The sequence below is a fragment of the Setaria italica genome, chromosome III, assembly GCF_000263155.2.
Source record: "Setaria italica strain Yugu1 chromosome III, Setaria_italica_v2.0, whole genome shotgun sequence".
In the NCBI taxonomy this organism is placed as follows: Eukaryota; Viridiplantae; Streptophyta; class Magnoliopsida; order Poales; family Poaceae; genus Setaria; species Setaria italica.
In genome coordinates, this window is record NC_028452.1 from 12,475,057 (window position 1) to 12,536,021 (window position 60,965).

The following is a 60,965-nucleotide window of genomic DNA, read 5'->3' on the forward strand; positions in this document are numbered from 1 at the left end:
CATGCATTTCGATCGGCCGTAAGTCGTGGCAGCTTCAGTCTAAACCGTACTATTCTTTTCGATAATTTCTCCTTTCTTTTTTTAACATGGTATATACGAACATATAAGCTCGTATACACAGATACACACTCAGCAACGCCTCACTTTCGAGGAACATGACATGCCCTCGCCATTTAAAAAATAGTTAGCTAAAATCTAAACACCCGTTAAGAATAATTAGCTTGACACGTACGGGAAGAAACTATATGGGCAACACATTTTATTTTATTTAACCAGTACAGTTAAAAAAATCATAAGCTAGCCATCATCATCCATCATATATTCATATGTGGCTATGAATGCAGCCAAGTTCATTTTCTTATCATGCTAAAATGGTTTTGACTTGCAAAGACCTCATGTGTTTTTTTAAAAAAATTTGTAGATACATGAGGTACTTGTTGGCGCTTTTTCTAGCTAACACACGGGTGCGCTAGATCGTGCGAGTCGCGAACAGACCGAATAGCCAAGATGTTGCATAGGTCGATCAGACCGCAACCCAGTCAGACCGGTTTTCTCGGGATTGGCTCGAGCTGGTCGTTCGAGGGGGTAACTACCACACTTACGTGGTGGAGGACGGCTAGGTTTATAAGCAAACCAGCAAAGGGATAACCAACGCACTTACATGGCGAAGAACGACTAGTTACAAGCAAACTAGCAAAGAGCGTCGAAGCTCTTGCCCGGGAGGGACCCTGTCAAGGCGTGGACGTCGCCGGTATGCCCTAGGTCGACCAGCAAGCCTAGAACGCCATCTATGATCGTGGAGAATAGTAGATGAACAGAATGGAGGTTGGAAAAGGATTAGGGTTTAGGAGATAAAAGTAAATTGTAGATTGGTTCGATGGGATGCCCTCAATCGGTCATGGCCCTTTATATTTATAGGGTGGGAAGGTCTTGCCCCAGTAGAGTCAAAGGTTATATAAATCTCATGTCAAAATACAACTTCCAACTCGGATTAGGCTTGACTGACCGGTCAGACCGCCCATCCCGACCGGTCAGACCGGTCAGCACAGGGCTAAACCTTGCTAGAGACATATCTCTCTCATCCGGACTCAGATTTGGACGTTCCACATATGCATTTCGATCATATCGACGAGATCTACGCAATGGTGAAGTCCAATTTGCATTTTAGCACTCTGGTCAGACCGGTCAGACCGGTTGGCCGTGCCAAACCCCGGCTGGTCTCAGCCTGATTGGCTTGCTGCCACTTTTGGGCTCCAACACATGCCCCCATATTTCTTGGTAAAGCTTGCGTACCAAGAAATATTTATCAGAATCTAAACTGCACATGAACAATGTAGAGCACAAGTGCATCAACCATGCTTCACTTTTAAGGACGATAGTGTCTATCGGCCATATTACTCGATTCTGCCCAATATGAAGAAATCATCCTGTTGTTGATGTTTACACATCTTGTGTGAGTGAGATAAGCCTGAGTATCACTGCCTCGGTTGTGGATTCTTGAAACATTAATTCAAAGTCATCCTCACCCTCACAAGCTATTGTAGATGCATAGAGCGGCCAAATTGCTATAATGTCAATTGGCATTTGCAATACCTCTCAGATTGAAAATGAAAAAAATATAAATGATTCAATAGTGCACCCGCAAGTCATTTCGACCATAAACAAAGTAAGGTGAGTAATCAGCCTAAAAGGTGAATATGACACAACTACCTTCGAATTGATGATGGCCAGATTACTCTTGAACCCCTTTTGTTCACTCTCGCCTCGTCTTTCAATGCATCTTATATTATGCAAATAGACGACAACAGACTTTCCCCAACTACCAACTTTGGCTCCAGCAAGTTCTAAAACTTTATTGGCCAAAGTGGTAGACATACCAGTCAGACCAGTCTCAATGACGGTTAGACCGGTCTACCCAAGATGTGCCCTCTGATATTGCCTAACATCGGCCTTTAAATACGAAAGCATCCCCATGGACATTATAGCCTGATGCTTGTTATTCCAGAATGTTAACCTCTGATTCTCACACCTAGGTACAGGATTGTACTTATCAAATATGATCTCTAGGCATTGACTAATATAAACATTCAATGATCCATTTACACATGGATATCTTCTACACTACTAGCAATGAATCATCAAATGCCTCTGCATGATTTACGCTCATGGATTGCAAACTTTCTAGCTTGAACCGAAAAATTCAGATTCGACTTAATTCCTAATATTAAATCTTTTAACCGGCTAAAGATCAAGCCTTTGAAAGCCGATCCATCAGATATAATCTTCATGAGGTAAATTAGCCATACCGGTCAGACCGGTCTTAGATGGTGGTCAGACCGGTTGCCCAGGATGTACCTTCTGACATTGCTAAACATCGGTATTCTCTCATGAGAATGTCCTTTTGGACACTGCGACCTGATGTTCATTGTTCCAGAGTGATGATCCTGGATTTCTGATGTCTAGAGACATGACACGTAATAAAATTGAGATGATCCTCTAGACATCTACTAAGAAAAACATATAATGACTCATTTAAGCATAAATATTTGCTGCACCTTCAGCAACGAGTCATTAGATACTTTAGCGTGCTTTCCAACCATGGATTCCAAAATCTCTAGCCTCATATTCAGCTTGATTACTGATGTTAAATACTTCAACCGGCTAAAAGGTGTCAAAACAACACGATTTGGTGAAATAAAGACAGCACCAACGTTTTGAAAACACTTCACAAGCCGATTTAATAAATACAAACTTCATGATGGTAAATCACTTATTTTGCTAATATCTTGCCCCCGAGCACTTAAGGCACCAATAAGGTCATAAATGATCTCTCATCTGGAAGCTATTACTTTAGGACAATGATCAAAGAGATTCATCGGCCATATATATTGCCAAGGACGATAATTCAGTATCATCCATAATGAATCCATCCATAAGAATAGGCACAACCGAAATAATAGCAATATCATTCTCTTTTATTTCGGCTTCTGAGAATCAGTAGCAACACCTATTGCAATTTAATCAACGTGCATAGCAATTTGGTGATAACCCTTTATGATATAAAGACCCATATGACCAAATATCAAAATAAGAGTGTGAGGGATAACCAAACATATCCAAGGATGAATTCCAAGGTATAGGCACATATGGCACTTGTAAAGTAAATGGATGAGGTAATGACCAATAACTTTGATGATTCCGTGCAAACCTCAGTTTTGGAGATCGTCTCTCAAACTTCCTCTTCTCCTTGAACTGTGCTACACCCTTTGATTGAACATCATCCTTGCTTTGAGTTTGAATGCTTCTTTTAGGAACCCAAGCCATGCTCTTCTTTCTTAGTTCTTGAGCACTAAACTTTTGCAACTTCTTCATCTGCCAATTTGATAAACCAAGTGGACGTCTTCGCTTTGCTTCGATTTCGGACAGCAGTGCTCTTTTCTTATTTTCTGGCTTCTTCAACTTCTTTGGTTCAGATTTAACACTCAGAGGATCAATAGCTGATTTTTCCTCATCTTTGATATTAATAGCCGAAGTACTTAGCATGTTAATCAGCTTTTCACTAATTGAATTCAGATCTGAACTCTTATCTTTGCGACATCTCTTTTCACTCGATGAACTTTCTTGACAACCTTTTCTTCTTTTGAACATTAGACCGATCCTTTTGCTTAAAACGGTCATTTTCAACATAAGGTTGCCTTGAACATGATGGTTCTCTTGGTGCTACATACTCTACATGATATGGTCTAAAATATGATGGAGTATGTGCCCATGGATCATTCCACCCCCATGATGAGTACGGATGAAAACTAGTGGGGTGTGAAGCATATGGAACTGACATTGCTCGCTCGGAAGGAGGATAGGATGCTACTGAATGAAACTCTTTCATTTGCTAATTCCAATTCCCAGAATTATGTTTAGGAGGCAATCTTGATGATTTAACATCATTTGACAGATTAGCACGCTTTGCCTCATTATCCTTTTCATATTTAGCTAGAAGTTTATCGAAAGTGAGCTTCAGCTTTTTATCATGGTGCTTAACACGGTCTTTACCTCCAGCCACTACAGGATGCTCAAACCTCAATATTTCTGAATTTTTCAGACCTGAACCAGTCTGACCGGTTTGGGAGACTGGTCTGACCTATTGGTCTAAATCGGTCAGATCTATTTGCTCAACCGGTCTGATCTGTTCGCTTAGCACAGCAGGAGTAACAGGTTCTTGATCTGATGGAGAAAAATCCGTTTGCCCCCCAGCAATTTCAGAGATTTTGATAGGCTCATTGTCCTCAGTTGTTGCCTGAACTTGCAATTCATGGATGATGTCCTTCTCATTACTTGGGAGTTTCGAATCTTCCTCTTTGGCAATTAAGCTTGGATCTTTAGATGAATAGCCTGACTCTAACCGATTTAATGATCCTTTGCCATCAAGACTAATTGCAACCAACTAGTCATCCTCTTGTGTTTGAGAAAATCTCAATCGTTCGGAATCAATGGCCGATTGTATAAGTTGACAAAATATATTGCAATTGCTAGTATTATGATCAAACGAATTATGCCACTTGCAATACTTTCGATCTCCTAATTTAATAGGTGATGGAATAACTTTGCGATCAAATAATCTAATAAACTTATTCTCTAGCAACATATCAAATAGATTATCACACAAAGTTAAATCAAAGGTATACTTTATCTTTTCCAACCGATGCTTTTGTGGAGAAGGTTTCAAGGCCAAGCAAGCAAATGGTTCAGATTTCTCAATCCATTTAGCTATACCTTTCCTTGCGTTTCTCATATCCGATGCTTTAGAGTTTATCACTATATTAGCATCGGATTTCATAATAGCTCTCGGCTTTGGTCTTTTGCTTTTAAATCCAGAATGACCATAAGTAAGTTATGTAGATAAAAACTTTGGCAATGATGATGGAGAGATTTTAAATGCTAAAGTATTACTATGATCAGCCTTTCTAATTTTCACAATGCATTGGCTGACACTATTTGAAGGCATACTACTCCTAGCAAGTAAATTACCATCCTCAGTCGATCTCTTGGAATTATTTGTATCAAAATCACTAATAGATGAATTACTAAATATATAGGATTTGATTAGGAATTACTTGCAGAGTATATCTTATCAAGTATGTTGGAGAGGCGAGGAACCTTGATGTGGATGATATCATGCTTCTTCTCTTGATGATAGCCCATAGCTACATTCTGCCTAGACCGGTCAGACCGGACCATAGAACCGGTCAGACTAATGCTTCCAGAATTGCTGGAAACCACCAAACGTTGAGATGCTACTATTTCCTTATTGCCTCCATTGTTACGTTCCTCAATAGTTTGATGTTCTAAACTATTTTCAGCCAGAACTTGTCATTTAATGATGCGATAATCACTAGAAAAACGCACGACACCTTCGACTTTAGAAGAATCAAGTATGGCCGTTTTCTTTTGCTTAACATGTTCTCCTACAACTAAGCTTGACTCTTTTGGTGCAACAAATTCAGAATATGTATTAGCTGTTCGGTTGTTGTAATAACCGAACTATTGCTCAAATCTGAATAATTCTCCTTCTCTTTTATCATTCGTTTCTCCAGTATTAAAGCCGCTATATGTACTAACGCATCCGAAATAAAATCATGACTACCCATTCTATCCCTGATAGATGATTTTAAGTCCTTAAAAGCAATATCAGCGAGACCCTTATCAGAAATTGACAAATTAAAACAACAGTTATTAGTTTCCAAGAATTGTATTATATAATTAGAAACCAATTCATCTCTACCTTGTTGAATGCTACAGAGATCGATAGCACATGATGTTTGAGAACAACTGGCCGGATAGCTAGAATTAGCATGGCCAATCTTCTCATTCACCGGCATGTTTTGTGGTGTAATCACATATTGTGAGTTTCCAGCTGATGAATATATAGATGAAACACTTTACTGAATATTATTGAAATTACCAGCATATGATGTCTCATACAAATTGGCCAAACTCACTTTGTTAGTTTGGCCTTGATAATTGCCCACCGGCTCTTGAACTTGTTGTACAGCCGATGCGTGAGAGTAACGTTGTATTTTGCTAGTAGCATTAAAATTTAAAGCATGCATATTATTTGACAATGGCTTTTGCATATAATATTCAGAATTATAATTTGCAGAAGTAGAACCATTTGAATAATGATTAGCCAATGCAATATGCCTACTAGTATCATATCTAGCAACATCAACATGAGGATTCATGGTACTTGCAAAATAATTATTATAACCATGTAAGGTATTTGCAACTTGTACCTTGGGCTTGCCGTACTGATATCCTTGTGAAATACAAGGATAGCCCGCCATCATAGGTCTTGATGCTTCTGATCTTGTGGTAAATAAATCCAGATATTGTTGATAATCTAAGCAACCAATGACCAATACTTTGCTTCTCTTTTAATCTTCAATACGTAGTAGCAAGCAAAACACAATGCAATCGACTTGAGCAGCCTGATGCAAAGTCACAAGTATAGATGCAATCGGTCCAAAAAGATCAGATGCAACTACAGCAGCGAATCAAAATAGTAGATCAATTAGATATTTGGCTAGGGTTTGATAGAACGGTTTGAGCAACCAGATCTTTCTTCCCCAGTGGAGTCGCCAAAATATGTTGGCGCTTTTTCTGATCAACACACGAGTGCGCTAGATCGTGCGGGTCACGAACAGACCGAATAGCCAAGATGTTGCACAGGCCGGTCAGACCGGTCCAGCAACCTGGTCATACCGGTTTCCTGGGGATTGGCTCGAGCTGGTCGTTCGAGGGGGTAATTACCACACTTACGTGGTGGAGGACGGCTAGATTTACAAGCAAACCAGCAAAGGGATAACTAACACACTTACGTGGCAAAGAACTACTAGTTTACGAGCAAACTAGCAAAGGTCGTCGAAGCTCTCGCCCGGGAGGGACCCCGTCAGGGCGTGGACGTCGCCGGCGTGCCCTAGGTTGACCAGCAAGCCTAGAACGCCTTCTATGGTCGTGGAGAACAGTATATGAACAACATGGAGGTTGGAAAAGGATTAGGTTTAGGAGATAAAAGTAAGTTGTAGATTGATTCGATTGGGAGGCCGTGGCCCTTTATATTTATAGGGTGGGGAGGTCTTGTCCCAGTAGGAGTCAAAGGTTACATAAATCTCGTGTCAAAATACAACTCCCAACTCAGATTAGGCTGGACTGACCGGTCAGACTGCCCATCCCGACCGTTCAGCACAGGGCTGAACCTTGCCAGAGACATATCTCTCTCATCCGGACTTCGATTTGGATGTTCCATGTATGCATTTCAATCATCTCGACAAGATCTACGCAATGGTTAAGTCCAATTTACATTTTAATTACTTTGGTCAGACCGGTCTGACCGGTTGGTCGTGCCAGACCTCGGCTGGTCTCAGTCTTATCGGCTTGCTGCCACTTTTGGGCTCTAACACGGGCTCTAACAGTACTATTTGTTGGTTTGAGAAGAATGATACATGTTCAGAAAATCCGATACACTACTAGAGTAAAAAAGTTACATAGGGCAATAGAATATTCGCATATTGAGCAGTGCATGCTGGCCATGCACAATTCGCACTGACGCTACGGTGCTTGCTAGACCGTACCATGTATGAAACATAGTCCTCGCTAATTCGAATCAGAGAGTGCAATCAGACCGTAGCGGCATTATGCTAGTAGAAAATGATGCAAGTTAGATCTTATACATATGCAAGAGTTCAGTACAACATCAACGTACGTAGAGACTGAACATGCAAGTTAGATAATAATAATAATAATAATAATAATAATAATAATAATAATAATAATAATAATAATAAACTTTATGATGATCGCAATTTCGTAGAGACCGAACAGCAGCAGCAGCTACACAAACTAACACACATGATCTTGGGGCCTCAAAGCTGCATTGCTGGGCAATTCTCCTTTGGCGGTGTCTGCGCGACTGCGCAGCACGTAGCTCATCAGCCAGGTCACTGCCAAAGGAGACCCACCCAGTAATGCGTGGGCCCCGTGCGTCAGACACCCCGCAGCTTCCCTACTACCTACGTCTGGTCTTGCCGGCTCCTGCCTCTTCTGAGATCTTCACGTCCGAGGTTTCACGTATTTATAGGCGCACGGCGAGGCGGCGACACGCAGTCGCGCGCGCCCGGATGCGCCCAGCTCGCGCCCAAGAGATCGAATCGGCATTATTCCGAGCACAAGCTGTGAAGATAAAACAGTACATGTTTTCTGATGAACGATGCATGAAGATATTTCAGGCTTGATTATATGTCCAATGGCTTCATTGCCATTTGCATTTGATGGCTTCTGCTGTCGACTTTGGGCGCTTGATCATTCTGGCCATGACTGACGACTGATCTGACTGCATGCGCTGGTATAGAGGTTAGTGGTGGTCATTGATCCGTGTTCTTGATCAAACTGCTCCTGGATATGCCGGTCCTGCGGCATATGCTGGCTGCAGAAAGCAGCTGTAAGCGTGGAGGAACGTGTGCCTAGCCTCAGCAGCAGCAGCGGTCTTCAAGGCCATATGAGCTACCGATATTTTTCTTACCTTAACAATTTCCCTAGAGCTACCTGTTTATTTTTAGAGAAGAAACTAACCGTAGGTGACTAGGTATATAGCCGTATTTCGTTCATGCACGATGCGTGATTTTTACCTCAACAACTGCGCCCGAATAGAGAAGATCCAATGGAATGTACCCTTGTAGCAGCAAGAAGCAAATCCATACGAACCAAAAGCATATATGCATCAACGATTCCTTGGCTCCATGTGGAACGCCAGGGTGATTTCAACAGCAACATCTCAGTTAAAAGCTGGCAATAAGGCGGCTATCCAAGAATAAAATCTATTCATATCTGTGTGGACATACTACCTGTCTCTCTCTACTGGTAGCTTCTGCTAAGACCAGCTTGGTTTCATGCTAAATGCTATCTGTGCAATCACCTGCTTCTGAATCTGTGGCATTACTTGAACAGAAATAGTTTGGCTTGGCGTCCTGAGAGGTAACCGTGTCTGCCTTACAGGATGAACTTACACAAAAGTTGTTGTACTGAACATCAGCAAAAGGCAGCAGGTTGGCTAACTTTAAGAGGACCATTCCACGAGCACATTCCAAAGGGAACCGGATAGAGAGACCACCTGCAAGAAAGGTTTAGCTCCTCGAGAATAGTCCTCGGCCTCGGAGCATATGCCGTTCCATGGTGCGCTATATAAACGAGGTCAAGGCGAAAACGCATTCATCAGTGAGCGTCAGAGAGTTCAGAAACTTGAAGGGAGGGCTAGTTGGCATGTCCACATGTGCCGAGCATGAATTACAGGGTAGATCTCCTTTGGCACGGAGGCATGCAGCCATGCATAGGTACGCTACTGGATGGAGGTAAGGTAGCTTGGAATTGAAGATGCTGCATAATAGCCATGCGTGCCAAAGGAGAATTGCCCTGCGATTCACGGTTCTGTAACTTTTTATGATCTGACAGTTGACCAAGCTGTGTGTAAATCCAATTAAGCACCAATATCATATACACGGTGTAACCGTGTGAGATGGCTTTGCAATGCGAGTACAACTAACAGACTGTTCAGATGATTGTCATTATCAGCTAGGTACCAAGTGAGGAACTTATGTCGGTAATTAACTGTATGTTGTATGTACATATGAATCTGGCAATAGTGGCTTCTGAAATTATTCAGACTAGCTTGCAGGTGTCTTCAGCCTTTAGAATGGATCGAAGAATTAGCTACCCTGCTGACCCCAACCTCTCAAGATAACAAGCGAATTCATCTTTGGGCATGTGAGTTTCCTCATTCTGTCGCCAAAGGCAAAATCATTCCTTTTTCCTCACAACAGAAAATTCAGTTGTACAGTTTGATATACTCTACTAGCTTCCCAGCGACCCATGTTCTTTTAGATAGACTTACCAGACTACCAACTGTTGATCGGATTGCGCATTGGACATGTCGGGAAGAGGCATGGAGCCAGTTACACTTCTTGCTTCTACCTCTCTTGCCACAAGCAACTAATGCACAGGCAGTGCAGCACCGTACATTACTATAGTAGTCTCTTCCATCCTCCAGGCACCAGCCAACCAAGACAAAGCAGTATATAGTAGTGTAGCAATACCTATCCTCTCTCAATCCAGCCTTGCGGTTCTTTTATTTTATTCCTTTGCTGGATATACTAGTGTTCTTTGCCCACTTTTTCTTGCAACAGATTAATGTCTTCTACTAATTCGGTATCTTCTTTTAATTTTGAAAATTGCCCCTACGATATGGCGATAGTAATTTCAAGGAACTATGCAACATTTGGCCAAAAACTCAGCATGTTTCATGAGTGACCTGGACTACTGGGCCAGCCGCTCAACAATTTGCAACATTTGAGGCTGTCAAATTCTGAGGAGCCTCGAACTTGTTAATCAAACTCAAATGAAGATCACAGTCGCCCTCATCCTAGCAGTGTTGGGAGGTTGACAACATATTAAACAAGCAGGGAGTGCGGTAGCCCAGCTTAATTGTTGCAGCTGTCCAAGCTCACTTCACTGCTATGGTGTCATTTTTCTGGGCATACAGTGAGGACGACCATGATCTACTGACAACAGGTTGTTGCAAACGCCCAACAGCCTGCTTGGTTTTGAGAACCCGGGCAGCAGCTGCCTCAAATGTTGCAGACGCTTGAGCTGATAACCCAGTAATTACTTGCCCATGAATGATAAATAGTTTTCCCAGAAAATATTGAAGACTTCACTGAATTTTGCAATGGTGCCCTACTGATCATATTATGAAAGCAAATTTGTCACTGGAATCTAGAATCAGTTAATTAGTTTACATGAAAAAGAAATCAGACAAAGAACACTTACAGCATTATGGAGGGCCATCAACAAAGCAAGTAGGATGACAAGCAAAAGCAATGGTGATACTAATTAAATGCTGCATTAGCCAAGGTGCGAGAGAGATTCATGTATATACAAGGCCATATTAATATACAACTACATCTACATGCAAATAATGGGCTCCTAAACATATTAGAAATGTGTAAAGCCAACTCTTGTATAACTTCAGTTTTCCTCTATTTTTAACTGACCTTTTCCTAAGCAATTTGCAAATATTAGCTAGACTCAAAGTACTATGCTTTTTTCGGAGCAATAAATGCAAGCTCTCCAAGATCTGATTCCAAAGGGAGATAATATAATGGGTTTACAGATAATGAGAGATAATGGGTTTATTCATGTTTTCAACGTATGTTAACAAAAAAAATTGTAGATGAAAACAAATACATGTCCTTACAAAAATTGTAGACTATCTAATACTCCCTCCGTCCCAAATTAATATTCATTTTGACTTTTCTAGATGCATAGCTTTTGCAATGTATCTAGACATATGTATACCTAGATCCATAGTAAAAACTATGCATCTAGAAAAAATCAAAACTAATAGTAGTTTGGGACGGAGGGAGTACTAAATAGCTCCACCGAGATAACTGCACCCATCAAAAGGCTTGCTTAATTACATGTCCTTAAAAATCTACCCCACATTGTTCGGTAGCAGTAAGAAGCATGCCTTTGCGTTTTGAGCATGATAGATGAGATCACCGAGCAGAGCTGAAGTAGACTTTTGCGAGCTATCCAAACCATCACACTAGACAATAGACATAACGAGCACGCAAGTGTGAAATTTCTCTAGCTTTGGTGTCCATCTCACAGGAGCCACTTTGAGAAGCAGGGTATGTAAGGATATGCACGCATAGAGTTCTGCCCAAGGATCCGGATAGCATACAATTTATTGTTATTGAAATTGTATGACGCAAGAAGTTTTCTCCCCCCCACAGGCAGAAAAATCAAGCTATCATCCGGATGGATTGCATGCACCATGTAAAACTCCGGGGATCTATACAGTTGGACAGTTTGCTTTAGGATCCACTCATGTCTACCATAATCCTCGAGAACCCAAACAGATAGTCGATAATCACACTACTAAAAAACGGTTTCCAGGAGCGGTTGAAATGGAATTTGCAGGGACGGACGTGCTACCCGCTCCTGACTTTCACAACTACATATAGTTGTTTGCAGGAGCGAGTAACACACCCGCCCCTAAAGCCGTTTCCAGGGGTAGGTGATGCTATCACCCGCCCCAATAAAGCCGTTCCCAAGAGTGGGTGACGCCATCACCCGTCCCCGGAAATGTTATCTTTAGGGGCGGGTGACACCATGACCCGCCCTTACAAATCAATTAAAAAATAAAAAAATTGTACGGACGGCCGCAACCACACGCCACTTCTACCCATCCCTGTCGATCCCCGAACCTCGACGGACCCCACGGGGATCAACCACTGAAAGGATCTTGTGACGCCTAGAGGGGAGAGGGAGGTGAATAGGCTCACTTCAAAATTTTTCTGAAAAACTTCACAGCGGTATTAGATTTGCCAGAACTTCTGACGTTGTGCCGGAACTTCCGACGGGTTGGAACTTCTGTTACAGGGTCGGAACTTTCGACAGTGGAAAGTGAGCTGAACGAAATTCAAAATAAAACCTGAATCTGCCAATTCGGTTTGAATCAAAAGATTGTAAATGAAGTGTATAGACTACTGCAGATGATAGATATGCAAGGAACCACATAAATTTATAGATCGGCTCAAATCAAGCTTCTAGGTCAAAATGAAATATAAAAACATAACAAGCAATTCAGACAAAGGATTTGTTTACCAAAGTTCACTTCCACAAAGGAAGCTACGTTTCCGTTGAGGAGCTCACAAAGAGTCGGGTCCTCACTAACCCTTTACCTCTCTCAATCAACCACAAAGGAGGATTGAGTCACTTACTATGAATCCACGAAGGATGGGGTGATACAAACGTTCCCGGGCGCACCACACAAAGAGAGCGCTCAAACGGGCAACGCCTAACCGTCTAGAAGCAAGCTTCAAGAGTAACAAACGCGAATCGAAGGCTGAAGATGCTTCAAGTGCTCTTGAGATGAACTTGTTGGACCTCACACTCAAATCCTCAAGACTCACACCTTCAATTTGCTCTCACCCAATCCCTAGCTCAAACTCTCAAGGATCTAGCTCAAAAGGGAGTGGGAGAGATGTATTCAATGCTCAAGAGGTGTTTTGGCTCAGGGTTGTTCAGCAGCAATGAATGGGGGGGCTGAGGGGGTATTTATACCCGAGCCCCCAAAACTAGCTGTTACAATGCGTTTATGTGCCTGTCAGAACTTCCAACGAAGTTAAATTAAAACGGCTGAGAGCCTCTTCTCAGAAGTTTTAAGAAACTTCTGGTGGCCATTACCAGAACTTCCGACACAGGATCGGAACTTCCCATATTGTTAGATTAAATCGGCCGAGGACCCCCGGTCGAAAGTTTCTGAATAATTCCGGCTGGTGTCGGAACTTCTGACACTCACAGAATTATGAGAAAACAGATGTGCAGGTGAGTGATTTGTGTCTCTCAAGGGTGGTTAACATCTCAATTGAGTACTTTAACATCTTCAAGCTATCCATTCGCATCCCCCTTTATAGTACGGTGTTCCTATACTCAAATTCAAAATTAGAAAATATAGAAAAATCTTCTTTTGAGCTCAACACCATTGTTTCTTTGAAATTGGGGGTGCTTGAGGTTCTTTTCATACACCTTTACACTTCTTTAGAATTAAAACCTATCAATTACTTGATAAAGTCAATAGTCCCTTAATCATGCATGTCATCAACACCAAAACCCACTTAGAGGGCCGAATGCACTTTCAACCACTCAGATGTAAAAACAGAAGTTCAGAACAACCAATCTTGGTAAACTAGTCATAATCATGGATCGAATCGAAGTACATGGTCACAAATTGAGCATAAGCTAGCAGATCGACCACAAAGCTAGTACAAGTAACACATCAGGTACAAGCTAAGCTCCCTACTAATACTGATTGGCTATAGGATGCAGATGCAGAGATTTGCACGGCAGCTCGTGAGGTACCCTCGACGGATCGTGGCCTTCGTGGACGACAGACGGAGCAACCAGTGGCGTCGGCGGCTTGTTCTTCTTCACCGGCGCTGCGGCCCCTCCGGCGCCCAGGCCTTCCCACCATCAATTTGAGCCGCCCCTGCCCTGCCGTAGGGGCCGGCCGCACCGCCTATGCCCCACCGTAGGGGCGGGTCACGCCGTGCGGCCGCGCCGTGCGCCCGCGCCGCCCATGGCAGCCGAGCTGGGGCCGGCCACACCTCCGAGGCCCTCGCTAGTCTTCGCAGGAGGGAGGAAAGAGAGAGATTGGGAAGGGGAAGTAAGAGAGGCAGAGAGGAGATATCGAGAGAAGATAAGATAGGGACGGAGGGATTCTGGACTCTGGATTGAGGTTGGGCTAATAGAATGCTTCGTTTGAAAGTCGTGGATCGATGACGTGGTTGGACGTGTTTCTTTCATGAGCTTATAATGATTTTTTGGACCATCAAACGATGTTAAATAAAAATTTGTCAACTGCAAAGTTTAGATCTCGTCGAGCTCTACAACTTTAATATAAAGTTTATCTTCATCTGAAATAGTATGAAAAAGTTATAATTTTTTTTGCACAGAACAATTTCTAAGATCGGGTCATGCCATCACCCGCTCCTAGAAATTATTTCCAGGTGCGGGTGATGCCATCACCTGCCGCTACAACTATTTTTCCATTTTTTTCTTTTAAAATGTATTTTTGAGCTATTAAATAATCTAAAATGCAAAAATTGTCAACTACAAAGTTTTATGTCTCGTCGAGCTCTACAATTTTGATATAAAGTTTGTATTCATTCAAGATGGCATGAAAAAGTTTGTATTCAAAAAATACATCAATTAAACTCGTTCACGTATAATCATACATTCACAATAAAAAGTGTCCATGAATGATATTCCCGGTTGGAGCCGATCGCACCTCGGGGCGATCGCGCGAGCTGCACGCACGCGCCGTCCACCTCTTCAATGCAACGCCCAGCCCCGTTCGGTTCCCGTCCGCGCTTGCGTCGAGGCCGTCTACTTCGCCTCCGAGCGCGCTCACATATTTCTTCCCGTACCGTTCATCAAGCCAAGCTACTCTCTTCTTTACACTCTCACTTTCTCCACTGCAGGTTAGCAACACTTTCCTTCAATGGAGCATGGACTCGTTCGTGGCGTGAACTGGGTGCCCAACTCCAGCGATGAGGAAGATGAGTAGATCACGGTCACCGGTGCCGTAGACGTGGAAGAATCTGAAGACGTTCGGTACGTTGTCGATTCCTTAGCCGGTGAGACCGAGGTGCTGGATTCGCAAGTTGCCGACGCCGTTGCCGTTGAAGCCCATGTCGCTCTCGCCCTACTCCAACTCGCTTCAACCAAGGTTAGCATCTTTGACTCCCACAGGGAGCTGGACAAGGTCTCCAAATTGATGTTGCTCGTTATGGTTCCTGGTTTGTACGGAGAGCACGAAGAGGCCACACAAAGTCGTAGTCGAGCTCATGGGCAGGACCATCCCACTCTTCAATGCCATCCCAATCGTTGAGGATGGGATGGTTTAGATCCAAATCATCAGCTGGTGGCTCTAGGTTTAGGTCGAGGGATGGTGAGGCCATGGATTAGAGGAAGTTGTTGTAGTTCTGGCCGGTGAACTAATGAACTTCCTTCAAACCCATGGCGGCGTATATATAGGTCAGGGATCAGAGGCGAGATGGAAGGAGGTGGGCTTCCTAAAATTTCAACTTTGATCGATGATGACGTGTCCATAAAAATTTGATTTTTTATCTCTCTTTAAGCGGGCGATCAAATCTTCATGGAGAATTTGGAAGCGGTGCCGAGGGTTTCTCGTTTGGGCACGTGAAATTTTGGAAGGGAGGAAGATTGCGGAGATGGCGGGTGAAATTTCAAAAGTGAGGGAGAGACTGGCCGGGTTACGCGGGAGGCAGCGATCAATACGCGTGGGATACGAAGCGTTTTCCTTGAAGCGCTGGATGGAACGGACGGAGAGAGTAAACCTCAGCCTGGTTCGTTAACTTCACCTTGGTCTCTACGTTCCTAGCTTAGGCGCATATCATAACTAGACGGAGGGAGTAACATATACTCATGCATATACTTATTTATTTATTGTATACTTATATACATTTAGATATCGTTGAGTGTTACAGCTTTCATATAAAGCTTCTCTATGACCCAAGACCTTTGAAAATTTTAAAATTTGTAGATTTCAAAACTAAAGAACTTATAATAATATTTTATAATAATATTTTAGAGTAATAAACAATCTCAGTTAAAACATGCCAACTTCAAAGTGCTAAAATAAACAATCTCAAATGAAAAACATGCCAGCTGCAAAGTGTTAGGTCCTGTCGACTTCTATAATTTCGATATAGAGCTTCTCTATAATTGAAGTCATTTGAAAATTTAAAAAAATTATATTTCAAAACTAGAGAACTTATAATGATATTTTGAAGTATTAAACAATCTCAAATTGAAAACTTATCAACTCCAAAGTTTTAGGTCTCGTCGAGCTCTACAAGTTTGATGTAGCAGAAGCCATTTGGAACTTCAAAAGTTTTAGATTTCAAAATTAGAGAAGTTATAATGATATTTTGAAGTACTAAACAATCTCAAATGAAAAACTTTTGAACTACAAAGTTTTAGGTCTCGTCGAGCTATACAATTTTGATATAAAGTTTGTCTTTATCTGAGAACATCTATGTCGCAGGATTGCAGACGAAATAGCAAGATGCATACACATCTAGTAAGAGCAAATTCAGGCGACAGCACAGGAGGAGCCCATTGCAGCAGTCGACGATGGCCACGTCCCTGTGGCTAGGGGGCAGGAAGGAGAGGGAGGGATCGACCATGGGCAAATCTCTCCCCGACGCGTTGACGAAGTGGGAGACGTAGCCGGAGGGGTAGATCTCCTTGCTACGGAAGAAGAAGCCGGAGAGGGTCTGGGGGCACTTGCGGCGGACGCCGGGGTCGGAGCAGAGCGCGAGCCACGGCCCGGAGGCGCACTTGAAGCGGCAGAGCGAGCGGTAGGGCAGCCGCGTGAGGATCTCGGCGATGACGTCGTCGGGGAGGCTGGCCGCGCGCGGAATCTTCGCGGGCATCACCTCCATCTCGAAGTAACGGCGGTGGCCGGTGGGAACCGATCTGCAACTGCTGAGGATGGGTATACGTAATCTTGAGATGATTCAATAGTCAACATGTATAAGTTGTCTTCTAAGTTATCTGGTAGAGCTATATAATTTCTTAATTTGTGCATATGAAAAAAAAATATTATGAGTTGCATGACAACAATAAATCTTACAATGATTGTTGAGATCCTACAATTTACCTTATGTGGTGGTTGTTTTGCGAAACAACAACCTCTTTCTCTCTCCTCGTTCTCTTACCTTCACGTCATCAAAAATCCTACGTGACACCGCATCAGACGATCTATGAAATTGCTAACATGTAGTAATGTACTTGCTCTTAACCCACCGTATAGTAATGTACTTGCTCTTAGCCCACCTTACTGCACGACATCCGGCAACACTAGATGGAGTGACTTCAAATTCCGTCGTCGAACTGCACGAGGCTAGCACATAAACAGGCAGTCAAGCATTGGATCTAAAATCTTCGAGGAAACACCACTGAAATTATTCTCTTTCGAACAGTACTGAAACAACGTATAGTGGACTGCTGGTTTGCAGCATCGCCCTCGAAGGCTGAAACTGGACACACACGCATATAGGAACGCTAACCGGTAACAGGCATACACATGCAAACCATTTGAAGAGGATCCTTACAGTACTGATATTTTGATAAACCCCAGTTTCATAAATGTCCCTCTGTTTGGTCAAACGTGCCAAAATGCCAAAATCTCCAGATATCATCAGGGTGCTACCTTGTAGTGTAAAGGGGGCAAACGTTACACAAGAAAGATGCAGCATAAGAGAAAATCAATCCAGAGGAGAGACGAAACTTGCAGCTTTCTCAGTGTGACATACATCACCGTGCCCTGTCCAGATTTGAGGCACACATAATCAATCATATCGGTGTACACTGTACAAGTCGCATAAAAAATACTTATGAAATGAAAACAGTGCACAGAACAACTTTAAGACTATAGAAGACAGCACAACAAATCGTTCGAGCACAAACTGCATGTATTCATATCAGGAAGCACAAATGTCATTTGCCATAACTGTCATACAAGATATAATGATAAGCAAATCAGGATACTATATCAGCTTTTGGTTGTTTCAACGGAATAAAAAAACAGTAAGTTTGCAAAAAAAATTATAGGACTTCTTCTAGAACTGTGTAATATTCAGACAACAGTTTTTGAAGAAGAATAATGAAAGGGATAAATTCATACCATTGAACCGTTGATCAATATACTGGATCAACATATATTGTAGCAAGTAGCATACTGAACTACAGAAGGAATAATTACATAAAGAACCCTGGAGCATAAAAGCATTTCATATATGAATTTAGATAGAGAAGAACACAGATTAATTCAAAGATAACAGGACGGTCCTATAAATTATAATTTATCCCATGTTAGCTAGTGGGTGCCGATGAGATGATACGCTCAAGAATTTGAGACAAAAATTGTCAGCCACAGACAGCTATATACGAACGAGAATAAACACACATGACTGAAAGTATGACAGAGACAAACAGCAAAACCATGTAGGCATGTACCCAAATGTCAGTCTAAAACATAGGGATACTATAGAATTAGTTATCCAGATCGCACAGCTCAGAAAAACTATGCAGATAGTATTAAAAGAACTTGATCTTTCTTCATCTCATGTGAATATGGAACAAAACAGAAAGACCAATCCAGGCATCAATTGACAACAAAGTGGTATGCAATTCAAATACCAACTGAGTGTAAAACTACCCTATGCAAGCAAGGATAATCACATTCGTTATCTAACATTGATGGATAGGAAATTGCATCCTGAAGATGTACTTCCATCAACATACATAGGGAAATGGAGCTAAAAACATATAATTTATAACATAGACAATGGGCGTGTTTGGATTTCGGCCACGCTTAGCCACGCCAAAACAGTGGCAGTGCCACAAAATGCAGGCGTGTGCTTGGTTGGTGAATAAGTTAAGGCACGCTATCACCTTTTCTACTGCCAGCGCGCCGCAGTTGTGGCGCCGATTTTCGGCGCCGCACCTTAGGCAGCTGCCACAGATACGGCGTGGCGAGCCGTGGCTGGCTGCCAAACATGCTCAATAGATTTACTCATGTTTCGCCATATGAGGAACTAGAGCATATTCAGAACAATTTGTAGATGAAAGCAAATAGTGCAACCAAGTAGGTAAACTGAAATAGTGACGGTACAAATCACAAGGCTTCCGTACATATTCTTCAAAGGTTGCCCCAAGTCCCCCAACATTGTCCGCAGCGACAAGAAGGCATGCCTTTGAGTGAAGTGAAATGAGAACATTGAACTGAAGTAAACTTATGACCCAAGCCACCACCCCGGTACTAGATTATCTGAGTTCCTTCTAACAAACACTTCTGAGGATAGAACTGAAGTAATGACAATAGCTTTATTTACTTTAGTGTCCTTCTGGCAACCACTTTGAAAAGCAGGGAGTATAAAGATATTTGTGCATAAAGTTTTCCCCAAGAGTATGGATAGCATGCACTTTCCCAGTATCAATGTCATATGACATAAGACTTCTCATGTTCCCAGCGGTAAGGAAAATCAAACTATGTTCTGGATGGATTGCATGCACAGCCATGTAAATATCATCCAGCTCTGGTGCACTGACAGTATGCTTTAGGGTCTTGTTGCCCCACATAATCCTCGAGAACCCAGACTTCACCATAGTTCACAGCATACAAGCGCCCCTGAGACAGCCCTATGGTATCGAAGTTACACGCGCCCCTGAGACAGCCCTATGGTATCGAAGTTACACGGAGTAAGGATTTTTCTCCATGTCTTCCCATCTGTGTCCACTGCGATTACTGAATTATCAAGGGTTGTCAAATGCAGAGTGCTGTTAAAGAAGGCACTTCTTGAATTACCAAAGACTCTAATCCCATCACCCCACTCGCTCGGCGTGTATGTCCATCCACCAGTTCCCGACGAGTAGATTTCCAACCCCGTGACTCGATCCTGCCGGTGGCAAATGTCACCATCGTGCACAAGCGGGAACACTCTGACGTGGGAGGACACGGCTGGGTCGAAGCCCAAACGGATGACCGGATACCTTCTCTTCATCGGTTCTGTATCCGGCAGATCGATCCACTTCTCGGTCGCAGGATTGCCGACAAAATACCTAGATCCAACTTGTGTGGGCACATCCTTGAACCGACATAGGAGAAGGCCATTGCAGCTGTCGTAGATGGTCGCGTCCCTGTGGCCGGGCGGCAGGAAAGAGAGCTGGGGTCGACAATGGGCGGGCCTCTGCCCGACGCGTTGACGAAGTGTCTGGTGGAAGTGAAGACTTTGGGATAGGGGTCCAGTGTGCTAAAGAAGAAGCACGACAGGGTCTGGGGGCACCTGCGGCGGACACCGGGGTCGGAGCAGAGGGCGAGCCATGGCCGGGAGACGCACTTGAAGCAGCAGAGCGACTTGTAGGGCACCCGCGAGAGGATCTCAGCGATGAGGTCATCGGGGAGGCTGGCCGCCCCCGGCTTCTTGCTGGAAGTTCACTCCATCCCCTGGTGGTGGTGGTGGCGGCGGCGGCGGCGGTGGAGCCGCAAGTGGCGGCCGCTCTGCATGGTTTTGGCAAAATTGCCCTCCAAGGTCCACCTACCTCTACTCTACCCCTCGCCTGGAGTCGCCGTTTGCCCAGTCTAGTATGGGCCTCTGCTTTTAGAAGAAAAATATGGGCCTCTGGAGTCTAAAAGAGAAGCCTCTATTGGATCGCCTGCTGGCGCGCCGTCTGCTATCATTCACAGCTAGAGGATCAATTTTATCGTTAACTGCAACACAAACAGGATCAATTTGCTGCAATGCCTTGGCTTCACATCAACAAATTCTGGAGCATTTGCCCAATAAAAACAAATTATGGAGCAATTATTCCCAGTGTTCCACGGAAAAGAATGGGCTACGGTGTTTCTCTCATTCTCCTACATGTTACACGCTACTATATACTAGTACATAATAGCACCTAACAAAGTGCTGCTACAGCTACAGAAAAAACAAGTTATGGATCCCTACTAAGTTAGCTACACGTAAATCTGGGGCGACTGCCCCCAACGTTTCATCTCGGAGATCTCACTGAAATGCACCTCCCGCACAAAGCGAGCCTTGATAAAGCTCGTGATCTTCGGGTCCTGATCTTCAGTGCGGACATCTGCGGTGAAAATGGCTGAGTCAGAGAGAAAGAGAGTGGGAAGCGTCACCACAAACAGAAAAAACCGTGCTAACAGCGTTGATACACTCCCTGCTTTAATATACGATATTTAGAACAGCTAATTAGTTTAAAATGAACAAAACTAAACTAATTAGTTTGTCCTAAACATCATATATTTAAAAACGATAGGAGTATGTTATACAAATAGTCCATGATATACAAGCATTTGAAATTAACTAAAAAAATACGCAACAGCCTACAGTTACTGCTATTATGTGGTAGCAAACTCGAGGAGTAGTCTTATGAAAAATAATTTTAAGACTAATTGGCAATTGGTTGCTTCCTACTCCCTCCGTTCCAAATTATAGGTCGTTTTTGACTTTTCTAGATACATAGATATTATTATGCATCTAGACATAGGATATATCTAAGTGCATAACAAAGTTTATAAATCTAATAAAGTCAAAACGACCTATAATTTGGGACGGAGGGAGTACATTTTATGACTTATGACACCTGGAACAATGGATACCGTATTGCGGAGTACGAGGAGAAATTTGAAGGATACCAACCAATAAGTTCCAAGCTACACCTTTTTCTTTGTGTTACAACCATGTGATTTGTGACAATATTTTAGCATTTTATTATCATGCCATGATTAATTAATTAATGACACCCAATTACTGATTCCATAAGAAAAGGAAAATAGTGGAAATTAAGTTGGCCTGAGCATGCCATCAAAATCATTACCTTTCGTCTGGAAGTGCTTGAAGCTTTCCAACAAAGCAAACTGGATCTAGGCTCCAATCTCCTGCAGATGGATTAACATTCAAGAATACATCAAAAGCCATCTTCTGAGGATTGAAATCTGGAATCTGGGACTTTCACATAATTTGCATGCAGACTACTACTGCTTGATCTAGGTTTCAAGTATCTAAATGGAATACTGAGTGTATGATAGTATATCACGTAGCATGGTGCGTGGATAGAAGATAGGTCTCACAGGTCTGATAGCATATGACCGACTTTGTATGGTATGGTACCGTTAATGACCATTTTCATTTGAAGTGAAGTATTCAACAGTTGCAAGTACTAAGATACCAATAACAAGTACCGGGCAGGCATGTTTACCTATAGTGCAGTACTTCTGCAAATTACTCAACTAGTACAAGAGAGTTGGACGAACATGAATTAATTGTAGCGTGGAATTACTTACAAATTATCTTGTTCTAGTTTTTCCGCAATAGATACAGCTTTGTGTCTAGACCAGCCACCTTGTTGAGAACAAGCTTCCGCCTGGTTAATAACATGAGCCAGAGATACCTTGCCTCTCACAATGTTCTTTTGCCGACCATGTTCATTATTCGCATTGCTTCCTCCTTGAGGAGGTTCTTGGTTCTGTGATGACAAACATTCTCCCCAGTCACCTTCTTGTCTTTTCTTTGACGTAACAATGCTGTTATCTGGTTCAGCCCGCCAATCCATTTGAGACCCAACTTCAATAATTTCGCCTTCAGTCAATATGTGTGGATCAGATTGCATCCAGCGTGTCTGATTTGAGCTACCACCCTGGACCACACTGTCTTTTTGAAGCCTTCTAATTAAATTCTCACCTCCAGAAGAAACTGAACTATGTTTAGTGAAAGACCTCCTCAATACCATATTTGAACCATCCTCAGGATAGGGAGAAACAACTGGAGCATGACCTGCTGTCAGATCATCCTTTGATTCATATCGGATTTCAAGTATTATAGCAGAAGAAAGAACAGATTCAAATGCCTGCAGAATGTGGCCCCTATACTTCTCAGCTTTGGACTTATTCACACGAGAACTGAATATTAATTGGACAGTTGGAGCTGCATGACCAAAACAATGCAAATGTCAGAAGAATCTTAGAAATGTTACCAACTTACCGAGCTACCGTTATAGAAGTACTTTGTTGAGTGAATCTTACCTGTGCCTAGGCTGACAGAAATCAGTCGACCCTCTCTAGCAAGCAATTTTCTTAATGAGTCTGACTGAACATTATCTAGCACAGCCTGCCAGATCATTTCACTGTCAGTTTTGCTGTACCTAGATCCTTCATTCACTCTAGTAGCACCTGTTGACAATACATGGCTGTCTGGAGTATGTTCCCCAGGTCTCCTTCCAGCATGGTAATTGCTCGCCATATTGTTGCTCAAACCAGCCGCTAGATTAACATCTCTATACTGCTGATTTCCAAGATCAGATGCTCTTGGTAAGCCATGATTACCAGCATATATCTCCCTATGATCCATACCAGAGTTCCTTGCTATGTCTCCCTCAGGGCGGGTAAGCAGACCCTGATTAAGACTAGTACTTGGAGATGAACTTGGCAATATATATTGTTTATCTGGAGCAAGCTGAAGAAGAGCAGCTGTAAGCCAGGTCATCTTGTCATTAGAGACCCTCAACTGTTTTTCTGCTTCAGAGAGTGTTTTCAAGGCCTGACGTAGTTTTTCCATATCATCCTTTGATACTGAAATCAGTATAAAAAAATTCACAAACATGCTGTGTAGAATACAACTATTTACCGTAACAAGACTGATTGTAAGAGAGAAAAGTTTGATAGACACAACTAGTGCGGAACTGTTACTAACACTGTTTTTATCTTGTCGTAAAGAAGAGATATAAATACATGACAAATAGGCAAATCGGGGGGGAATATTCTTAAACAATCCATTAGTACTAGAAAGGACTGGAGTATGAATTTGTTAATAAGAAAGGGCAATGCTGCTTACAGGTTGGACGTTTGAAGAATTTTCTTCGCACTCTTTCTCGAGCGAATGTATAGGTGCCAGCAAGGATGTCAGTGATTATTGTAGCAAGTTGAGACATCAGGGCCAATGGCTCAACACCTGTTTCAGTGATATCTCGCAAGGTTTTCACTGTGTTCACTGTGTCAGCAGATAGTGCCAAATCAAGCAAATCAACCAACTTATCATCAGAAACCAAGCCAACCTGTGGACAAGGGGACATTGTTTTGTTTTGTCAGGTAATTTCAAATGAAGAATTCAATAAGGTAGTAGAATTACAAGTCAGCACTCGCATAGGTGTCAGATGCTATACTTTGAAGCCATATATACATTCTTTAGGAAAAAGAAATGCAAAACAGAGAGTTTGGCCATTTAAAATGAACATTACAGTTCTTCTATGTTATAAATATTTAGCAAAGAAGGAAAAAATAAAAGAGGGAACAAAACAGCAATTTTGATGACTGTTGTTGGATAACTTACAAGTTCTTGAACAAGCGACATCGAAATTCTCTGTCCAAGCAAACTCAACTGATCCAGAGTCATCTCTGCATCCCTCAGTGACCCATCTGACCGGGAAGCAATAAGTTTCAATGCATCTCTATCAACATCTAGACCTTCGCTAGTAGAAATCCACTGCAAAGTGTTGATAATGTCGCACTCCTTCAGCTTCGGGAAAAAGAACTTTTGGCACCTTGACACGATTATATGAGGGAGATCGAGACTGGGGCTGATGAGAATAAAAACTACACGCCGCGGTGCACGTTCGACGACCTTGGATATGACACTCCATGTATCAGGTGGCAATGTGTTGCAATCATCAATTATAAACACCCTGTGCTGGGATGGCACGGGTGAAAGCATTACATTATCAAGGATATCCACGATGCTGTCCAGATCAATGTTACCCACCGGTCCAATCTCCAACAAACTCCTACTCTTGCCCAGATTGTGTGCAATACAAGAAGCACATGAATCACAGGGCCTTGGGTGTTCAGCAGAATGGCAATTCAAAGCCTTTGCGAATACCCTGGCACACGAGGTCTTGCCTGTGCCGTGTGGTCCGTAGAAGACATACACCAGTCCAATCTTTTTCCTCAGAATGGCATTGGACAGCGCCTGCACCACCAAGCTCTGCCCAACGACGTCCTTGAATGTCCTCGGAGCATACTTCTGTGCCAAGCTCCGGTGCCGGCCACGGTGTGAGCCCCGTGACTTCTGCCCTGACCGTGCCTCGGACGCGAGGTCAGAATCGAGCTCGCTACTCTTGGAGAAGATCCCGAGCTCCCCAGAGAAGCTACTAGAAATGCCACCGACGCCGTTGCGCGCACCGTCGACAAGCAGAGGCAGAGAGTCCGAATCTGAACTCGTCGAGGAAGTCAGCCTCGCGGTAACCGGGAAATGCGGGTGCGAACGCGACCCGTTCATATTACCGCACGAGGCCGCGGAGGTGGCGGCTTCCGACCTCCGCGCCGCCGACGCCGACTTGGGGTCTGACAGGCCGCACGAGAGGCTACGGCCGGCCATGTCGAGGATGGACTTGCCGCGGTGGTGGATGCGCGACCAGTTCCAGGGGATGCCGCACACGTTGCGCGACTCCTGCGACACCTGCTGCTGCATCAGCTCGTCGCCACCGCCGCCGTCGCCGTCGGCTCCGCCGGCGCGGAACAGGTTCTTGTTGCCACAGACGGCCTCCTGGGAGCTGGAGTTGACGGAAACGCGCGGCGCGGCGGCGTGGCGATCTAGACCCGCTGGCGGGCGGCGGCCGCGGGGGCGGCGCGCCGGCCGGCCCCGCGCTTGAAGCGGCGCCGGGGCCGGCGGGCGGGCTTGGGGTGCGGGTTCTCCGCGAGCTGGTCGAGGAGGGTCTTGAGTGCGCCGCGGCTGGAGCGGTCGGGGTGGTCGGCGTCGTCGTCGGGGTCGGGGTCGGCGGCGACCCTGTTGTTGTTGTTGGACGCGGAGTCGACGGAGCGGCGGGTGGAGGGGTCCCGCAGCGAGCGCGAGCGCTGGAGGGCGAGGAGGTCCCGCATCAGCGCGGCCGACGCCGACGCGGAGGACCCCGTCGGGCTGCGCCTCCGCCCGGACGCGCCGTGCGCGTGCGCGTGGTGGTGGCGCAGGTGGATGCAGTTGGTCAGGTGCGCGTGGCCGCGGAGGTGGTCCCCGCCGCCGCCGCCGCCACTGCTCCCCGCCGCCACCGACGCCGCGGCCCGGTCGGGCGCTGCAGGCGCCGGCATTGCGCGGATTCGAACTCTCCCTCCGGCTTAGACCATTTCGGGGGCACTGGTGATTAGCGCTTCGGTCGGCGGGGACTAGAGAGTGGCGTAGCGTTTCACGGCAAGGCCGAGATGGTGGTGGTGGTGGTGGCCAAGTTGCGGGGAGGTGGGCGCGACCTCCCTCTCCCTCGGGCCGGGTGCGGGACTGGCTGTGCCTGCGAGGGCGACGTCGTGTCCGTGGCCGTAGGCGTAGGGGACCGCAGAGCACGCGGCTGCCACGGCCGATCTGGGAATAGCAGGATTTCGGCCGTTACCCGCTTGGTGGTTTGGGCAATTCCGCAATGGATCTATACGTCGCAGTCGCTAACACGTTGCACCGTTACGAGCATCCGCATCCGCATCCGCATGGCTCGGCCACGATTGGGAGAGGCTAGAAACTCTGCTTCCTGGACCTGAAGTGTTCTCTGTCGGAGTTGCTCCTCGGCTAGAAACGCTGCTTCCCGAACCACGAGATTCCATTCTTTTTCCGAGCATCAGTGTCTCAGTGGGCAAGCAAAATGAGCGGTGCAGAGCTGCAGTCGTTGTGCCATCTGTCCATCGACGCGTGTAAACCGAGCTGACGCGGCTTCAAAAAGGAACGGCGCGCACTGCAGCCATGCGCTTTTGTTCGATTCCATGATTGTTTTTGGTTTCTTACCCTGTCTCGTGCTACGGTTTAAAAACGCCTCCCTCTTTACCCTCACATGGGCAGGGATGGGTAAGATCACATTTTAAATCTGCGAGTTACGAAGAAGGCTCGTTCCAGCATTCTATGGCTCCATGATCTCTCCGTGCACTTCCTGATGCTCAGCATCTCCTTGACCTGGCTGCCGGCTGCCGCGTTTATGCTCCATGACCCGTATGCAGCGAGCACGCCACTAACTTCTGGCCACCACCGCACCCTCAACTAACCAGTACTACTGTACTGGTACTTTAGTAGTAGCAATGTAGCATTACATTGCCGTATGATCACTTGTCAGATCATGCATTACTGTTCCCATCACAGGAGGGTCGGCACGGCGGCACGGTAAAAAGGTGACATTAAGGTGGGCCCACTTCGTGGTTAAAAAAGGGAGTCCAATTCATCTACCGCACCCCTTCATCCCTATCGCCTCATCCTGCCGCTGATCCTCTCTCCCGCTGGCATCGCACGCCTGCCGCCCCTCGGCAGAACGGCGAACGGGCGGAGATCAGATAGGAGATCGTCAATTCGCTTCTGTGATCAGATGATTCGATTGTCAATTCCTCAATCCTCCATACCATTAATTATTAATTCACTATCGCAAGTTATTTAATCTCAACTGATTTATAATTATTGTGTATTTATAATAATTTCAGCAATATGTGATATCATGTCGTCTAGATATATTCAGATTTTTATTGAGCTCAAGCACTTTGAAGTCATTAAATGATAATGAACTTGAAGAATGTTGCACTAAATTTGTAGAAATTTTTTCTTTTGATGGTCCATCTGATGTTGAGGTATATGATCTTATTTCTGAATTAAATATTATGAAATTCACTTTGCCAGATGGCGTAATGTCTGCTATGAAGATTTTTGATCATGTCAGAGATGCGGATTGTTATCCTAATATCTTTATTGCTTACCGACTCTTATTTATTGTACCTGTGATTGTCGCATCGGCCCAAAGAAGCTTTTCAAAGTTGAAGTTATTGAAGAACTATTTGAGGTCAATAATGACTCGGGAGAGGTTAAATGCTTTGGCAACATTATGCATCGAGAAGAAATTGTTGGATGAGATTGACATCAACCTATCATAAGTGACTTTGCATCGAGGAATGTTAGAAAAGTTTTTAAGGTAATATGTATAAATAATTCGATATGAATATTGCTTTTGGATACATTTAAATATTTATGAATAATATTTTTTATATATTTGTTATAATATTTATATTAAAGGTTCCAAGTTCTACTTCCTATCGGGCCTCAATCTCATGACCGGCCCTGCATCACAGTGTGTAGCACAGTGCCGTACGGAACTGTACGACCAGCGCGACGACCCCATGTCTCCTCGTCGTACTCGTCCTCGCCCACATGTTCCCGCCGCCGCAATCATCGCCACCCGCCAACCGTCCGATCGCCCATCGGATGTTCGAATTATTTAATGCGGGCGCGAGCGCGATGCGTAACGGAAGAGCAATATGTGTTGAATTGAAGGACACAATGATTGATTTGCCCCGGTGTCCCGCGCGTCCAAGGTCTTGTTTAGTTGCCCAACTTTGAAGATGCAAAATCACTATTGTAACACTGTAGCGTTTCGTTTGTATTTGTGAATTATTGTCCAAATATTAACTAATTAGGCTCCAAAGATTCGTCTCGCAAAGTACAATAAAACTGTGCAATTAGTTTTTGATTTTATCTACATTTAGTACTCCATGCATGTACCGCAAGCAAGTTTGATATGATAAGAAATTTTCTTTTTCTACGGTATCAAAATTGGGAGTTTAGGGCAGAGGCCCCAAGGTCCAATGCGATTCAGACGGAGATGGCGAAGGCCGCCAGGACACCAGCGGCGGGGGCCAGGGAAAGGCGTGACGGGACAGATTTTGCTCATGTTGGATGTTTGCCGACGGGTCCAGTCTGATCCAAATGGTCGATCGGGTCGATTCGTCGTGCTGGCTGGGTGTGTGCGCAGCAAAAGTTTCAGCTCGCGAACCAGCAACTGCAATGCGATCGCGGGAAACGGCAGGATCCTTGCAAGAGCAAGAAATAGCACGAGCAGTTTGCCCCCTGCCGGCACAGTCTGACACGTCTGGTATGGCCATGGCACTGAAAAGGAGAAACGTCACGACCCACGCCACGCAGCTTTCCGAATTCCGACTGCCTCCACTCGAGTTTCAGTTTCCAATCCAGTTGGAGGGCACGGTCGGGTGTTTGGGAACACCCGGTTAAAGTTTAACACCTGTCATCAGATGTTTGGAGGCTAATTAGGAGTATTAAACATAGACTAATTACAAAACTAATTGCATAGATAGAGTATAATTCGCGAGACGAATTTATTAAGGCTAATTAGTCCATGATTTGACAATGTGCTGCTACATTAACCATTTGCTAATGATGAATTAATTAGGCTTAATAGATTCGTCTCGTGAATTAGCACAGGGTTCTGCAATTAGTTTTATAATTAGCTCATGTTAGTCCTCCTAATTAGCATCCGAACATCCGATGTAACACTGTTAAAGTTTAGTACCTCGTATCCAAACACCCCCGCAGACAGAGCGCAGAGGGCAGAGATAACTTGAGCTCGACGCGAGTCAACGGCTGAAGCTTGCTGTTAGCCTGTTGCTCCTCATTGACCAGATCGTCCGGTGAAAACACATCGAGATCGATGGATGGCCCTCAACGCATGGTGGTAAATAGCTCTCTAATTTAGCTAAGCAAATTTAAGAATCAGTTCGATAATAACCAAGCTAAAAAACTATATAAATTTAACCTAAATATATATATGGAAAAGACGTACGAGGGCCATGCGCTGCGGGTACAGCTGTCACACGGAATCGTCAAGCGTAGATGCCACTCTACCGCGCCGCAAGTACGAGGACTAACGGCTGTTCGTCCTTGTCTCCTACATTAATCACGTGGCCTGGCCTGTCAGCGATTGGAGAGACACCGTAGTTGTACTCAGTTTCTTAATTCTCACTCAAAACGACTTCCACAAACCTGGACAGTGTGCACGCGCGAACTCCCGGTAACAGTCGTGATCGAAGGAAGCAAACAGGCTAGGCGCCTAGGCCGGCTACAAGCATGCAGTACTCTGGAGGAAGGAGTAGTAATGAGTTGCCAAACTTCTCCCGCAACCCTCGTAATACCCCCGGTCCGTACTGATAGAGTGACGGTCACAGTCTGATGCTAGACCACGGTATTATGGTAGGACGGAGTTGGAGGAATCCTGCCTACCAAAGTTTACTCTAGCATTTGATCACGTAATTTGGCCAAGTTTGACACGAGGATCTGTTTGGATACACCCTCTTAATCTTTATGATTAGGGGTCCACTTTTAGAACACTTTTAGGACTTGTGCATCCAAACATGGGTCCTAAAAGTGCACTCCTAAACTTTAGGAGGGCCATTTTTATTAGGAGGGCCAAGGGGTACTAATGGATCCTATTTCTTCTAAAAGTGGTCCACAAGTCCCCTTTACCCCTATTGCCCTCGCATGCATTAATGACGTGAACAGTGCAGGGTAATTTAGAAGAGCAATTGGGGGGTAAAAATGACATTTTCCCTCTAAGGTCCTAAAGATTAGTAGTCCATCCAAACAGCCCTGTACTAAACTTTAGGACTAGCAATTTGAGGATCCTACACTACTAAACTTTAGGAGTTTGTATCCAAACACGGCCTAAGTTGTTGTGCACGCACGTGCAGGTTCTGCGTTGTTGTCAAGATTTGTGGATCAAGACTACGGCTAGTAAATTTCTTTTATGCGCGTAAGGCTTCGGATGGTAGCGTGAGAGGACACGGGTTAGACTGGTTCGGGCAAGGAAAGCCCTACGTCCAGTATGAGGAGCTGCTCGTGTTACTCACGCAGGGTCTGTAGTAGGGGTTACAAACGGGCGAGAGAGGGAGCCGGTCCCAAGTCTCTTGGGTGTGCACTGATGCTCTAGAGGCGAGTGTGTGGGTTCTGTTGGCTTGAGAGTCCTCTTGTCTCAGGGCCCTGATTCTCCTTTTATAGCGTAAGGAGAGCTCAAGGTTACAGATGAGCCAGGTGTGAGGAGAAGTAAAGAGATAAGCTAAGTGAAGTAAAGTACAAGGAGAAGGACCAAGTCCCCGGGTCGCCGCCTCCTGCTCCGGCCTTCGGCTCCTGTCAGCGCGTCCACCAGAGGAGGGCGGCTGTCTTTGGATCCTATCGATGATCTTCCTGGCGACCGCTGCCGCCAAGCGTGATGATGGTGTTTGGTCGTAGCAACTGTGCACGTTAGGAGAGACGGCTGACCCCTGTTGTCTTGCTTGCGGCCCGCGGGACACGGACGTCGCGTCCCTGTCGCCGGATATGCGGGGCGCGAGAACGGGCGGAGCTCTCTCCTGTGCCTGGCGGCGCATGTCATGAGTGCCCTATGGCGAATCAGGGGGTTCCGCGGCCACTGTAGCCTCTGCGGTCGTGGCTACAGTGTTCCGCTCGGGTACTTGTGACGGGTCACGTCGAGGGGCGCGGGCGCCTTTCTGCGCACCAGAGCTGCGGTGCATTTATGGCGAGATCAGTGGGGGGCCCACGAGATCCGCACCCTCATCCGTCGATCTGCGCTTGAGGTGGATACTTATCTTGTGGGCTTGGATGAGTCCAACCCCCTACGCCCGGGGTCGGGCGAGGCGGAGTCTTGCAGCGAGGGGTCGGGCGCTCCCGACCCTGGGACCGCGGGTCGGGCGAGGCGGAATTCTGCCATCGAGGGGTCGGTAGTGTCTGACTCCGGGGCCCTAGGTCGGGCGAGACGGAGTAGGATGTTCTCTGCCTCTACTGGGTTGGGCCTGGGCCTTCATGATTTTTGCTTTAAGGGGCATTAGAAGGTCGTTAATACTTCCCCCCAACAGTAGCCCCCGAGCCTGTGGTGGAGCGAGGATGCTCCTCCATAGGCTACTTTCATCGTTCGTCGGGGGTCTCTGCTCGCCATGCAAGCTACAGTTAATCAGGGATAGGGAGTGTTCTTTGCTCGGCTTGGCCGAGGAGATTGATCAGGCGGGGTGTCCTGTGGATGTCTTGGCGCGGGATGATTCTTCATTGTTTCCTAGGGCACTCCCGCCTTGAGACCTCAAACCGTGACCACACGCGTGGTCATTAGTTGCGATGCTAGCCCCCGAGCTCCCGCGCATTGCAGGAGACCGGTCGGGAGGCTAGATCGACTTTTGAACGTTACCCCTCAAGCGTCCGTTCGCTGAGACGTAGGGGGTGAGCCGTGCCACGCTATCCTCGCCGATGAACCGTGGTGCTCGTTGAGCTGCAAATGGGTTGATTCGAGTGGGGTCCCGGTCCCCGTTCGGGGGGGTCCGGCTCAGGCCAAGCTGGTGGCGTACCCTAGATTCCGGCCGGCCAATTCATATAGTTCCCGAATCCGTTCGATCGGACCCAGGGGCTCGTTGCCTTTCTTCAGAAAAAAACTATGAACTTTGATGCCAGTCCGGACTCGAATGTGAAGTCGGGACGCTCTAGGCTGACGTGCCCCCGGGTGATGGCCGCTAGCGGACCCGTCCCTTCTCACCCCTTGCTCGGGGTTATCCGGGGGTGGCTGTTGAAACCGTAGTGGGCCAGCCTTCGAACCCCTGGAACGTAATGGGCCGTAGGGGCGTTTTCGACCCCGTATCCCTTTCTTACCTATTGATGGGCCCTGGGCCGGACGTGGAGGAGGTTGTGCGCGTGCGTTCTCTGGGAGGCAAAGTGGCGGAAGACGCCGACCCGCGAAACAAGGGAGGAGAGGATGTTTTCCTGCAGCAGGTCGTGCGCACGACTTCCAAAAAAGACGGGCGTGACGGGGTGTACCTGGTGCTGCATTTACTGCGATGGGGCCACCTGTTCCGCTTCCCACGCGCCTCCCTATAAGACGGGGGGTCTGCCTCGCCGGTTCCGCCCGTAACTGCTCCCAAATCTTTTCGCCTTCTCGTGCGCCCTTTGCCTTCTTGCATGCCGTTCGCCTTCCTCCGCCTAGCGCAACGGCTTTCCTCACCCTCCGCTGTCGAACCTTTCTCCCCTTCGCGATGGGGTCCTGGGCGCGCTCAAGCTTTGGTACATCGCGCATCGACAGCCTCATGAGGAAAGGCCTCCTCTGCCAGAGGACCGAGAGGGGCGAATGGCAGTTCCCCGAGAGGGAAGATGTGCCGAGTCCGCCCGTCGGCTACGTCGTGTCATTCGCCCACTTCCACGAGAGGGGGTTCGCGGCCCCGCCGAGCCTCTTCTTCTTGCTCTGGAAGTACTTCTTCGCGGTCAGCTTGTACCAGAGGGCCGAGAAGAAGGGGAGCCAGCAGCGGGCGACCCCCGTGCCGATAGGGTGCGCCGCCATCCACCTCCGCCAGAACCACGCCAAGGAATACATGGCGATGAAGACCGTGACGTCTCACAAGGGGTGGCATCAGCAGTGGTTCTATGTGAAGAACTACTCTAACTCCCCCTTGCCGGCGTTCACCGGCCGCGTCATCAAAGCGACGTCGGAGCTGTGGTCGTACGGCTTGGTGGAGAAGGAGAAGAAGCGGATCGCCGGTTTGCTTCAGCCCATCGAGCACCTGAAGGGAAAGGGGCTGACCGAGGCCGGAATCATCATGGTGTACCATGCTCGGAGGGTGGTGCCGCTGATGCTCCGGGTTCGCTCGCTCGCTGAGATGGTTCCCGGCGCGCCGACCGAGGGCACCGTCCTTGCGACGGGTGCACTTTCTGCCACCGAGATCCGGCAGCGAGTCCGGGAGGCGCTGGACGACAAGGATGCTGATTACCTGGTGCCCGGTCACCCTCCGATGCGCCCGGATGAGAATTTCATCGAGCTGGTGAGGACTTCATGCTCTCGTTCTTTTTTTCTGCATTTCTTGGTTCGTTGCTCTGACGCGGAGTTCTCGTGTAAGTAGGGCCACATGACCAACGTCGTGGACTCGCGCCCGCTGGTGCCTGAGGACGCTGAGCGGTGGCAGCAGAACCACCTCCTCGCTAAGAAGCAGAAGAGGCGCAAGGGCAAAGAGATGGTGAGGAAGAAAAAGAAGGCCGCCAAGGAGCTCCAACGGCGGCGGCGGGGTCAGGTCATGTCGGACGACGATGAGGAGGAGGAAGATGAGGAAGACGAGGAGGAGGAGGAGGAGTTCGTTCTGGCCCCCCGACCGGGCGTGCTCGTCATCCAGGAGCAGCACCCCCAAACGGCCACGAGGAACAAGTCGAGCAGACCGCCCGCCCAGGACTCGACCCCGCAAAGCTCTGGGGCCGCACCCCAGGGGTCGGCGCGGGACACTCCTCGGGAGTTGACGGAGCAGCCGCTGCCAGATGCCCCGGGGTCGGCGTCAGGCTCGGAGGCGAAACGCGCCCGCCGTCCTCGCACTGAGGGAGTGTAAGTGGAAATTCCTTGCGCATCTTATTCCTTCCCCGGCATCGAGCCATTTTTGATGATGTTGTTTGTTGTTTAACAGCGCTGCCCCTCGGGACTTCGTCCCGCTGCTGGCACCGAAGAAAGCGCTACGAGTGACGTCCGCCTCTGCGGGGCAGGCCGCGACCCCGCCGGCAATGAGCGGCAGTGTCACCGGGAAGACCGCGGAGCCTATCGCGGAGGCGGCTTCTGTGGCGGCAACTGAAGGGAGGGCGTCGCAGCCGGGCACAGGGCAGGGTCCGACCCCTGCTCCGCCTTCTGACTCCACGGCTAACCCTGCGAGACAGGGCGTTGCCCCTGGGGTCCCTTCGGCCGGCGAGGTGATAGACCTCGACGATGAGGCGGAGGAGGAGCCTGCGGCTCCAACGGTGACAGCGGAGATGGGGGCAGTTGCCCCAGTGACCGCGATGGAGATGGCGGTGGCAACGGAGCAGGGAAAGTCCACCCCCGCGGCCACGACGGGGACAACGACGGCGGTGGAGGCGGGGGTACCTGCCCCAGGGGCCGCGATGAAGGCGGCGGCGGCGGCGGAAGCGGGGGTGCCTGCCTCGGCGGCCACGACGGAGGCGGGGACGCCTGCCTCAGCGGTCACGACGAAGGCCACGGCGGCGGCGGGAACGGGAACGCCCGCGCCGGCAGCCGCGATGGAGACGGTGGCGGTGGCGGATGGAGCGGGACGCGTCGGCGTCGACGACGGCCGCGACGACTTCGACAGAGACGGCGGTGCATGTGCCGGGGCCGTCGACGAGGCTGGCGGCATCTAGGGCGGTGGCGCCTGCCCCGGCGGCGGCGGCAGGGACGGCGGCGTCGGGGTCGGCCGGAGCGGCCTCCACCCTTGTCTCGATTAATCCCGTTTCCAAGGTGTGGGGTGGGACTACCCTGCGCTGGATGTCTCGTGATGATCCGCAGAGACCCCTCTTCGTGCTGAATGACGCCGAGGAGTGGGGCAAGTGGCAGGCGGTGCAGGGCGGGCTTGCAAATGTCCGCGCTACCCTGTCTTCGACGATGGGGGAGCTGGACGGCGTCGTCATCCCCGGTGGCCAGGTACGGTGTTCTTCCTAGTGGTTATTTTCCTCCCGTCTCTCCGTTACTGAGCATAAATTGTTTTGTAGGCCCTCCAGGAGTGCAGCCGGGGGAAGTCTGATTTCCTCCGGCTCGAGCGGGGGCTCTGGGAATGCTTCTCCGCGGAGAGGCAGCGGACCGGGGAGCTGACCGCGCAGGTCGCCGCCGCTCAGCAAGTCATCGACGACCTGCGCAGGCGCGAGCAGGCGGCGCGGGAGGACGCGCGGCGGTCAGAGGACAAGTTCCAGGCCGTCGTCGAGAAGGCTCGTCTCGATCTCGAGGAGTTCCAGGCTACTGCTGAGAAGGCCCGCAACGATGCCGAAGAGCTTGCACGACTAAAGGGGGACTATGAAGCCCTTCAGAAAACCGTCGAGCGTATCCGGTGCGAGGGGCAGAAGGCTTGGCAGGAGCGGGACTTCGAGGCAACCCGAAAGGCTGAGGCCAAGAAGATAGCGGCCAAGCTTGGGGCGAAGGTCGGTCAGCTCCACATGCAAGTGCAGGGGCTTCAGACCGCTGTGACCCAGGGGCTCGACCGGGAGCGTCAGCTGAAGGCTCAGTCCGAGGGTAAGATTCTTCTCGTTCCTTTGTTTTTGCAGGTTTGTGATGGTTTCTGACTTGAACTTCTGTGGACGGACCTCACAGACGAACTCGCTCGGCTGAGGGAGGTCCTCGATGCGGAGCGCGCCGAGCACGGCAACCAGCGGGATACGGTCCGCGTCGTCTGCGATGGCCTCGGCGTGGTTCATGGGGAGGGGACGAGTTTGTTGGCCGCTCGTGTCCTTGGGACGTACTGGTGGGCTCGCGAGATCGCTCTGGAGGCACTCCATATCGGCATGAGGCGGACCTTCGGCGTCTTCGGTTCCCACTATTCCGGCATCAACTTCGCCAGGATGAGCGGGGGGTACACCTCCGGCTACTCCGAGGCTGAGCTGGACGAGATCGATGCATCGGTGCTCAACCCAGCGGAGGCCTTGGCGAAGCTTCTGGATGATGAAGCCGTCCCGCCCGAAGACCCAAGGACGAGTTAGCTGTATCAGGCTTAGACGCCCCAGAATGTAAATATGTTAGTTAACTTTAAACTTGTTTCTGTGATGGCCGTAGAGGCCTTTTCTATTTATTTGTCGAAAAAAAGTTTTCGATCCTCTTTCTTGTTTTTTGGGTTTGGAAAGTTCAGAGTGCGGGTCGGGCTCGTCAGTAAGCGCTGATGAGCGAAGGCATCGTAGCCGCTGGGGCGTAGGTTTTTTTGCAGTCCGATCAGTCTTGCCTGAGCGTCGTTCGTGCACTCTCTCCTTTTCACACCCAAACGTTTAGGAAGAGGGTCGGTTCGAGAAGAAATGGTGTTTTGAGAAGACGTCAAGTGACTTGGGCCGGAGCCCTTGATAGCCCCCGAGGGATATGCGACCCTGGGGTAGAGCCAGGGTCGGATATCCCTGAGTTCCGCACGAAACTCGAACAAAATCGACTCAAAACTACCCTTTTCCGTGAATTAACAAGTTACAGGGGTATATATGTACAAACTTGGAAACAATAACTAAGGGTAGAAATATCTTAGCTGCTCTATGTTCCAAGCGTTGTTAAAGATCTGTCCATCAGGGGTTACTAGCTTGTACGTGCCTGGCCGTAGTACTCGCGCGACGATGAAGGAGCCTTCCCATGGAGGGGTCAGCTTGTGCCGGCCTCTGTTGTCCTGGACGAGGCGAAGCACCAAGTCGCCGACGTTGAAGGCTCGACCTCGTACCTTACGGTTGTGGTATCGTTGTAAGGCCTGCTGGTACTTGGCCGAGTGCAGCAGGGCCACATCGCGCGCTTCGTCGAGCTGGTCTTGCGCGTCTTTGAGCGATGCCTGGTTCCCCTGTTCATCGTACGCCTTGACCCTCGGCGACTCGTACTCCAGGTCGGTGGGGAGGATTGCCTTGGACCCGTAGAGGATGAAGAACGGGGTGAAGCCATTCGCCCTACTAGGGGTCATCCTCAGACTCCATAGGACCGCGGGGAGCTTCGCAACCCACTGGCCGCCGAACTTTTTGAGGCGGTGAAAGATCCGGGGCTTGAGACCCTAGAGTATCATGCCGTTGGCCTGCTCAACCTGCCCGTTCGTGCGGGGATGCGCCACAGCCGACCAGTCCACGCGGATGTGGTGGTCGTCGCAGAACTGGAGGAACTTCTTCCTGGTGAACTGCGTGTCGTTGTCCGTGATGATGGAGTTGGGGACTCCGAAGCGATGGATGATGTGGGTGAAAAATTGTACCGCCTGCTCGAACTTGATTTGTGCAACCGGTTGTACCTCGATCCACTTTGAGAACTTGTTGACGGCGACAAGTAAGTGGGTGAAGCCCCCAGGCGCCTTCTTGAAAGGTCCGATAAGGTCACCTCCCCAGACCGCGAACGACCACGTGATAGGAATGGTCTGGAGCGCCTGTGCGGGCAGATGGGTTTGGCGCGCGAAGAATTGGCACCCCTCGTAGGTGCGCACCACGTGGGTGGCGTCGGCTACTGCCGTTGGCCAGTAGAAGCCCGGTCGGAAGGCGTTCCCAATGAGGGTTCTTAGCGCGGCGTGGTGGCCGCAGGCCCCGGCATGGATATCCTGAATCAACGCCTTTCCCTGCTCAATCGGGATGCAGTGCTGGAGGATGCTGGTGTGGCTCCGCTTGTAGAGCTCCTGATCGATGATGACCAATGATTTGGCGCGACGTGCAATCCTGCGTGCCTCCATCTGGTTTGTCAGGAGCGTCTCGCGGATGAGGTAGTCGAGGTACGAGGCTCTCCAGTCAGGTGGGGGGTCAGGCCCCTCTGTCGATATTGCATTGATCTCCATGACCTCGGGGTCAGAGGGATCGGCTTCCGGGTCCAGGCCAGATGGAGAGTCGCCGACCTTTCCAGGGTCGGCGTTCCAGTCCGAGACAGGTGGCGCATTGCCGACCTCTCCCGGGTCGGCGCTCGAGTCCGGGGCAGGTGGCGCGTTGCCGACCCTTCCCGGCTCCTTGTAATGGATCGAGGGCTTGTACTCGTCACTGACGAAGATGCCGTCAGGGATGAGCTTTCGGCCGGATGCCGCCTTCGCCAGTTCGACAGCTGCCTCGTTGAAACACCTTGCGACGTGGTTGAGCTCTAGTCTATCGAACTTGTCTTCGAGCTTGCGGACTTCGTTGCAGTAAGCCACCATCTTGGGGTCGTGGCAGCTCCACTCCTTCATGACTTGTTTGACGACTAGCTGAGAGTTGCCTCGGATGTCCAGCTGTCGGATGCCCAGCTCGATGGTGATACGAAGCCCGTTGAGGAGAGCCTCGTATTCAGCAACATTGTTAGATGAAGGAAAGTGGAGGTGGATCATGTACCTCATGCGCACGCCGAGAGGAGAGACGAAGACTAGACCCGCTCCGGCGTGAGCCTTCATCAACGACCCATCGAAGTACATCATCCAGTACTCCTGCTTCTCCGGCGCCGATGGCGTCTGGATCTCCGTCCACTCTGCAACAAAGTCGGCGAGCACTTGGGATTTGATGGCCGTGCGGGAGGCGTAGGTGATGCCCTGGTCCATGAGCTCAAGTGCCCACTTCGCGATCCGTCCCGTGGCGTCTTGATTCCGGATCACTTCACCAAGAGGAAATGACGAGACAACCGTCACGGAATGGGAGGTGAAGTAGTGGCGCAGCTTCCTCTTCGTGATAAGGACGGCGTAGATGAGCTTCTGGATCTACGGGTAGCACGCCTTAGACTCAGATAAGACCTCGCTGACGAAGTACACCGGGCGCTGCACCTTGAGGGCGTGTCCCTCCTCTTCTCGCTCCACCACCAGAGCCGCACTAACCACCTGGGTGGTCACCACGATGTAGAGCGGGAGTGGCTCCCCGTCGGTTGGCGGGACTAGGATCGGGGCCTTCGTCAGGAGGTTCTTGAGCCAGTCAAGCGCCTCCTGGGCCTCGGCGGTCCACTCGAAGCGGTTGGTCTTCTTCAGGAGTCGGTAGAGAGGGAGCCCCCGTTCGCCGAGGCGCGAGATGAAGCGGATCAGGGCCGCCAAACATCCCGTGACGCTCTGAACTCCCTTTATGTTTTGAATCGGCCCCATGTCGCTGATGGCCGCTATTTTCTCTGGATTGGCTTCGATGCCTCGCACGGAGATGATGAAACCTAGTAGCATACACCTCGGAACCCCAAAAATGCACTTTTCAGGGTTGAGCTTGATGCGCTTGTCTCTCAGCCTTTCGAAGGCTAGTTCGAGGTCGGGGATGAGCTGGTTGTCCTTCTTGGACTTGACTACGATGTCATTGATGTAAGCCTCAACGGTTCGCCCGATGAGGTCCCCGAAACACTTAAGCATGCATTGTTAGAACGTAGCCCCCGTGTTTTTGAGGCCGAAAGGCATCTTAACGTAGCAAAAGGGGCCGAAAGGGGTGATGAAAGAGGTCGTGAGCTGGTCTGACTCTTTCATCGTGATTTGATGGTAGCCGGAATATGCGTCAAGGAAGCTAAGGGTTTCGCACCCAGCGGTTGAGTCGACTATCTGATCTATACGTGGCAAAGGAAACGGATCCTTTGGCCACGCCTTGTTGAGACTGGTGTAATCAACACACATCCTCCATTTCCCATTCTTTTTTCGTACAAGAACAGGATTAGCTAGCCACTCAGGGTGGTACACTTCCTTGATGAATCCGGCCGCCAATAGCTTCTGGAGCTCCTCGCCGATGGCCTTGCGCCTCTCCTCGTCGAAGCGACGCAAGCCTTGCTTCACTGGTTTGGAACCGGCCTTGATGTTCAAGGAGTGCTCGGTGACTTCTCTCGGAATGCCGGGCATGTCCGAGGGTTTCCACGTGAAAACATCGCTGTTCGCGCGGAGGAAGTCGACGAGCGCGCTTTCCTATTTGGGAGATAGGGTAGCGCCTATCCGTACGGTTTGGCCGTCGGAGCTGCTGGGGTCGAGGGGGACCTCCTTGACACCTTCGGTGGCTTCGAAGGAGGTGGCAGATTGCTTGGAATCGGGCTGGTCCTCGCGCTCTCCACGAGCTGGACCGCAGGATCCTCCGTGCAGGTGATGGTTGCGGCGTATTCGCAGCATTCTACATCGCACTCGTATGCCTTCTGGAAAGACGTGGCGACGGTGATGACCCCGTTGGGTCCCGGCAGCTTGAGCTTGAGGTAGGTGTAGTTGGGGATAGCCTTGAACTTGGCGTAGCATGGCCGCCCCAAGATGGCGTGGTAGGTTCCACGGAAACCCACCACCTTGAAGGTGAGGATCTCCTTCCTGTAGTTGGAAGGAGTCCCGAAAGTGACGGGTAGGTCGATCTACCCGAGAGGCATCGCCTGTTTCCCCGGCACGATGCCGTGGAACGGCGCCACGCTGGGGCGGAGGCGGGAGCGGTCGAACCCCATGGCATCGAGAGTCTCGGCATAGAGGATGTTGAGGCCGCTGCCTCCGTCCATGAGCACCTTGGTGAGGCGCGTCGTGCCGACGACGGCGTCGACGACAAGCGGGTAGCGTCCTGGCTGCAGGACGCGCCCCGGGTGGTCAGATCAGTCGAAGGTGATGGCGGATCCCAACCAGTCAAGGAAGGCTAGTATAGTAGGCTCAGCCGCGTAGACCTCGTGGCACTCCAGCTTCCGGCGGCGCTTGGAGTCGTAAGCCATCGGCCCACTGAAGATCATGAAGCAGCCATCCACCTTGGGAAAGCCACCTTCCTTCTCCTCGCCGTCCTTCTTCTCCTCGTCGGGCTTCCATCTCCGGTCGCCCTTCACTGGGTTGCCTACAAAATACCTCTTCATGAGGTTGCAGTCTTTGTAGGCGTGCTTCGCAGGGAACTCGTGGTTCGGGCACGGTCCCTTGAGCAGCTTGTCGAAGAAACCGGGGGTGCCCTCTGGGGGCGGCTATCCCCGCTTGCGTTCAACAACGGCCACGAGGGGAGCCTCGCGCCGCTGCTTATTCTTCTTCTTCTGTTGCTGGTTGGAGGTGCCCTCGTCGGCGTCCTCCTCCCGCTTTGCCTTGCCCTTGGAGCGGTCGAAGATTGCCCCGATGGCTTCTTCGCCTGAGGCAAAGCTGGTGGCGATGTTGAGGAGCTCCTCCGTGGTCCGGGAGCCCCTGTGTCCCAGCTCGTGGACAAGGGGCCGGCAGGAAGTTCCTGCCAGGAAAGCACCTATGACGTCGGCGTCTGCGATATTGGAGAGCTTGGTGCGCTTCCTAGAGAAACGTCGGATGTAATCCCGGAGGGACTCGTCTGACCCCTGGCGGCAGCTCTGGAGGTCCCACGAATTGCCAGGGCACATGTAGGTGCCCTGGAAGTTCCCCACGAAAATCTCCTTCAGGTTGTTCCAGTTACAGATGTGACCCGAGGGGATGTGTTCCAGCCAGGCTCGTGCTGAGTCGGCCAGAAAGAGCGGGAGATTGCGGATGATGAACAGGTCATCGTCCGCCCCACCGGCCTGACATGCAAGCCGGTAGTCGCTGAGCCACAGCCCAGGGTTCGTCTCGCCGGAGTACTTGGCCACATTCGTAGGCTGCCTGAAGCGCGCCATGAATGGCGCGTTTAGGATGCGTGCGGAGAAGGCCCTGGGCCCCGCTAGGTCGGGGCTCAAGCTGCGATCTTCTTCGCTGTCGTAGCGGCCACCATGGTGGACGTGATAGCCGCGGTCTACTCCCTCTTCTTTGTTCGTGCGGGAGCGCCTCCACGCGTCCAGAGTGTCGTGGGCGTCACGGACGGGGCCGACGCGCCGGTGAACGGACTGAGCTCCGCCTCCTGCTGGTGGCGGGGTCCGTCGAGCAGGCGCTGCCTAGTTCGCTTTGGGGGAAGGTTGGTGGACAGACTCCCCCCGCCTCTCGGGAGGTGCGGTGGGCGCTGCCCTGCTAGCGTTGTGCCAGCATCGCCGGGATGCGGAGCTCTCCACCTGCTGAACGGCGGCGCACTCGAGCAAGTTGCGCACCTCCTGGTGCGCCTGACGCTCCTCGGGCGTCGCTGGCTCAGGGAGTCGTCGGAGCAGGGTCGCCGCTGCGATGATATTCTGATTGGCGCGGGCAAAGAGCTGGGGACGATCTTCATCCACGCAAATGCGCTGCTGGACATTGCGCGCTCGTTGTCGTGCCCCGCCTTCGTTGCGGGGGCACTCAACCTCCTGGTGGGGCGCCGCACGAGCCGCCGGCTGTCGTGGCCGCATCGGGGCCCTAGCGAGGGCCCTAGTCGTAGCTGCGGCGCGCGGTGGGGGTCATCGTTGGATCCCTCGGAGTGCGCGTCAGCCATGCAGCACTCTCGCGAGGGGTGGTGTCTCCTGTTGCTGGAGCCAACGTCGGAGGTTGTCCTCACAACGCCCACGAGCTCGTTGCTCGCGGGCGGCACGGTCATGGATCGTGCCAGAAGGCGATCGTAGGTCGCCGCGGCATTGCGCAGACCGAAGGGCCACTTCTCCGAAGGGGGCCTGGTGGCGCGCGCCCAGCCGCTCGCCACTATCCCGGCGGTGGAGCCAGAGATGACGGGGGCGAGCGGGCAAGACAAGGAGAGGGATCAGCTCGATCCCCTCCCCCGTGGCGAGGAATTCCAAGTTCCCAAAGCAGACGAGGGAGCCCGGAGCGAAGCTGGCGTCATGGCTGGCCATCTGAAGCTGATGATGTACGCGCAAATGTCCCCTACCTGGCGCGCCAACTGCCGTTGTCAAGATTTGTGGATCAAGACTACGTGTGACGACCGACCCCAAATCTCATGAGTTAATCTTAATCCGAGTCCCTAATCCCCATCTCAGCTTTTCCGAGTTTAAGTACTCAACCTCCAGCCCCGGTTACGACCCCTGAGATCCGACCCCTCTCCGTTTTCCCCCAGTCCCGACCCCGTCGACCCCAACTCACCCCGCCGGATCCTTCTAAGTCTTCCCACAACGCCTCCCTTCAATCTGAGCAGTGGACCAACCGAGACTGACCGGTGGACCCACAAAAAATCTTTTCCACAGATCTCCCGCGGCAGACGCACTCGAGTAGCATGCCCGCTTCAGAGTTTCCCCGCCGCATGGCTCAACTCTTCCGACCCACGCCGCTCCGCCCCGTCGCCGGCCGCGACCGGATGGATATCCGCGCCCCCTTCCCCAATCGCAGCGGAAGCCCTCTGCAACCCTTTCTGCAGCGCCTCACCGCCCGCGCCCATCATCACCCCGCCGGACCCCCGGCTGTAGAGCCCGATGCCTCCCGCCTTTTCCGCCGCCCTTCCACAGTCGCGCTGCCCAGACTGCGCTACGCGACGATTCCTCCGTCGCCAATCCAGACCCCGGCCGCGACAGTCCCTTTCCCGCCTTGTCAGAACAGCGCCCCGACAGTCTATTGCTTTGCGCTCGCCTGCGCAGCCGCAGCCGCCTGTCTTCTCACCTGAGCAACCTCGCTTCTAGCGCCATTTCCCTGGTCACTTCCATCAGATCCACCGCACGACGACGCCCGCCTTCGCCAAATCTCAACCACCGGCAAAACCGCGCCTGCGCCACCCTGTCGCTAGTGCCCAATGACCGACGGTGTCATCCCTGAAGTCCTGCTCCGCCACACCGCTGCTCAATCGCCGCCCCGGCAACGCACTCCATCGTTTCTTCCCGGTCTTCACGCCGCTCCAACCCTCTCACTCTTCCGCGCAGCTATAAAAGGGAATGCCAGAGCTTCGCCGGAGTCCCTTTCGCCATCGCTGCCTTCCCTCCTTGCTCCTCTGTTTCGTGCTCGAGCGCTGCCGCTTAAGTTCCTGAGGAACTCTCCTCTCCACTCAACACCACCTTCCCCAATCCACCCAGCCGCTTGCTCCTCCGCGATGTGCTGGAGCTTGCTTGCTGTCCGCAAGAAGCACCGCCGCCACCGGAGTACCGCCGGACTTCGCCGCTACCCAAGCCCGCTCCTTCCCGATCCCAAAGCTTCACCTATAAACTGAAGGTAAGCTACCGACCCCTCTGTTCGCCCGACCCCTTTTCCGTCTCGTCCGACCCCTCTGTTCGTCCGACCCCTTTTCCGTCTCGTCCGGCCCCTCTGTTCGTCCGACCCCTTTTCCGTCTCGTCCGACCCCACTATTCGTCCGACCCCTTTTCTGTCTCATCCGACCCCTCTGTTTGTCCGACCCTTGGTCTTGTTCTCTATCCACTGAAGCTTGAACCTCCACACTTTTTCCGTAGCTTTTGCTACCAGTTTCTGGGCTAAAAGCTTGCAAGTGTTGCTGTTGAAATAACCGTCTAAGTGCTAACTCTTGCATTTGCATTCGTGTAGAGTTGAATCTCGCCGACGGCATCTACGAACTGCACCCGGTGCAAGAAGACGGAGCAGTAGCTGAGCCGCCGACCGCGGGAGCTGTAGCTGAGCCCTTTGAGGACCAGTTTCCCTCCCCTCCGCTTGAAGGCAAGCCCCGGAGCATGAACCCGTTTTCTCTAAACTTACACATGCCTTCCTTGTTGTATGTGCATTTAAGTGCAGGAATTGTGTGAAACCATAGATGCATGACTTGGTTTCCCTTGATCTGAACACTAGCCGATGAGTCCGAGTAGTGGCATTGCTTAATAGGGCTCGGTAAAAGTCGAGTGATTTCCTGTCACTCGCGAGTTATAGGAGTTGGTTGTTCTTCTTCTGGTTACAACTATAAGGACGATGGACGGGGCAGGGCATGTTGAATCCTTTTGGTGGTCGGTGGATTGCCCTGTCTATCTATATGAAGTTACTAAGGTCGAAAAGTGTTGGTGTTCGTGATCAAGTGTTTGAAGGTACTAATCTCATACCTAGTATGGGATAGGGAAGCCTAGTACCTGATTGAACTAGGGCGTGACTTATACCCCTGCTGTCCCTGGAACAAGGTTCCCATGGTGCATCATGTGGGTGCAAGTGCGGTCATAGTACGGTAGAGACCGGGACTGTGAAGCATTGCATGCCAAGGGAAGTTTGGACCTGAGACGCGCCTGAGAATTGATGGGGACGGCCGACACAGGAAGCGACCGTTGTGGTGCGCGGATGTCGTGAGATTAGGTTCGCCATGCATGGTTAAGAAACTCGAATCGATTCGTCTGCCTCTCACAGTATGAGATTGCTTGATCGCTATGCTACACTGAGTAAAAAGATAGAACATGATGATGCTATGAACCTGATGCTTGTTCTATACTTTGTTGTTGAAAAACTATGGTTGTTTAGAGTAAGTTGCCAACATAGACCGGTTAATGAACTTAGAACTTGAGCTAAAACTTGAAAGCAAGGACCCACTGTAGCGCTTTTGGCAAACCAGCCCCTCGGCCAGAGAGCCTTGCATGTCTAGTTGTGGTGAAGTAGTTTACCACCGGTCGGTTAAGTCTTGTTGAGCTTAGCAGCTCAGCCTTGTTTGTGGCTTTCTTTTCAGGTGAAGTCGCCACTCCCGAGCTTGTTCCTGTTGGCACTTGGCCGCCCCAGCTCCCTCCGGGTTGGACGGTCGAGTGGGATCCCTCCTCGGACGTCGAGGAAGGGGATCACTGATGTCTTGGCTGGCCTCACCAAGGACGTCCGACCCCGGCGAAGTAGCTTCCGCTCGTTTTACCTTCTGTTGTTTTCTTTCAGAACTTGTTAAACTCTGATTTGCAACCAAGTGTGTATCAACTTGTTAATCTTTGGTGGACCTGCTGTATTCTCTGGAACCGCTCACCTTCGTGTGAGTTTGCTAATTCGGTCCTGTTAAGTGGTCAAATCGGATGAAATCTAACGGCACTTCGTGTTAACTTGACTAAGGCATGAGTGTCGCATATTAGGCGACTTAACCGTACCTTAATCAGGCTAATCCGAGGTGGATCCGCCACACTACGGCTAGTAAATTTCTTTTATGCGCGTAAGGCTTCGGATGGTGGCGTGAGAGGACACGGGGTTAGACTGGTTCGGGCAAGGAAAGCCCTACGTCCAGTATGAGGAGTTGCTCGTGTTACTCACGCAAGGTCTGTAGTAGGGGTTACAAACAGGCGAGAGAGGGAGCCGGTCCCAAGTCTCTTGGGTGTGCACTGATGCTCTAGAGGCGAGTGTGTGGGTTCTGTTGGCTTGAGAGTCCTCCTGTCTTAGGGCCCCCGGTTCTCCTTTTATAGCGTAGTGAGAGCTCAAGGTTACAGATGAGCTAGGTGTGAGGAGAAGTAAAGAGATAAGCTAAGTGAAGTAAAGTACAAGGAGAAGGACCAAGTCCCCGGGTCGCCACCTCCTGCTCCGGCCTTCGGCTCCTATCAACGCGTCCACCGGAGGAGGGCGGCCGTCTTTGGATCCTGGCGACGATCTTCCTGGCGACCGCTGCCGCCAAGTGTGATGATGGTGTTTGGTCGTGGCAACTGTGCACGTTAGGAGAGACGGCTAACCCCTGTTGTCCTGCTGGCGGCCCGCGGGACACGGACGTAGCGTCCCTATCGCCGGATAGGCGGGGCGCGAGAACGGGCGGAGCTTTCTCCTGTGCTGGGCGGCGCATGTCATGAGTGCCCTATGGCGAATCAGGGGGTTCCGCGGCCACTGTAGCCTGTGTGGTCGTGGCTACAGTGTTCTGCTCGGGTACTTGTGGCGGGTCACGTCGAGAGGCGCGGGCGCCTTTCTGCGCGCCAGAGCTGCGGTGCATTTATGGCAAGATTAGTGGGGAGCCCACGAGATCCGGGCCCTCGTCCGCCGATCTGCGCCCGAGGCGGATACTTATCTTGTGGGCCCGGATGAGTCCGACCCGCTACGCCCGGGGTCGGGCGAGGCGGAGTCTTGCGGCGAGGGGTCGGGCGCTTCCGACCCTAGGACCGCGGGTCGGGCGAGGCGGAATTATGCCAACGAGGGGTCGGGAGTGTCGTTAATACTTCCCCCAACAAGATTGCAGGGCGCGGAAAGGAACAAAGCGCTTGAGCTTCACTCTTAAAGGCAGAGAGAAAATGCCATAGCTACTACTGTTCAGTTTGAACTTGGTAAAATAGCCGATTTGGTCCCTCTATTTTGCTTTGAGGGTCAAGTTCATCCTCAACTTTCAAATAGACTAATTTAATCCCTCAAATTTCGTTTTTGTTAAATTTGTCCGATATGACACTAGTTATTGACATGAAACTGATGCGAAAAATCTTTTTTACCTTTTTTTTGTTTGCACCACCTCAATATTCACCGGCAGTGCAAAGGTAATTGTCTTTCGATCAACTAACCACAGGGACAATACTAACGAGACAACGCTTGCTCATTTGAACCGATCACAATTATTGCTGCTCATTGACATTGACCTATAATTAAAGAACTCACCCATCGAGACAACGCACTATTCTTCGTCGTTGTATGTAATTCATCATGTATGACTTACATGTGCAAACCAGCAGGCAGCAGCCTTTCCACCACCATTTTCCTGCTCTAGCGCACTCGACTCTCGAGCTAGTAGCTCAATAATCCCAGTTCACTCTTCACACACAGGCTGCTGTAGAAGATCTAGAACCACATGACATAGTAGCTAGCTAGCCGCTTGCTTGTTTCGATCTAAGATCTTGTTTAGTTGCCAAAGTTTGGAGGTGCTAAATTACTGTTACAGCACTGTAGCACACTGTAGCGTTTCGTTTGTATTTGTGAATTATTATCCAAACATTGACTAATTAGGCTCAAAAGATTCGTCTCGCAAAGTACAGCAAAACTGTGCAATTAGTTTTTAATTTCGTCTACATTTAGTACTTCATGCATGTATCGCAAGTTTGATGTGATGGAGAATCTTCTTTTTGCATAGTGCCAAAGTTGGGAGTTGGGGGTGAACTAAACAAGGGCTGATACGAAAAACGATGGTGCTAGCTGCTAGGCTTACTGCTATAACCTTGCTTGTGTCGCTTTGCTCGGTGACATGCGGCCAAGTTGCAAATGTGCAGTTGGAAAGTAGCAAGTGGAAGGAGCTAAGGACAAAAAGGATTTTTCACATTAGTTTGATGCTAATATGAAACACCACATCAGTATGAGGATAAGTTTGATAAAAAATAAAAGTTGAGAGTAAATCGGCCTATCTAAAAGTTGAGAGACTAAATCAGCCTATCCGAAAGTTGAGACCTTAAAGTAAAATTCAGGAACCGTCTATTTTATCATCGAACATCGAACAGTACCTGTACCTCATCGGTAAATCCAACAACTCTTTTAGTGGGCCCCTGACTTGACAAACCCTACTGTCACAGTTCACAGAGTGAGTTCTGGAGACGTAACACCAGTTCAGTGTTATGTTATCATATCGCACGAGCCTCCAGTTCTTCTGCTCGCTTACCAGTTATTATTACCACGCCAGTTCGGCAGGTCCGTCCCTGCCCTGCCGATCAAATCTCAGATCCGACACTACCATGCTGGCGGGATTGATTCTAAGAAGCTAAGCCCAGGCTTATCCTGCCAGCTTATCATACGCGTCCATGATTAGCTAACTTCTTTGGCATGATCTTATCCTGCCAGCTTGCTTCCTTTGGCAGCTTCCTGTCACTGTTGTTCTTGCCAGGTATTTTCACGACTTCTTTTAGACGGCGTTTCGCCGCGGCTTCGGAACAGCTGGGCTTGTTCATTTTCAACACACGCAACGGCAGCTTGGATGCAGAAATGCAGATACAATGACTGCCATTTCGTAACAGGCACGGGGTGCAGTTTTCCCTTCAAGTGCAACTGATGGAGCTGTTGTATATATGCAGCAAAGTCAGCACTGCCATGTATAAGCGATTTCAGTGGCAGGTCTACAACGTGACCAATAAGATTACTATACAGTGCTAAAAGGAGGTTCATTGTCTCCGAAAGTTACAATCGAGAATCAGCGACCAAATGAACGTTCAACCTTGGCGGATCAAATTTGTTGGCTCGCTCAAAACATACTTCGGCAGCTCGTACTTGGCACCTGCGGCAAGAGTTATCGGTTCCAATATTGGTCTTGAACAACTCGTGAAGAAAGAGAAAAATCAAGAATTTGGGAATTATGGCATGCTCACCTCTCTCGTCGTAGCAAAGCGTCATGTCAGGATTTGAAACGATGATCCCAGCACTGTCCACTATGGTTTGTGCAAGGGCTAAATCAGATTCTGCAGCAACTTTAAGAGCATCCCAAATCTCTGGACAAAGAAGCAATAACATATTAATTAAAGTGCCCTTTCATAGTAAAACTGAAAAGTATGGCTTCCAAACTTTAGCCAATGATTGCACAATGAGTTTGAATTTGGTCAGTGTCAACAACTTCTGAAGAACTGATCATCGCACAAACAAAGCATTATTTTTTGGTCCAACTGAACTAAAGGTTAACCACAAAGATAACCTGATAGAAACCAAGCAATCAAGTCAAATTCCCAGTAAGGCTGGGTCCTTATTTGATATGAAGCCAGCACCACAAAATTAAATAAGGGCTCGGTATTATTTCTGCTGAAGAATTAAGCTTGCGTTGAACAACTAGAGTCCAGAGTTTTAAGGATAATAATTGGATAGGTCGAACCAAACATCAGCCAGTTATCATGTAAACATCGAAAAACAAGATAGAAAAAACCAATAACTAGAGACTAGTTAAAAGAAATCAAGTTGCAAGAATCATGCAGCACAAAGTCAACAGAAGAATCAGTTCCGTTCAACTATGTCTAAACAGTTTTAAACATACCTTTTTGGCCACCATAATGCGGAGCCGTGTCCCAGAATTCATCACGCATCTGTTTCAGTTGTGCTGGTGTAATTGGCTGAGTGTGCTTCCAAGCCTTGGGCTTTTTCAGCTTCTTACTGTTCTCTATATTCATGAAAAAATGCTTTAGCGTTCATTTATTGGATAGTTTATCATGTAAAAGAATAAATATTGCTAATAACCTCAAATGAGAGAACTTTCCCATATAACCTATCAAGATATCATGGTGCTACCATGCTAGAATATAAAGCATAATCGGAAAGAAATCTAGATTCAGGAACTGTTGGTAACTGAAGGAATTAATTTTTCTTTTGTTGACTGCAAGACCAACTCGGGACACAATTTTCTTCACAATTATACAAGCCAGATTATGAATGAATGGCTATTTGCAGAACAGGAAAAGAAAAGGGAAAAATTAGTCTTCATTAAATTCTCTGTATGTAGACTGTGACCAAAGTTACCATTTGAACGCACATATCTGATGCGAAAGTTAGGAGGCATCACAATAGCGAAAATTATTCTGTAAGTTTCGAAATGCGAGCGCAAGTACTTGCAGAGAATAGTACCTCTTTTCTGAAATGTGACACTTAATAAAGACGCTTGGAAGGAGATAAGGCACTAGCAATCGAAAATGCAAATTTGCACAATCCATAAAAAAGTTCTTTCGTCTTACGATGAGAATAAACCATCACTTCTTTTCTCTCAAAATCTCATCTTTGCTTTTATTAGGTACAAACAGAATAGCTTTTGTCCTGCTAGAGAATATAACCATCACTTCAGATGCCCTTTTGAACATGATAATGTTATCGACTTACCCCTCCACTAACTAAATACTACCTCCGTGATGCAAGAGTTTCCACTAGTACTCCACTATACTGATAGCCTTACCAGATTTGGACAATTGCATCGATGAGAATCAACAGTTGCAGTAATCCAGTAATCCACCAGAGACAATTTGCTAGATTTCCTGTCGATCAACACTTCTGCTACTGAATTCATTTTTTGAAAGACCAGTAAATTGATGTCTCAAAGCTATGGGATTTAGCGTCGCTTGATCAAGAACCAGAAGAGTAAAGAACAAACGATTTAATCCAACTCCTAGCGACTGCGCCTAGAACAACTCAAATCGATCATAGTACTGAACAATCCACAATCAAAGACCATCAATCAAAAGGGCAAGCACCAAGAAGTTACCATCGACTTTGGGAGTGGATCCAGCGCAGCCCATGGCGACGGCCGATCTGACGCTCATGGAACGGGCGTTCGAGAAGCTTCTGCGAGCGGAGCCGGATCTCGCGGCGGGAGGGGCGGGTGGAGGGGCAAGGCAGAGAGCGGCAGAAGAGCAACTCCAGGGGAGTTGCCAACCAAGCTAAAATTTAGGAGTTAGTAAGAAAATTGTGGTCCAACATAGTTGTTATCTGGCTCTTCATCCCATCTAACTGGACAAACTTACCTTCGCACTTGCGAAAATTTAGGAGGCCTTTGGTAAGTCAATTTGCGTTGCCAAAGTGTAAGTCCCAAGCGTAGTAACTGCTAGAATGGAGAGTGAAAAATGGAAAGGCTGTTATAGTGTGAAATGGAGAGGCTGTTGGAGTGGATAGAGAGTGTATATTTTTAGAGCTAGCTATTAAGATTTGGAGAGTGAGAATATAAAGAGGAATATTTTACCAACATGGAGAATCAAAACAGAGAGCTGAACATGGATAGCGCGTTAAAAATGCTTTTTCCAAGGAGGGAGCAGGAGACGCGAAGCGCATTAGCGGCATGTGAGAGCCTAGTAGGTCTGGGCATTCGATATTACCGAACCGAACTGAACCGAACCAATTCCTTGGTTCTTCGGTTCCTAGGAAAGTCGGTACGTTCTTCCAAAAAATCGGTACCGACGAAGTTCGGTTTCGGTTAGTTCTGAACCGAAGACCAACTCCGACTTTCAAAAAATCAGCGACGCAGTGGTACCGCCGCGCCGGAACTCGGGAGGGTACGCCGGACTCCGGGCGGGGATGCGGCGCTGCGGGAGGTCGCAAGGGGGCGTCGGGACTCCGGGTCTCCAGGAGGGCGCGCCGGTCACCGGAGGACGCAGGAGGGCGCCACGGGAGGACACAGGGGGACGCCACGGGAGGACACAGGGCTGGGGATGCGCCGCGGCTGCCAGCTGGGGACCCTCTGGCCACCACTAGCCCGCTGCGGGGGATGCACCGCGACCCGCGAGTGGGGACTCGTCGGCCGCCACTGCTTTGCCACGGCTGGGGACGCGCCGGCCGCCGGGGATGTGCCGTGGGTGGGAAGGCGACGGGGAGAGGGATGGGACTGTGAGGGGGCAACGCCGCCCGGGAGGGAGAGAGGGAGGGATGCGGCGGCGCCGGCCGAGAGGGAGGGACGGTGCGGGTGAGGCTGAGGAGCTGGGAGGGAGGGGCGACGCCAGTGGGTGAGTCTGAGGAGTTGGAAGCTAGGGTTACGCACTTAGTGGGTCTTATTGGTCCTCGATTCCTCGATAAGTTCGGTTAACCGAGGGGAGGAACCGAATTAACCGAACAAAGTTTGGTTCCTAGAAAATGAGAACCGAATAAGGAACCGAGATTTCGATTCTCGGTAAATCGGCTCGGTGGTTTTCGGTTCTGAGTAAAATTTGCCCAGGGCTAAGCCTAGGCAAAGTGCAAACCAGGAAGGAAAAAAGTCGGCGAGGTGACGTCACCGCGCAGGTGAGGTGCACGGCCACGTCACCTCTGCTCGCTGCCCCACGTAGCCCACTGCCCACCCTACACCAACTTCACGGCGCCACCACGCCTCGCCATGTGTAACTGACGCGTGGGACCCGCAGCGGATCCCCATCGAGGTCCACGCGTCGCCCGCGCCTTCCCCGACCTCTCTTCCTGCACCAACTCCACCGGCCCAGCAGTCACTGCAGTGTGGTCCCCACCGCATAGGCTCTGTCCACACCGGCCCACGACGCTGGCACCCCCTCCCTTCCCGTTTCTTCCTGGCCTGGCGTCTCCTGCCCACCTCCTCTCCGCCATTTCCCTGCGCATCTGGAGTTCGTTGTTCTAAACCCCAAACCCTAGCCGCTGCGCCGCCGGCGCCGTCGCCGCCGCCGCCGCCGCCGCAGCCATGAACGCCTTCCGGTTTCTCGGGGACATGACCCACCTCTTCTCGGTCCTCGTCCTCCTCCTCAAGATCTACGCCACCAAGTCCTGCTCAGGTAAGCCGTAGCTGCGCTAGGGTTTCGGCCTCCCGTTTGGGGGGAGTTTCGCCGCTGACGGATCTGGGCGCCTTCGCTCAGGGGTGTCGAGGAAGACGCAGGAGCTGTACATGTTGGTGTTCGTGGCGAGGTACCTGGACCTCTTCACGGACTACATCTCGCTCTACAACTCGGTGATGAAGGTGGTGTTCATCACCAGCTCGGCGGCGATCGTGTGGTGCATGCGCCGCCACCCGCAGGTGCGGCGAACGTACGACAAGGAGCAGGACACCTTCCGCCATGTGGTGCTCATCGCCGTCGCATTCCTGTTCGCGCTGATATTCAACGAGCGGTTCACCATCCGGGAGGTGATGTCTTCCCTCTATCTGATCTGTCCTGGATTACTCATTGCATTGTTGAATTTATGGTGTCACACTGTTATTACGGGTCCTTGATTTAAGTCATGTTAAATCTGTGTGCTTTGAATGATATCTTCTGATAAAAAAAGAAATATAATAGTTAATTTGTGCACGATTTTGTTACTAGAACTGTAGAAGCCACTACCTCTGTTCGTTTAAGACAAGCAAACTAGTTCATTTTGCTTGTCCTAAACTTAATATATTTAAGAGCAGAGTATTAAACAACTGCAACTAGCATATTTGACAAACTGTTTGCTAGTGATGTCTGATTGCCTGATAGTTCCACAGCCAAATTACCGAGTTTGTCTGGTGGAACCACATCAACAGTTAAATTTGGCAGTTTGATGACCCATCAAATAGGACCATATCTGGTTTCTTACTTTCATGCTAGTCAAAGGCAATCTGTCATAGTTGTATAACGCCTAGCAGTCAGCTGAGAGATTGTATGTGAATGTGACTTGATGTTATTTGCTGATGGTCAAATTTTCAGATTCATCTTGTGATTCGGCATGTTAATCCATTTAATATAGTATCTATGTTAAAGTAAAAAACTTGACAATTAGTTTGCGGAAGGGTATTGCAACCCTAGAATGTAAAATTGTAAAGGGAAGAGCAACTGAACAATGTCCAACTTTTTGAAGTTACACTTATAATTTATTCAACTTACAGTTCTTTGCTCTGTTCACACCCAGGTACATTGATCAGCATCTTACACACTTCTATAAATTTTGTATGGTTACATTGTTTTGTGTCTTCTTTATTTGGAGCTGCCTGTTTTGAGCAAAATATCTTTCCCTATTATCTTTGCTGGGATTATTAACTACTAAAATGTAAGTTAAATGACAACACATTAGAATCCTGTAAATGTCTTAAGTTATTGCATACGCTGAAATGCTACTGATCATTCCAAAAATACATTGACGGAGTATCCTAAAAGGCTAAAATACTGCTCCATTGCAGATATGCTGGGCATTTTCAATCTATTTGGAGGCAGTGGCAATTCTCCCGCAGTTGGTGTTACTCCAGAGAAGCAGAAATGTGGATAACTTGACTGGACAATATGTTTTCTTCCTTGGGTATGATCTTTTTTACTCTCTATAGGCAATTTGCTATTTTCTGAACACACTGCATAACAACGAAAAGACAAATGAACTTACAGCTCACGCCACATTGAACTCTGTCTGATTGTAGTTGTGAAATATATCAGCATTTAATAGTTATACATATCTGCAATAAGTGGCACAAGGTTTTGCGAATAGAATAATTACAGACAATTGCATATAGAAAAGTTTATATATTTTCTTTAGATATGTTTCCATAGCATGACACGGAATTAACAGTTAAATGGCACTCCTGACTTTCTTGATGTAAAGATATGGTCCGACTGCTGCCTATAGAAATATAGAAATGGACAGTTGTGTGCTCTTTGGAGTTCATATTTCAGAGGAAGGGATAGTGTTGGTCAGTGCTGCTCTGTCAGTGTGGCATAAGTAGTAAGTGCAGAATAGTTTTGGAGTTTGGACAGTAATCTTAACCTTTAAGCTAGGACTTCTGAGCTTAACTTTTTAGGCATGCGTTATATGCAATCATTATTTTGTTTCTTTTTTTTACCATATTTGAATTATTCTTGGGCTGTCATTTGTAGTCGATGTGCAGTTTAGCATATTCTTCTTTCCAGGAGACATTTTATAATATATCATATTGCATCATGCGACAAGGAACGAATTCTTTAGAAGATTAAATCTTCTTCACGCTTTTCAGTTCTCTAGCTACTTTGTCTCTTCATAATTACATTACTGGTTTTCTCAGGGCCTACCGTGCATTCTACATTCTAAACTGGATTTACCGTTATTTCACGGAGGGTCACCACAGCAGATGGATCCGTAAGTGGTCACTTTTCTATGGTATAGTGTTTTATTTCACATATTTTTTTCAGAACTGTTGTCCACTAATGGTCTATCTCTTTCAGCTTGGCTTGCGGGTTTGGTGCAAACAGCTCTGTATGCAGATTTCTTTTACTACTATTTCTTAAGGTAAACTGAATGCTATTGTGAATTGTCACATATCATTAATTCAATTCCTTGGCCATTGAATATTTGACAATTCAATGTTGATCGTTGCAGTTGGAAGAACAATGTGAAGCTCGAGTTGCCTGCTTGAGCATGACTTGACGTGACTCAAGTGTTCTAGAAATTAGTTGATTATATGAGCAGGGAGACTTGGTAATGAAGTGAGCAGTTGCAATTGATACCATACCTGGATCTTGCCTGCGAGAATTGATATTTGTGTTTCCCATGGCAAAGTCTATAGAATTCGGAAGCTAACAGTTGCTGCTGCACAGAAGTAGACTAGTCCTTTTTGTACCTGCTACCTTCGCTATGAAAAATCACATACAATTCAGTTGGTCTGTTGTTTGCTCGCCCCGTTTCACTTGCCGTAAACAAAATACATAATTCCAGTCCTCATGCCAGTTTTTGTATAAAACCAATATGTTGTGAACTTCATGCATTTTCTGGTGATTTGCGGTGCCAGAAATTGCTGTCTGGACAGTCAGCTCGCTTCAGTGTGATGTACGTTTACTTGGCTGATCTACTGATTCGATTGCTCTCTTTTCATTGATAACTACCTCCGTCCTTACATAAGGCAGTAATGCAAGTTGCGTGATCGGACGCTGTTGCTCAACTTATGAGATATTACGAAATTTTGACGCGCGGTTATCTGCTGAAGTTATCTACTTGCCATTTTGCCAATACGTTGGAAGATACCATTTGAGAAGAACTGCAATTGCTTTGATCTGGATCGGAGCTCACTGCCAGTCTCAACTATGCAAGGACATGGTCTGAGAAAACATGGAGGTGTATAGGTACCACACATCACATCGCACGTCTTACTGAATCTGGATGCACGTTTTTTCTGCTGAATTTTATCTACTTGTCTGTATTTGCACACCTTAGAAGATCCTCCTGGACCGCAACGTTTTTGTGGTCAGGGGCCAGCTGCCAAATCATGGCTGAATCAGAATCATTTGGCTGCGATGTTCATCGCGTCAACTCCGATGCCCGAACGTTTGAGTGAACATGGCCATGGCGGCACAACTCTTTGCCTCTTCCGTCATCCATTTTCAGCTTAGTTCCCGTAATCAGAAGCATCGATCCGTTCAGCAAATTGAGGGGATATTTGATACCAGGTGCTAAACTTTAGCATAATCATATTGGATGTTCGGATGCTAATCAGAAGGACTTAACATGAGCTAATTAAAAAATTAATTGCACAGATGGAGTTTAATTCGCGAGACGAATTAAAAAATTAATTGCACAGATGGAGTTTAATTCGCGAGACGAATTTATTAAGACTAATTAATCCATCATTAGCAAATGGTTACTGTAACACTACATTATCAAATCATGAACTAATTAGGTTTAATAGATTCGTCTCGCGAATTAGACTCCATCTATGCAATTAGTTTTGTAATTAGATTATGTTTAATATTTCTAATTAGTATCTAAAGTTTAGGGACTGTATCCAAACACCGCCTCCCGTTGTTACGTCTGCCTGCTATGCTGCCACTACGACCAATCTGCCTGCCTTGTGAGCTGCGACTTGTTTGCCTTCCAATCGATTTCATCGAGGTTCATTCGTCGGATGGGCCAAGAAAGTCGTGCGCTAATTTCACCTTGTAGTGTATCAAAGAAAAATAAAAAAAAATCGTGCGCTAATTCGTCGGTTGCTCTGTTACTCCGGGCTTCATCCTTCTCGGCTGCTGTTTTTAAAACCACACGCCACCAGCGCTCTAGTCCACACCAACCCCGAGACGAGAGAGAGGCGAGCGCCCCCAACCCCCCAATCCGCCGGGCACGATGTGCACCCTGGAGCAGCGCGGCCGCGTCTTCGTCCTCACCCTCACGGGCGACGGCGAGCACCGCCTGGGCCACGCCCTCATCTCCTCCCTCCGCTCCGCCGTCGCCTCCGCGGCGGCGGCCGCGGCCGAGGCGGGGCCCGGCGCCGCGCTCGTCACCGTCGGCGAGGGCCGCTTCTTCTCCAACGGGCTCGACATCGGGTGGGCGGGTTCCTCCCGCGCGCGCCTCGGGGAGCTCGTCGCCGCGCTCCGCCCGCTCGCCGCCGACCTCCTCGCACTCCCCATGCCCACGGTCGCCGCCGTCACGGGGCACGCCTCCGCCGGCGGGTTCCTCCTCGCGCTCTGCCACGACTACCGCATCATGCGCGGGGACCGCGGGGTGCTCTACATGAGCGAGGTCGACATCGGCCTCCCGCTCCCGCCCTACTTCGTCGCCGTGCTCCGCGCCAAGATCACCGCCGCTAACGCGCTCCGCGACGTCGTGCTCCGGGGCAAGAAGGTCAGGGCCGCGGAGGGCAAGGAGATGGGCATCGTGGACGCCGTCTACCCCTCCGCGGCCGAGACGGCGGCGGAGGCCTTCAAGTTCGCCGAGCAGCTCGCGGCGAGGAAGTGGGACGGGGGCGTGTACGCCTCCATAAGGATGTCCATGTACCCTGAGGCCTGCAGGTCAGTTGGAATCGTCGAGGAGAGCGATGAGGAGAAGAGGAAGCACTTCGCCTCCAAGCTCTGACGTCGTGATTCGCGTGAGGTCAGTGTTCGCAACTCTGCATCTCTGATGTGGAGTCTTTTGACTTCCCTATAAGCTTGGTGGCTCTGTTGCTGAGCATTGTCAAATCAATAAGGTTAGATGAAAAAAACCCGGCCGGTTTGATCTGTGCTGGTTTCACTGATAACCTGACTGTGCTGTACCTGTACCCAAATCAATTCAGTATACCCCATAGTTTGGATGATGTTGTTGAATTGTAGTAAACATCTGCTTAGTTTCAGCTGCAGTTGTGATCCTTCAGGGCAGCTTGAATTTGGTCACATTTCATCTAAGCTTAGCAGATGTTGTGGATATTGTTCAGCCGGCTTATCAGCTACCAAATATTATTTTCCTCTCACAACAAATCAGCCGTTTCAGCTTTTCAGCCGGCTTATAAGCTGAAGCGAACAGGCCCTATTTGGATTAACCAGCTGTAGATATGTGCAAACGGTGGTGGGTTTAGACACAAAAAATGGAGAAATGACTATTTACTGTTCGTGCCTTTTAGATTTTTGAAATTGTTTGTATGTGCAGATAGTATGAGAATTGATTTGTCAAGTTGGGCTCTAAGAAGGCTTTGATTCATTGTGTGATCTATCATTTTTTTTTGCTGTTCTGGACTCGTGGCTGCTTCTTAGTGAGATCGATCCCTTAAGGAAGACGAAAGATCCATCGAGTCTGAATAACTACTAGTGTGATAAACTTAGAGATTAAGTGGTTTAGCTATTGATACTTGTCAGTATTTTCAATTACATATTTGCGAACGTGATACAGCTAAATTTGTTATCATGATACTGAATTAATGGGCCATAAAATCTTCATGAAGCTGCCCATATTCTCTATTGTGAATTTTATTTGAAGGCGGCCTGCAATTTGCATCACAAAGTAGATGTTCTCATCTTATTTGACTATGCACTTCTCAATAATGCAACATGAGAAACATTCAGTTTAATTTCTGCTTGTTTGGTTGATTGTATAACTGTGATGGACCTAACCGGTTAGTATTTTAGTCTCACCATACTTCAGATAAAAAATCTACCTAGTTTGAGTGTAGTTCTAGTCCTCGAGAGAAGCTTGAATTTTAGTGGGAGTCAGCTGGAGCCAAGCTTAGCGAATGTTGCTAATCGTCTGATGTGAATCAGGCAACTAGCTCTATCTGTACAAAGTTGATCCAACGGTCAATTCAAATACACAGCTATGAAGTTCATGTGAAGTGGGTCTAACTACTGTTTTGGCAGTTAAAAACTAAAAAAGGGGGAGCATTTGATCGTGCCTTTTCATCATGGTCTTAGCTACAACCTTCAACTTGTTCACTTAAGATGTTTGTCTGTTGAGTAGTTTAGCATATGAATTGCTATCCTATGAGCCAGATCCATAAGCATGATACCAAGCCTTTGGTACTTGCATTTGCAACCTTATTGATTTTTTAGGGAAATTTGCATCTATACCACCAATCAAGAGCTGGTATGCAATAATACCATTACACTTTCAAAATCTTTCCATTCAAAACCACTATATTCACCCTCATGGCTTCATTCCTCACTGAAGTTAGCGTCGTTTATTTTGTACCAAAATACCCTCACGTTCATCGTCTCCTATAACTTATCTGCAGTTTACATCATTGTACGATCCAGAATCCACTTTCTTGTGCTCAATTATGAATTTTTAATCATAGCTTATTTACGTTCACAAATCATGTTGTTACAAAAGGTGCCGCCAAAACTCGAACTACCTTCCAGCTTTGTCCATGGTTCTGCTTTTTGATTTGAAATAGGCAATTATGACTCCCATATCTGCCCGGTTTGGAAATCTTACAAACAAACTCTTTTCGAGTTTCTGTCTTTCTGAGCCAGCACTTATTTTTCTTCCTTCTTTTTGCAGGGTTTCTGTGGAAGCACGGAGGTCCCTTCCACGTTCTGTATTGTGCGTCGCCCAACCATTGACGCTATGTATAACTTATGAGGTTGCTTGCTTGGTAGCTGGGAATAAATTTAGGCTCCTCTCCCCACCTTGTTTGAAAAGTTTCAATGTGTCTGCTATGTATAGTATTAAAATAAAGTTAATGTTCAAATGTTGTGCCTGATGCCACGTTATTTCTTTATCCTAGGACGTTGGAAGTTTAGAACTTACGTCGCAAATGCTTCCGTGGCGGGGTTATCTTTAAGGGTCAGCTCTCGTGGGCGCAGCCCGCCTGGATCACCTCCTTTCCAGCTTTGGTTGACTGGAAAATTTTCACGACAGAAAGTCAGTTCTCACGGTCCGCTAATCTCCACCAACAGAAGTGTCGATTGGATCTACCGAGATGAACTTGCACGATCACAGACGACAACGGAGACACGATCTTTGTTGACGAGGTTCGGTCGAAGCCTACATCCTTGAGGCATGACTACGAGCGCTTCTTCTCAATACCGCAACTCCGGTCGCTCTGGGTCCCGGCATCATTACCGCCTCCCCACTGCGAGCCTGTCGCTATATCGTCAGGGTTACAACAGGAGTCCCCACTCATATTTACGAGGAGGCTCAAGTTACAGAGTATGACACGGATTCTACCCTATACTGCTAAATACAACTCAAGTCCCATCGTAACCGGACTCATATGAATATTTGACACAATATCTAACAAACTCCACCTTGACGAATATTCCGCTATCTTGAAGCCGTCACGCGTGAACCTCCGTATACACCGAACTTGAGTTATCACCTTTGCTGTTCTATGGAGAGCTGCCCAAAGAAACATTGCTATCCCCACAATTCTCAACTCTGTGACTCCACTTGCAACTATGCACCC

The 60,965-nt window shown here is 48.7% G+C and overlaps 4 protein-coding genes and 1 long non-coding RNA gene across 5 annotated transcripts; 3 read left to right on the forward strand and 2 right to left on the reverse strand.

Annotated features, from left to right (window-relative positions):
• The first annotated feature begins 9,284 nt into the window (after nucleotides 1–9,284).
• LOC111256836 lies at nucleotides 9,285–10,216 on the forward strand. The gene is made up of 2 exons (XR_002677138.1): nucleotides 9,285–9,625; nucleotides 9,725–10,216. It is a non-coding gene; the product is annotated as an uncharacterized LOC111256836 (long non-coding RNA).
• Nucleotides 10,217–20,924: 10,708 nt separating this feature from the next.
• LOC101786944 (protein STICHEL-like 3) lies at nucleotides 20,925–26,679 on the reverse strand. Its single transcript, XM_012844926.3, has 7 exons — nucleotides 26,656–26,679; nucleotides 24,546–26,558; nucleotides 24,051–24,270; nucleotides 23,243–23,788; nucleotides 22,505–23,144; nucleotides 22,039–22,099; nucleotides 20,925–21,288 (listed from the first exon to the last, which is right to left on the reverse strand). Exons 1-7 carry the CDS (start codon nucleotides 26,677–26,679, stop codon nucleotides 21,196–21,198), a joined length of 3,597 nt encoding a protein of 1,198 aa, XP_012700380.2. The 3' UTR covers nucleotides 20,925–21,195.
• A 22,304-nt stretch (nucleotides 26,680–48,983) lies between these two features.
• Nucleotides 48,984–51,358, reverse strand: LOC101752803 (ubiquitin domain-containing protein 2). Its single transcript, XM_004961363.3, has 4 exons — nucleotides 51,177–51,358; nucleotides 49,965–50,087; nucleotides 49,312–49,431; nucleotides 48,984–49,220 (listed from the first exon to the last, which is right to left on the reverse strand). Exons 1-4 carry the CDS (start codon nucleotides 51,232–51,234, stop codon nucleotides 49,156–49,158), a joined length of 366 nt encoding a protein of 121 aa, XP_004961420.1. The 5' UTR covers nucleotides 51,235–51,358; the 3' UTR covers nucleotides 48,984–49,155.
• Nucleotides 51,359–52,949: 1,591 nt separating this feature from the next.
• LOC101753482 (ER lumen protein-retaining receptor A) lies at nucleotides 52,950–56,145 on the forward strand. Its single transcript, XM_004961364.3, has 6 exons — nucleotides 52,950–53,178; nucleotides 53,260–53,525; nucleotides 54,537–54,652; nucleotides 55,386–55,459; nucleotides 55,546–55,609; nucleotides 55,700–56,145. Exons 1-6 carry the CDS (start codon nucleotides 53,088–53,090, stop codon nucleotides 55,734–55,736), a joined length of 648 nt encoding a protein of 215 aa, XP_004961421.1. The 5' UTR covers nucleotides 52,950–53,087; the 3' UTR covers nucleotides 55,737–56,145.
• Nucleotides 56,146–57,358: 1,213 nt separating this feature from the next.
• Nucleotides 57,359–60,278, forward strand: LOC101753895 (enoyl-CoA delta isomerase 2, peroxisomal). The gene is made up of 2 exons (XM_004961365.3): nucleotides 57,359–58,180; nucleotides 60,059–60,278. The coding sequence occupies exon 1, from the start codon at nucleotides 57,434–57,436 to the stop codon at nucleotides 58,160–58,162; it is 729 nt and encodes a 242-aa protein (XP_004961422.1). The 5' UTR covers nucleotides 57,359–57,433; the 3' UTR covers nucleotides 58,163–58,180; nucleotides 60,059–60,278.
• Nucleotides 60,279–60,965: the final 687 nt, after the last annotated feature.

What these genes read in the sequence shown, in the direction of transcription:
- LOC101752803 (XM_004961363.3), bottom strand. Translation starts at nt 51,234, where the DNA reads ATGAGCGTCAGATCGGCCGTCGCCATGGGCTGCGCTGGATCCACTCCC. An exon ending in GCATTATGGTGGCCAAAAAG is followed by an intron (nt 49,432 to 49,964) that starts GTATGTTTAAAA and finishes TTCTTTGTCCAG; the next exon opens with AGATTTGGGATGCTCTTAAA. An exon ending in GCTTTGCTACGACGAGAGAG is followed by an intron (nt 49,221 to 49,311) that starts GTGAGCATGCCA and finishes CTCTTGCCGCAG; the next exon opens with GTGCCAAGTACGAGCTGCCG.
- LOC101753895 (XM_004961365.3), top strand. Translation starts at nt 57,434, where the DNA reads ATGTGCACCCTGGAGCAGCGCGGCCGCGTCTTCGTCCTCACCCTCACG.
- LOC101786944 (XM_012844926.3), bottom strand. Translation starts at nt 26,679, where the DNA reads ATGCGGATGCGGATGCGGATGCTC. An exon ending in TTCTGTCAGCCTAGGCACAG is followed by an intron (nt 23,145 to 23,242) that starts GTAAGATTCACT and finishes TTGGTCATGCAG; the next exon opens with CTCCAACTGTCCAATTAATA. An exon ending in CAAGCACTTCCAGACGAAAG is followed by an intron (nt 21,289 to 22,038) that starts GTAATGATTTTG and finishes TTTTCACCGCAG; the next exon opens with ATGTCCGCACTGAAGATCAG.
- LOC101753482 (XM_004961364.3), top strand. Translation starts at nt 53,088, where the DNA reads ATGAACGCCTTCCGGTTTCTCGGGGACATGACCCACCTCTTCTCGGTC. An exon ending in CAATATGTTTTCTTCCTTGG is followed by an intron (nt 54,653 to 55,385) that starts GTATGATCTTTT and finishes TGGTTTTCTCAG; the next exon opens with GGCCTACCGTGCATTCTACA. An exon ending in TTTTACTACTATTTCTTAAG is followed by an intron (nt 55,610 to 55,699) that starts GTAAACTGAATG and finishes TGATCGTTGCAG; the next exon opens with TTGGAAGAACAATGTGAAGC.